Here is a 72,089-nt window from a genome sequence, read left to right as displayed (position 1 = left end):
AAAAATAAAGGTCAATATGTTGCATTTAGTTGAACAACTCAAGCACTAGGCACTACAGAAACATTTTTGATGTTTTTGTTTGGAGCAGATTTCTACCTAAATATAGATCATACGATTTCTCAGGGTTTTGTTTTATTTTCCTCTTGAATTACAGGTCTGGCAGTTTATGGAATAATTATATCCACAGATAAATGAAAACAATACATCATTTATGATTACTTCTCACCAGGAAACTGAAGCAGTGACTGGTGGATTTTCAAAAGATTGAAGCACTTAATGTCTTCCCAGCTTGGTGTTGTTTTCCCCCCACTGCTAGTCTCCTGGGGGAATATTCTAACTTGAATGAAAATTATACATTCTGAAACTCTCACCTTCATAATGAGCTCAGTATTACTCAGATCTAGTTTGCTGGAGTGTTTTTGGGAACTTAGGCCCATAAAATATATATGATTTGTGTTAGTATTAGTTTCCTGTGCCCTATAGGTACGGTATATCTTATTTTTCTAATTCCTCAAATTGTTTGTAGAAAAACCTATGGAGTTTCTGGGATATGGACTTAAGGATGTGTCTTAAAATACTTGGATGGAGAAGAGGGTCATATTGGATGCAGGGTAGTGAGCGGACAATAGGTGTTAGAAGGCATGATAAAAAACCTCAATACTGTTAATTAAACTACTACTGCTGAACAGGAAGTCAACAATTTGTAATTCTTCCCAGTGGAAATTGTGATTAACACACCCCTGTAGCAGTTTATAAGGGTGCAGGGTGACACCCAAATAGAGACTACAGCTCTTTATTCAGAAAGCAAATAAACAGCCACATCAAGGGCTGCCGTAACTTTTGTTGATTTTTAAAGTATAGGGGTCATGTTTGACCTTCTGTTGTGCTCAAAAGCTGCAACCGGACGTGCAGTGAATAATTTTCTTTTTGACTGAATTACTGGAGTGCAACAATTCCGATCAGCACCCAAATCTTAGCAGTGGAGACATTCTGTGTTAAGCCCACTAAACCAAAGATCTTCAGCTTCCTGTGCTTCCTCTTCCAGCTTGTTTGTTGGACTGTGAAAGCATTCCACAGCAGTTCACATTTCTCTAAAATGTCTAAACTGATTCCCATCCAGTCCCCCAGTGCCTGGAATATGCTAAAAAGGCAAAACTACACATTGAAATAGAGCACATTGCCCTAAAAGAACAATAATTTTCACTCACGGCCATTTTCCAGGAGATTAAGCGACATTACTAAAACATAGAATTTAACTAATTATTGTAGCAATATTTAAAATGGTCAAATGCGTGTCAGTGCATTAGCAGTGAACCTCAACAATTATCTGTAGAGTTGTAAAAGTTTCCTGTGAATAACATCGGCTTCAGCTTTCCACATAAACATCTGTTTAGCTTTTGTTTGTGTCATTTGAGGGTTATTTTTGATTGTTTTATAGAATTTTCTAGGCAATATTCATTAATGGAGTACAAATGGGTTAAACCCCATCAGTTTTTATTTTTGCTGCCTGTGCTCCTGCTGGGAAATTTCACCTCTGGGAACCAGAGAGGGATGAGAAACCCAAAATGCTACAATTGTCTTCAGAACGGGAGGTGGGAGGAAATCTTGCAATTAGGACCCTTGTTTCAGTGCCAACTAACTAAAAATATTTAGAGATTTTCTCATACTTTTGTTTGTGGTTCTAGCATAGTAAGATAAAGAATATCGCCCTGACTGAGCACAGGTTTCACAAAAAAAAAAAAAAAAAAAATAGTCAACACACAATTTAAATAAAGTCATTATTTATTTTCAAAGGTAAATTAAAGCAACAAACTTTGTTTAAAATTCTACAAAAAACATTCCATCTGTATATAGTGGAATCTCTATATTTGATCTTCTTCTGTTTAAGCAGCTCCTGTTTTCCTGATCTAGGAATGGCGCTGTGCTGTAGGCTTTGAAACTCAGGGGAAGCCATTTTGTCACAGGTCACATTGCGTTGCCATGACAACCCAGTCTCTTCCTTCACCCGGGCTTGTGGCAAATATCACTAAATCTCCTGTCTGTTAGTCCATAAATATACGATCAGTCTGTGTATGCCGGGCTTCATGTTCCACTCTGTGCACTGTAAAGCCATAAATAATACAAAAACCGTGAGCAAGAGATGCTGGGGGCCTGCAGGTTTTCATCACAATGTGGGACAAATTGTCTCTGACACTAGAGCTTCCTTTTCTTTTGGCCAACAAGTCCCTGCTTTTATTGGAATTGACAGCTATTTGAAGTGAGGCACTTCTTCTAAAAACAACTGCGTTTCAACATTACCAAAAACTTGCCATACAAAGGCAGCTTAGGTGAAGTTTAATGCTATTGCGTCAGGAGGATGTGACAAAAAATTCGTTTTGTGGAATTAGAGCAGTTTAACATATTTTTAAATGGTTTTGCCAGTTTCTCTCATCTTTCCCTTTTGGAGGTTTCATAGTAGTTATTATATCAGCAGGTTTGGTTTACCTGCTGAATGACATTTAGTCATTGCTTAACATATTTACCACATAATGCCTCCCTAGCAAACTAGGATTTTGGGAATTTTCCCCTCCTGTACCCACTGCCTCTTAATCCAATAAATAAAATAAATAAATCCAGTTATACAGCAGCATGAGATCCAAACGTGATTTCCCAAGTTAAATCTTGCCTTTTTTTTTTAATAAGATATGCCCTTGTGACAAAGTTACAAAATAAAATGGTTTTCTAATTTCAGAGAAAAGATGGAAAATATCTGAACTGTCCCCCCTTCTACTAAATAGCAGGAGAGTTCCCCTGGGAAACCCATATTTATATAGTTACATCAGGTCAGGTTAAAAAAGAAACATGCTCATTGAGTTCAAACAAAAGACAAAAAATAAAACAACTTAAAATAAATGCATCTACAGAACCCTAAAAACACAGCTGAGTCAGAGAAAGGCAACAAAACCCTTATAAGTCACTCTACATTTAGGAAAAAAATCCTTCATCTTCCCCTAAAGCAGATAGATACTCCCTGCATCATCAGTTTACAGCACTATGTGTGGGTAAACAGCTATGTTTTGTTTATTTAAATTCACATCCAGCCTTTCATTTTTGAATTGGCAAGAACTCTGTAGATCCCTCCGAACTTTAAATGAAAGAAAATGTTTGGGACTGCTCATGTGAATATTTTTTGCCTGAGTCTTTTGATTGGGTGCATGTGTCCCTACATGCACTGCTTTGTCTCTGCAAATACTGCATGTACATGCTCACTTGCTTCACTGGCGCCATTTTATTCCTCTGTAGCTTAGCTTATCCTGTGCAAGACCTGACCCATGAACTTGGATTGCTCATTGAGAATTGGCTGTCCTGCATCTTGGATTACCCCTGGTTTTGTCACTTAGGGCTTTGATTCCCTAACCTGACTTTAGCTTTTACTTGACCTTGCTCCTGTTCATCAATTTGTACTTGCCAGCAACTTACTAACCTTGTATTTTTGTCTAACCTTGAGTCTGCCTTTCAGCTAGTTGACTTTAGCCTTTCCTTCTTTTGGACGGCAAGTTGTTAACCTTAGCTATTAGAGACGATGCTCAATCATCAGCACTTGTGCTCTTATGTTGCCCTTGTGCTTTTATATATATTACCAGGTTCACCTGGGCTGGAGGCAAGAGAGGCTACTGCCATTTTCTGGGTAGGTACATAAAACTAATACATATTCAGAACTCTTACCATTACTGGGCCTTTCCATATGAACAGAGTTAACGTCCTATCCTCCAGGAGCAAAGAATGCAACTAGTCTTCTTGTTACCGTTTTTGTAATTATTCCTTTCATCAGCTGAACCACTTTCCTTTGTATTTACTAAATAAGGCATTTATTAGATTTTATTTTCTTGTCTCAGTAACCAACATTTTTTAAAAAAGCAACGACATGGTTAAACTTAGATTTTTTCTAATAATGTATGTAAAGCTCAACTGATCTGAAACAGAAAAAGGCAAGTTCTCAAAGCAATGTTGTTAGAGTAAATTATATTATTAACTTAACAGTCTGTGGTCAGACAATTGCCTACCACCTACTTTCTGGGAATAACTTCTACTAGTCACACCTCCTCATGTGCACTCATGGTTTTCAATGTAATATGGGAATGCTGGGTAATGTATTCTTGCACCCATTGTTCTTTCTGTTTTTGGCATCACACATAATTTATCTTCCCACCAGATGAATCTGGTGAGGAAATCAGCTATAATGCAGCACACAATCACAAATAACATTTTATCTACCACTAGTTGTATATACTTTTCAGCCTGATTGTCATTATAATTTCTTCCGTTCACATTTAGGTTTAGTTTGGCTTTTATTCGTTGTGGGTTCATTTTACTCTCTTTAGCTAACTGTGGATTAATTTGACATTAAAATGATTTGTGACTTGAAATTATTTCCTTTTTTTACAGTTTTATTGTATTCATTTTAATTTTCACAAGATGAAAGTGGTTCTTTCTATATCCTTCAATGCCATTGATTGTGGCTTTTTTAACTTTGGATGTGAGCCACATAGGTTTTATTTTTATCCTTCAGTACTTTTTGCCAACATATTTAGACTGCCCACAAGAATAAAATTTTGCAATGTGTCTACGATTTAAAGCATCACTGCTTCTGAACTGTGCCCGTTAATGACATTTTTCCTCCCAGTGTTTGGAGAGCAGCCCACGACATTGGGAAATTGGCTTTCCTAGAATTAGGAGGGTGTACATTCATAGAAAAAATATGTATGGAAATTGTTGACTTTTTCAGCATAAATGAACAGGCAAATTGGATCTTCATTGAAACAGTGCCTACAAATAAATAGATATACTTGCAAAATGACACAAATATTTAACATTTTGTGCTTCATTCTCATAATCTTAATTAAACGGAAATGCAGATTTTTTTTACATAAAAGTATCTTTACCACCACATTAAATCCATGAATTTTGAATCAGGTGTTCTATATTAGTCCCTTTATAGGTGGTGTACTAGTGGAATCTGTTATATAACCCATAGCTATGTAAAGTTGGGTGCACCATTTGCTTTTATATATGTGTAATTATCAATTAATATTATTAAATATTGTAATTATGCCATGATCAAAGATCACCAGAAAGAATGTCATAAACCAGTAAGAGTTTGGCAGGATTTGAAAACATTTTCCAAATTATTTGAAGTCAAAAGTATCCTATGAGTGGCATATATTTAGAACAATTTATAATTTGTGTATGAATGACTGGCCCAGCAAATTCAGACCTTATAAATCACTTGGTTTCAAACTGCATGCACCTACAAAAGGAAACATATTGCAGAATATAACCTGCTATGAAGGTGTGTCAGGAAAAGCTTTTGAGCAAAGTACCTTATCTCAATTTATTGATCAAATATGCTTGATTGGATTACAAGGCCACCTGCCTGAAGGATAGAGCGAGACAGAAGGTAGCACTTAATTCTTCGACAGTGTACATTTACATCTTACATCTGGTGAGTGTGGTGTTAAGTTTCAGTGGTTGATTACTTGTTGAAAATGTTTGATGAATGTCACATTTCTGCTTTAAAGATATCCAGTGTTTTTCGTTTTGCAGTTTCTGTCTGTTGTTCATTAACTAAACTAAATAAAAACATGTTATGGTCACTGCTTTCTAGATTTTCCTGTATATAAATATTTGTAATAAACTCCACATTCCTTGACATTCACAGGTCCAGCAGAACATTGTTCTAGTTGGGGCTTTAAGACACTGTGCTGGTAAATTGTATTATAATGTAAAAATGTCTGATTATTTACTGTTCTAGCACTGTTGTTACACCAGTTAGTTTCAGGGTAGTGAATATGCATGGCATGTTCAATCAGTGTGGGAAATCAATATTTTGGGGCTTTTGATACGTTTCTATACCATCCAATTCATAAATGTATATATTTACTATATTTCAGTTTACCAGTCTAAAACAGGCATGGGTACCTCTATAGATAAATTGGAAGAGTTATTACAGTCATCCAGGGACAGGAAATGTGAGATTGCCAGGTGGAAATAAAGGGGAGAGGGATTGAAAGAAACAATTAATGCAACTACCATAAATCAGGCCAGATAAGATTTAAGATTTTGAGTCAAAGATTATATTAGGGTTTAGATATGCTTTACTTTACCAGTATGCACAACTATATGATATTTATCCAATATTTCTGAGCACCACTGAAGCATTATCCATCTCCCATCAACAGGATCATCATTTACACTCATTTTTAGATCACTTACCACATTCTCACATAGAGACAAACAACACCACCCCACGTTATATTCTCTACATTATTTATCCCCAATCTGGGTAATTTTTAAGTATATGTAAATCAACTCATTAACTATTCATTAAGCATTGACATGTTTATTACATAGTTCCAAAAGCTGTTTGCAACTTTCATTTGAAGTATATTCATAGTTAGGTGTGTGTGATTGGGTGTAAGTGCACAACACAAATTTGTGTACCAAACTGTATAGAAACAAAACTATTACATTAAAAAAACAAGTCTTGGCCACATTACACATTTTCGACAGCTATTAAAACAAAGTGATTTGCCAGTTTGGGTGCATCATGCAAATACAATGCATTCTGGGTAATCAACTAAAAAGTAATTAGTTTACATGCACCAGTAGGAATATAGATTGCCTACTTACCTTACTTCACATAAATCTGATCCAATTATTAGTCCTCATGGCTGTTGGAAAATCAAGTACTGCTACCTCAAATTAACGATCATTCTTGGCACAGTATGAATATTTATTTTGGTGAGAACAAGCTGGGAATGCATGTTAACTGGATGGATTTGTTAATTTAGAATTTAGAATGTTAACCACTTTTTTTCAGGGAGGTCCCGCTGGCCATTTTGATTGGTCAGTCTGGAATAATGTAACTCCTAGGCATGTGCAAAGGAAGCTGGGAATTACAGATATCCTGGCAACCAAATGCAAACACTGGGCATGTGCAAATTAGGAGCAATCGGGCAGGTAGGAGAGATTATTGCAGAAGGGACATTACCTGTCCCTTTCTGTAGTAATTACCCACCTGATAATAGATTCTAAAAGTGGAATTCTGCTTTAATTTAAAAAGTGTTAGACAATGACAGATGATGTCTTCTGAGGTTTATGTGCAACAACTATGAATCATCTATGTTTACTTGTTGACCTTAGGATTTTCAAATGCTTGTTTTGCTGTTTTTTATCTGTTTTGTTGGGTATTTTTATTGACACTGACTTCTCCCATGATTCTTTTGTTATGTATAATAAGTCATGCAATAATGATGCAGTACACTGTTCTTACAGTGTATCTTAAACCATCATATTGGAGGTCAATCTGCCACACTTCCAGAATCCCTGGACTAGCTGAAGGAACCCTTCATGGCCCTAAACTCTCAAGAGAGTTGAGTCCTTTCAGTGCATTATATTGTGAGTTGTGTGATAACGTCATTGTTTTTATTGTGCTCTAAGTGACAAACTACAAAGTTTATTTGATTGAGGTTCATCTTTCTGTATGCTTTTCCTGTTTCCTGGAAAATGCAGTGTTTACACCATCTCTGCTTCCCCTATAGTTTAGCTGTGAGGCAGAAAATCTTCATCTTGATACAGTGTAAACTTGATTCTGGTATTTTATAGCTAAAATCTTTGTATGGAATGACTTTAGCCAGCTCCTGGCCTGGGGGTGAGATTGCCACAGTGTGATAATAGCAGAGGAGGCTACTGCACAATTTTCAACTTGACAGTGGGAGAGTGAAGGTAATAAAACAATCTGCCTTTATGGCACAGACACTCCACACTCTTTCAATAAATCTTTGTTTTTTACTTTGGATCCCAAATCACAGCCCCATTCTACAATTGCCAGATGACTTACCTTCTGTGTAAATTGCACCCACAATGGCCTGATTTCAACATGAGGTGAGGCATATAACCCTCCACTACAGATATGCCTCTTTTATTGTTGTTACATTGATAGCAAATAGCAAATGTTATTTTTTTTTTCTTTATTGCATCTGTGATCCTCTGCTGACGGCAGTACTGTGAAGCTGTGACTTCAGCTTCGCTACACCAGGCCTGGCATGAATGTTTAACCACGTTTGCTGCTCCAAGACTCATTTTGAACAGAGCAGATGGAGCTGTCAACTTAGCTTTTACCTAACCTTCCAGAACGTAGCTAAGCGCAATGCGAAGCCAAATCAAGGCCTCTTGTAGCAGCTGGTAAGAGCGTCATACAGCAGTCACGTGGGACAAATAACACTAATTAGCATTAATACATGCATAAAAATGTGGAAATGAACAATAAGGAGAAAGGAAAAAGGCTGAGCTTGTGGTTCGCATTTGCTTTTTATTTAATGGGCAGGCCTGGTAATCCTGGGGCCTGGCAGTGTGCAGTGATTTATTGTGTCATTAAACAAATGGTTTGGGAAGTCCCTCTCCTGTCTAGTGATGGATACCTGCTGGACCAACAGTGCTCATCCAGAACTCATAACCACAAATATATAGAACAGAAAATGTCATTTATTAGTGAGCTGCATGAGATGAAGGCATTAAAATAAGGCATTTTGGGCCCAATCACTGTGCAGATGGTTTTGAATTTTAGATATCTGGAATTGTTGTAATCATTGTTATTATTAGAGATGAGCAAATCGCAGCTGACGAAGTGGAATTCGATCCGAATTTCAGGAAAAATTAGATTCACAATGATTGCGAATTTCCTCGCGCTTCCTGGTAATGAATCACAATTTTTCCTAAAATGGCAGCTACACGTGTGCGGACATGGGGCAAGGAACTCTGGGAAGGCGGGATGACCCATAATGCCATGCATGCAGCCAATCAGCAGCCAGCCAGCCCTGTGATGTCTCAGTTCACTTCTGCAGTTATTTGTGGTGAAAGTGTTTAGTAGCCTATTTCTGTACAAAAAGAAAAATATATTTGTCGCATTTAGGGGTGTTTTAATTTGCTTTTATTTATTTAGCTCAGTTAAAAGTATGTCAGACAGAGAAGTGCCAGGCCATGCACAGAGGAGTGGCAGAGGCCTAAATGTTTCTGGATCAGGCAGAGGTCGCAGCAGAGTAGGGGGGCGTGTCAGCAGGAGTTGCAGCGAGAGCCCTGAGCTCCCAATGTCATCTAGCAGTTGTGTCTTGACCAGCAACCCTACGGTTCTTGATTGGTTAACTCGGTTATCAACCTTATCCCAAGTGACATCAGACACCCCCAGCCAACAGTCGGTGGGTTCATCAGACACAACCCTTAGTTGGCATGGCACGGGAGCAGGCCCTGTGCCCTCACCTGTCTTCAACCTGCCTTTGTCCTTTGCTGTTCCCTCAGCCACAGAAGTATTGTATGCTGTGGGCTTAGCTCCGCTATACAGCGAGGACGAGCTAGTAGAGGACAGTCAGCAGCTACTGCCCACCCAAGATCTGGAGGAGACATCCGCCGCTTCCTCCGCTAGGCGGGCAAGCAGTGATGAGGAGAGTGGCGTGGGAGGTGGTGTTGCGAGCAGTCAGGCTCCTGACTCAGAGACCATTGAGGAGGACATCAGTGACGTGCAGACACTACTCGATGATGATGAAGCCGATTGCACTTGGGAGCCGGGTGAAGAAGAAGCTTCATCATCATCAGGAGAGGATGGTGGCTGGTTGCCCGTGAGGCAGCGGCTAAGCCAGCAAGGTGGTAGCATGGCTGGGAGTCAGCAGGGTGGCAGCAGTGGGAAGTCGGGAGCCAAACATGCCCGAGGTAGACCACCTGCTTCGCAGCAGCCTACCTGTCTGGGAAGTAGTGGTGCAGGGGCTCATGGAGGCAGCGGCGGTAGCAGTCAGTCAGTGCAGAGTGTTGGGGGGAAAATCCCATACTGGACGGTGTGGCAGTTTTTTGTTAAGCCGTCGGAGGAGGTTAACATGGCCATATGTAGAATATGTAGGCAGAAGGTGAAGCGTGGTCAGGGTGCCAATGTTGGCACCACGGCCCTGCGTCAACATATTCAGCGTTACCATAAAGTGGCCTGGGAGATCCGTAGCTCCGATGTGGTGGTCCAGCCTGCCTCAGTAACCGATGCATCACCCAGTGGCACGCACCAGGTTTCAGGCAGTCAAGGCTGCACCAACCCAGCCAAAGGGAGCTGTATGTCATTTCCATCTTCTGCTGGTCCAGATGCTCCTGCTCATCCTCCTCCTACTCCTCGTCAGTCATTCCGTCAGTAATCGATCACCAAAGCGATTGCTAAGAGACAACAGTATGCGTGCACTCATCCAACGGCGCAGAAGCTGAATGTGCTCCTGTCTAAGTTGCTGGAGCTGCAGTCCCTCCCTTTCCAAGTGGTGGACTCTGCACCTTTCAGAGAACTGATGGCTTGTGTCGAGCCGAGGTAGAGAGTCCCAAGCCGTCATTTCTTTGCAAAAAGGGCAGAACCAGCCCTGCACAAATATGTAGAACAGAAGCTGGGCCAGTCCTTGAGCCTGTCGGTGTCTGCCAAAGTGCACAGCAGCGCCGACGTGTGGAGCAGTAACTACGGTCAGGGACAATACATGTCCTTTACGGCCCACTGGGTGAATGTGGTTCCTGCACAGCCACACCAGCAACTTAGCCAGCTGACACCGCTTCTGCCACCGTGTTCTCACGCCACTGGTCCTGCGACAACGTCCGCCTCAGCCTCCTCATCCTCCACTGTGTCCTCAGCCTCCACTGCAGGGACAATTCACAGTGCCCCTTCAGCATACCACATGTGCAGGGCACGGCGGTGTCACCCTGTTCTGCACCTGGTTTGCCTGGGGGAACGAAGTCACACAGGGGAGGAACTGCTCCGTGCTGGCTTTCTCTGCGACAACTCAAAATCAGAACCATGGTGACCGACAACGGGAATAACATAGTGTCGACGCTGCATCAAGGAAGGCTGAGCCATGCGCCCTGCATGGCACATGTCTTCAATCTGGTTGTCAAGCAGTTCCTGAAGTCTTCCACCCATCTGCAAGACATCATTAAAATGGCAAGGAAACTTTGCATGCACTTCAGCCACTCGTACACCGCAAAGCACACCCTCCTTGAGCTGAAGCGGCAGAACGGCATCCCCCAACATAGGCTGATATGCGACGTTTCCACCCGTTTTTTGTCAGTTGCCAGGACTACGGGATGAACAACGTCATTCCACTGCTTCATGTCCTGGAACAGATGCTGGTAAATCTGGCTGGTCAGAGGACTGGAGACCTGGCGCCTGGATCTCAGGGCCACATAAGCCCTGTGGGGCCTGAACTGGAGGAGGAGGAGGACATTGGAGCACAGGCAATGTATAGCGAAATGGGTGGTTTTTCTACTCAGGTGACAAGAGAAGAGGAGCAGGAGCAGCCAGAGGAGCAAGAGGAAGATGAGGAAGAGGCAGAGGACCCAGACACACCGTGGCAGTATGCAGTGGAGATGGAGGCAGAGAGTCCCGCTGCATGCTCACTTGCTTGTGTAGTGACAGACGAATTGTCACCATTCAGCAGAGGGATGACTTCTGGCTCTCCACCTTGTTGGACCCTCGCTACTGGTCCAAAATGGGGGCCTTTTTTACACCCACAGAGAGGGAGGACAAACTGAACTACTACAGAGACATCCAATGTAGTCAGTTGGCTGCTGCCTATCTGCGCCATTGTCCATCTTCTCGCAGGTCTGACTGGGGGGCCCTCCGCACTCACATTCCACTGCCATGGCTGCTGGGGAAGGATGAGCTGACAGGAGCAGTACCAGCTCCATCAGCAGCAGCCTGAGTCTAGAATCGCACCCGCATAGTGAAGAAACTACTCACAAGCAGCTAGACATAGCGCAGAACCTGAACCAGCAGGTGGTGGCATGCTTGAAGTGCACCCTGCCAGCCATCATTCAAGATCCGCTGGACTACTGGGCAGCCAAACTGGATTAGTGGCCGCAACTGGCCGAGTTTGCTCTGGAAAAGCTGTCCTGCCCGGCCAGTAGTGTGGAATCAGAGCCGGTGTTTAGTGTGGCGGGGGCCATAGTTACCCCAAGAAGAACTCGCCTGTCCACCCAAAATGTGGAGAGACTGACCCTTGTCAAGATAAATCAGGCGTGGATCTGCCAGGATTTCTACCCACCAATGCCTGATGCATCTGATTAGATGATCCATGCCGCCTCACCCAAACCTTGACAAAAGAGACCAGTTTCTTCTGGCTACCTGCCTCAGCTACTACTCTGATGCTGCCACCCACCTGATGTCACACATCAGATGCCAAGTGCTCCTTTTTTCACCCACCTTCATCAGTGGTTACTGGTATTGCCACCCACCGCCCCACTCTGTCACCGGGTCACTTTGTGGTCTCCTGATGCTGCTGCTGCCATCTCCACACAATCTCACCTTGGCACTCTGTGGTATCCTCCTGAAACTGCTGCTGTCGCCACCTCCAGGCTCTGTCATTGTGCCACTCTGTGGCTTCCGCCTGATGCTGCTGCCACCTCCACACTTTGTAATGGTTCCACTCTGTGGCCTACTCATGTTGCTGCCACCTCCACACTATGTCATTGTGCCACTCTGTGGCCTCCTGATGCTGTCCCCAAAATCCAGACTCTGTCTTTGTGCCACTCTGTGGTCTCCCCCTGATGCTGCCGCTGCCACCACCTCCACACTCTGTCATTGTGCCCGTCTGTGGCCTCCTGATGCTCTTGCCACCTTCAGACTCTGTCATTGTGCCACTCTATAGCCTACTCATGCTGTCGCCAACTCAAGACTCTGTCATTGTGCCACTCTGTGGCCTCTGCCTGATGCTGCTGCTGCCACCACCTTTTATGTATCTTCTTATGATGTATCTTTTTACATGTTTGGAGGCTGTAGAAGCTCTACACTAGTGGTGGTCGAATAGCTCACTATTCGATTCGGCAGCTATTCGCTCGAATATAGCAAAAAAATTTGTGTGGTCGAATGTCAAAGTTGAACACCATTAAAGTCAATGGGAGGAAAAATTCGGTTTTTTTTTAGCACTGTGTAGAGTTTCTACAGCCCCCAAACAGATGTAAAAAGATACATTGTAAAAAGATACATTGTAAAAGGATACATAAAAAGATACATTATAAAAAGATACATAACACTATTACATACCTCTGTACTTCACATGAAGAATAAAGAGCACCTGTCAAATCAATTTTAGGCTAAAGCTAGGTACACACGTCCAATAATTATTGTTAGAAAATGAACGATTACGACCGATCAACGATTATGCGCGATTATACTTGAACAATCATATTGTGCACAATTCTGTACATGCTGTAACAATATGATCGTTCATATATAATCCACCAACAGTGTCCACACACTAGATACAATCGTTTGAACGATGCAGGAAGGGACATGTAAAGGAGAAAGTGTAGCGCAGAAACATGCACAATCACTGAAGGACACAATACTGTACACACAATAGATAGTGAAAGATCATCAGCCAATCAGATCCACCATGGCGGTCGTTCATTTCCAATGACAATCCTCGTTCGTCTGCGTCCTTGGTCACTTTTTTTTTACCAATCCGTTGTTCATCGCTCGTTCGTCAGTCGTTTCTAACGATAATTATTGGACGTGTGTATGCAGCTTTAGTCTACATGGACTTTAGTCTATTGGACGTGTGTATGCAGCTTTAGTCTACATGGATTGTTTCCCCAGCGTTTAACCTGAGGCTTTTTAAAACCCATGTTTGAAGTCCCCATGCATTCCCATGGGCTAATCTACACCAGGACGTTTCCTTCAGGCACGTTTTTGAGCGTTATCTTAAATGTTGCTTGCAACATTTAAAAAATTAAAACGTTGGAACACGGGAAAACACTTCCATTGAACTCAATGGAGGCTTTCTCAAGAGTTTTTAAGCTTTTATGAAAGCTTCCACTGAAAACAATGGGGGCTTTTTTCAACATTTTTAGCAGGACTTTGGAATCTGGAAGCCCCCTTTAATAAGGAGACTCCCAGATCTCCACTGCCCCACCCTGGGGAATGAGTACAGGGGTACATAAATCCCCTTATTCATTGCCTGAAAGGGTTAAAATATAAGTAAAAAATAGGACAAGGCTTTAATGTTAAATTATTTTATTATTGTGTGTGTGTTTGTGTAATTAAACTTTTCTTGTTTTTACAGGTTATCCCAATGACAGGAGGATTTCCAGGGTTGCAATGAACAGAGCCCTGGAAATCTCGTGACAGTGAGGGATTGCAGGGCACTAGGGGTTAAATGAGGACAAGCCTCTCCATTCACCCCTAGTGCTCTGGCTGAGGTTTTACATTTCTCAGCCATTCAGCACTAGAGATGAATGGGGAGACTTGTACCCATTCATCTCTAGTGCTCTGTGATTGGCTAAGAAATAGGAAATCCTGATGACAGCTCATGCATCATCAAGATTTCCCCTTCCTCAGCCAATCAGGGAGCAGAGCAATCAGCAGAACTTTACTATGCTGACAGCTCTGCTCCCCTGATCACTCCCGCAGCCCTAGAGGAGCTGTGACATGTATTGCACATACAGAATACATGTCACAGCTCCTCTAGGCCTGCGGGAGTGATCAGGGGAGCAGAGCTGTCAGCATTGTAAAGCTCCGCTGATTGCTCTGCTCCCTGATTGGCTGGGGAAAGGGAAACCCTGATGATGCTTGAGCTGTCATCAGGGTTTCCTATTTCTCAGCCAATCACAGAGCAGTAGAGGTAATGAATGGAGATAGTATCTCCATACAACCTCTATTGTGCTCGTATTGCACCTGCACCTGTAAGGCACCTGCTTTCAATTAGCTGTGACCACAAAGCTCCCACGGTCGCCACCTCCAGCCTCTGTCTTTATGCCACTCTGTGGCCTACTCATGCTGCTGCCCCCTCCACACTCTGTCATTGTGCCACTCTGTAGCCTCCTGATGCTGCCGCCACCTCCGCACTCTGTCAATGTGCCACTCTGTTGCCTCCTGATGCTGTCGCCAACACCAGACTCTGTCATTGTGCCACTCTGTGTCCTACTCATGCTGCCGCCACCTCCAGACTCTCTCATTGTGCCACTCTGTTGCCCACTCATGCTGCTGTCACCTTTACACTCTGTCATTGTTCCACTCTAACCTCCTGATGCTGTAGACAAATCCAGACTCTGTTATTGTGCCACTTTGTGGTCTCCGCCTGAGCTGCTGCTGCCGCCACCTCCACACTCTTTTATTGTGCCACCCTGTGGCCTCCTGATGCTGTCGCCACCTCCACACTCTCATTATGCCACCCTGTGGCTTACTCATGCTGCAGCCACCTCCAGACTCTGTCATTGTGCCACTCTGTGGCCTCTGCCTGATTCTGCTGCTGCCGCCACCTCCACGCTATGTCATTGTGACACTCTGTGGCCTCTGCCTGATTCTGCAGCTGCCGCCACCTCCACAATCTGTCATTATGCCACTCTGTGGCCTCCTGATGCTGTCGCCACCTCTACACTCTGTCATTATGCCACCCTGTGGCTTACTAATGCTGCGGCCACCTCCAGACTCTGCCATTGTGCCACTCTGTGGCTCACTCATGCTGCTGCCACCTCCACACTCTGTCATTGCCCCTGATTCATCAATAAAATCCGCGCTCGCTGGAAGCGCGAAAGTACGCGCGGCCAGCGAGCGCGGTTTGCCGCGGTCCGGAGTCGAGTGCGCTCGTACACTCGCCTCCTCACTGCCAGCCGGATTCCTGCCTTCATAATAATGAGCAATAGGGGTCGCGAATCTGCCAATTAAGGCGATTAGATTTCAGCTGCGCGATTAAGGAGGATCTGCCGGAGATGCGAGGCTCCGGCTGCGAGCTTTTTCAGTTGCTGAATAGCGCGACGGCGTACGATTTCGGATCGCAAATACGAATGCGCGAGCGATCATCCGATTCTGCTTGATGAATCAGGGGCATTGTGTCATTCTGTGGCCTACTGATGCTGCCGCCACCTCCACACTATGTCATTGTGGCACTCTGTGGCCTCCTGATGCTGTTGCCACCTCCACACTCTGTCATTCTGCCACTCTGTGGCCTACTCATGCTGCCGCCACCTCCAGACTCTGTCATTGTGCCACTCTGTGGCCTCCCCCTGATGCTGCTTCTGCCGCTACCTCCACAATCTGTCATTTTGCCACTCGGTGGCCTCGTGATGCTGTCGCCAACTCCAGACTCTGTTATTGTGCCACTCTGTGGCCTCCTGATTCTGCTGCCACCTCCACACTCTGTCAATTTGCCACTCTGTGGCCTCCACCTGATGCTGCTGCTGCCGCCACCTTCACAATCTGTCATTGTTCCACTCTGTGGCCTCATGATGCTGTCGCCAACTCCAGACTCTGTCATTGTGCCACTCTGTAGCCTCCTGATGCTGCTGCCACCTCCACACTGTCATTGTGCCATTCTGTGACCTCCTGATGCTGTCGCCACCTCTAGACTCTGTCTTTGGGACACTCTGTGGTCCCCCCATTCTCCTGAAAACCCTGTAATATCATGAAATAATTGTTTTCTGGATGACTTTATTAGTCTCTCAAATTGTTGTGTGAGGAATTTCGGCTCACTCTTCTTTACAGCATTACTTCAATTCATTGAGGTTTGCAGGCATTTGTTTATGCACAGCTCTCATACGATCCCTCCACAGAATTTTGATCAGGTCAAGGTCTGGACTTTTACGGGATCATTGCAACACCTTGATCAATGTTTTTTTTGATGTGTAGTTGGGATCATCGTCTTTTTTCATGACCAGGTTTCCATTAAGCTTTAGCTGTCACACAGATGACTTCAACTCAAGAAGAAGAAGTTCAATTCAATGACCACAGAGAAGGCTGACTCAATGGAGCTGATTTATCAAGCCAATGCGCATAAGCTCATTATGCATATATACTATCCGCTGGATACGGCACATTACCAAAAGCGGAGGCCAAGTGCTAGTGCAGTCACCTGCCGGCGTACAGCATTGATAAATGAGCAGTGGGGTCTAGAATTCGCCAATTAAGGCAATTAATTTTCAGCAGGAGGATCTGTTATGCTCTGTCAATGGTGATTTCATAGAAATCCCTGTTCCCTGTTCTGCGTGCATCTACAGTCCATTACAGGTCATTTTGAATCCTTAGTGCTTGATCTTTCTGTTGGTAAGTGCTACATTTTTATGTTACATTATACTAATTCACAAAATTGTTTCATTTATACTTTTATTTGTTAAAGTTGTTGTTTGATACTTTTGTGTTTGGTTGCAACACTGAAACTCATTTATATCAAACTGTATATATAATAATTAGCACTTTATAAGCATATTATGTCATCACACAATAGTATGAATGTAAAAAAAATGTGACCAAGCATTTTGGTTTCAAAAGTTTTTATTAAGATTTTTCTTAACAAATTTTGTACAAAAAATAGAGATACAGTACAACGTGCATATTAAAAGTCATAGCATAGTACTAAACATACAAAAGTACAAATTCCAGTATAATTTCAAATGAAAATCAACAATAGTACAAATAAATTAAAAGAAAACAAAGGGTTAAGAGGATAAGTCCAGGAAGACATCATATAAAACACCGGTTGGAATATAGTCCATACCTAAAGGCTAGTCACATCAACTGCAAATTTGGCAGAGAATACTGCTGCCTGGGTTCCCAGATAGCAGAAATATTTTCTTGTGAAACATTCAAGACACTGGAAAGTTTTTCATTAGGAAACATGTTGTCAACATGTTTTGAAACTTCAAAAAAATGAAATAGCTGGAATTTTCCAGTGTTTCACTATGATTTGTTTTGCTGCAATCAATATGTGTACACACTTGGAATTGAACATTAGAGAGGTTAGAAGGCTTAAATTGCAGGAGGACTACTCAGGGGTCCCTACGCACCGGCTTGGATAAAACAGTACTCAGCAAGCAAAACACTCTACTCCACAATCCAATAACAGAAGGACAGGACCACCAAATATGGGAGTCCGTACCTCGCTCTTGACAGCCTCGGAAACATAATTGAGATATCGTCCCTGATTCATCAAACAAAATCGGATTATCGGTCGCGCATTCGTATTAGCGATCCGGAATCGCGCGCGATCGCGCTATTCAACAACCGGAAAAGTAATTGGCAGATTCGCGACCCCTATTGCGCATGGCAGGAATCCGGCCGGCAGATTCAGGATGCGAGTGGACGCGCGCACTCGAGTCCCGGACCGCGGTAATCCGCGATCGCGGGTCGCGCGTATTATCGCGCTTCCCGCGATCGCGGATTTCAATGATGAATCAGGGACACTGTGAGGGAAATATGTTTCATTTTGGATGGCACCTTGTACCACCGCATAATAACTTTGAAAGCGGATTCCATGGTTAATACATTTGTCAAGGATTTTGATGTTTTTGCCCAGGTACTGAACCATTCTTCATCAGCTCTAATCACATTAACCATATTAATGGCTCTATTAATCAATAGCTCTAAGTCTCTTTCCCACTTTAACTTGTAAGAATGCGTTGGCGCCCGAGTGATAGCTTAGCATACAATATAGATATCAGTTTCTGGCATAGAGGCATTCTATAACATATATGTTCAAACATAGATAATTTGACTGATAAGTCTGTCCCTCTAGTTAGAGAATGAAGCCAAAGTTTCAATTGTAGATAGTGAAAATCTCTGTGCTCCGAGCTTGATGTGCCGTACGGATCTCCTCCCAATTGAGAATAGAACGCCTCCCTAGAAGAGAGATAACCATTCCATAATTGTGAGCTATCCACCAATTGAAAGCCTCAGGGGATTTTAAACTAGGCTGAAAGAGAGGATTTCTTTGGATTGGGAGTAGTGGGAGATGTGGAGACATGAAACCTGCAGAGTACATAGTGTTATCCCATACTTGCTTTAAGTGAACTTGCCTTAAGTGATCACTTAAAGAGTTAGGGTGTTGTTTCTGAGGAAGGCAAATCTAGTGGAAAATCTAAAGCCCTTTCCAAATTAACCCAAGACGCGGCTTTAAAGCCAGCAAATAAAGTCAGCGGGGCTATTTTACCCACCTGATAATATTTTAGGACATTGGGAACCCCCAGACCTCCATGGCGCTTATGAGCATACCTAGTGTTCCTGGCTATGCCTGACTTTTTATTGTTCCAGATAAAAGAAAAAATCACCTTCTGAAACACTTTTAGCATGTATGCAGGGACTTGGACCGGGAGCGTCCTAAAATAGTACAACAGTTTTGGGAGAATTGTCATTTTGACAAGTTAATCCTACCTACTCACGAGATAGGGTGAGATTCCCATTTGTTCATCAACTGCCTTAGGTGAAGAAATAAAGGATGATAATTAGCTGGTATTAATGTCGTATATTTGTTGGTCAAATTGATGCTTATATATTCCAGATGGGATGGAGCCCACTCCATCCTGAAGGGTAGTGCACAGCTGATCGGATAAAGTTACATTTAAGGCCTCCGACTTCTGTTCATTGACCACTAAACCTTAAACTCTGGCAAACATCTTAAGCACACAGGTCAAAATGGGTTGTCAGTGTTTTCTCTAAGTAGACAAGCCAAAGGTTCCATTGCCAAGATAAATAGGATGACAGGTGACAATGGACACCCTTGTCTCGTTCCTCGAAATATAGAAAAAGCCTCTGAGAAATAAGACAAGTAAACTTGCGCCGAGGGATTAGAATAAAGTGCCTTCAGCCATGACATGAACTTTGGGTGAAATCCCAAACGTTGTAGAACATAAAATAAATAGTCCCAAGATATTGAGTCACAGGCTTTTTGGATATCTAAAGCTAACAACATGCTGGGAATGTTTTCACTGTGCGTACTCAATGAGGCTAATGATTTTCCAAGTACTATCAGAGGCTTGTCTAAAGAGGACAAAACCTATTTGATCTTTATGGGTCATGATATCAAAAAACTTGTTGAGTCTATTCGCCAATACTTTCTTCAATTTATTATATCAATATTTAATAAAGAGATCGGCCTATAGTCATTTGGGTCCAAAGAGTCTTTACCAGGCTTTGGAATCATGACAATGTGTGCTAAAAGGGAAGACATATGATGGTCTGAATAGTACCTCAAATATCTAAACATAAGGACTAAATTGGGGGCTAGAATTTCATAATTTTTTTTGTAATATAATGCTGAAAACCCATCAGGCCCGGGTGCTTTGAACGATTTCAAAGTTTTAATCGTCAATAGGACTTCCTCCAGTTTAATCTCAGCTTCCATTGATTCTGCCATAGATTTAGTTAAGGCTGGCGGGGTAAGGCCAGAAAAAAGATGCTCATCTTTTTCAGCATTAAAAGAACCTCTGGAGCCATACATTTTAGAGAGTTACTTCAGTAAACATAGAACCAACATGTTTGGGGTTAGCTGTGATCTGGTCGTTAGGCTTACGAAATTTAACAGGGTCTGAGAGCCCCAGCTTAGCAGACAGCACCTTTGCCAACATGGGACCATGTTTATTCGCTCTTGCATAATAATTCTGTTTAGACCAATGAATTAGCTTTTCCACTTGAAAATCTAGTAAATTGTTTAGTTTCACTCTTACTTGTCGGGCTTCTTTGTGTAGCTGGCTGGATGGATTGGATTTCATCTGACTATCTAATTGTTCTAGAACTTTCGATAATTCCTCAATTTTTCTATTTCTAGCCTTTTTCTGGCGGAAAGAAAACTGTATAATAGTCCCACGCAATGTGACCTTATGGGCGTCCAAAAGTGTAAATGGCGACTTAACTGAAGGGCTAATATTATCAAAATATTGGGTCAATGCCTGTTCAATTTCCTCGGCCACCCCGGGGGAAGAGAGTAGTGCGTCGTTAAGAGGCCAGTGGAATACACCTGACTTAGGGACCAATGAGTTACACTGAATCATTATTGGGGAATGGTCAGACCATGGAATTGATTTGGAAACCTGTGGCAGAAATTGTTGTTGTACAAATAAATGGTCAATTCTGGTAAAGCTACCGTGCGTTGCAGAATAAAATGAGTAGTCTCTAGTGGTGAGATTAAGATCCTGCCAAACGTCAATCCACTGATAGTTCAGGAAAGCCAGAGGGTAAACTAGAGTCAAATGCCATAGAAGCAGAACCTGCTTTAGATGAGTGTTCAAGCTTGGGGACAATAATTAAATTTGAGTTCCCCATCATCAATAGTGTACCTCTTGCGGTTAAGACTCCCCCTTTCTTTTCTGGGAAACATGCCTGGAAAATTTGTGGGTAGGATTTATGGAAGTATTTAGTAGAGAGGAAACTGAAAACCGTGTTACCTGTAGACCCAAAATGTGAGCCCTCACAGATGAATACCAGTTAAAAGCCTATCTCCTTTTAGAAGGCGATTTTAAACCCTGGACATCAGCCATGAAATACAGTGGCCCTGATTTATGAAAGCTCTCCAGGCTGGGGATAATACACTTTCAGAAGTGAAGCTGGGTGATCCACCAAACCTGGAATGGATCTGGTCCAGGATTCAAAACATTTGCTAGCAAATAGCAAATATTTTTGAAAAATCCAGTCCATGTTTTGTGGATCACCCAGCTTCACTTCTGAAAGTGTATTATCCCCAGCCTGGAGAGCTTTCATAAATCAGGGCCAGTGTGAGCAAAGCATATGAACCATGCTGATATATATACTTTCTGCAGAATATAGCCAATACTTCCTCTAGGACTTGCAGGACTTATCCATAAAACACAAAAGAGGGAAATAAAACAATAAAAAAGAACAGAGGACAAGAAAACAAAACCTATGGAGCCACTAGTGCCATAAGTATATTCATATCTGTCATATCTGTTTCTAAAGCAGAAACCGGTCTTGCACATGGACAAAACCTCTCGAGGGGAACGAGGGGACCTTTTGAGGGATAATTGTGCAAGACCCTTAACTGGAGACCGTCCCTGTTTGGAGACCTTTTCCCATAATGGAGAAAGACGTTGGGGCCTGCGGGGGAGGAACTGATGAAGAACACAATTGTAGATGTTCAAATAGCTCCTGGGCCTCATCAGGGGTGGAGATGGAGTGCAGACGGTTAGCAGAGTAGTACCTGTAAATCCCAGGCTGTCATTGTCTTATGGGGCTTTATAGCCTCTCTTCTCCCAGTCAGAGGTGCCTTGTATAGCGTCTGCTGGGCTTACCTGGTTAGAGTGTTTCTGCAAGTTTTCTCTGTTACTGACCTGCGCCTGTTTCTAACTATCCATTAGAACTCTGCCTGGACCAACCTCTACTTGTGACCCCTGACATTTCTTACTCTGCATTGTGGCTCTGTACTCAGCATTGGTGGGCGCCGGATCGGCTGCCGGCCTATCTCCAGACACCATCTTTTGTGCACCAAGTCCTGGGGGCAACCGAGTGCTGGGAGACATAACCCGTCTTCCCAGGCTGAGCGGGGACAGCTATAGGCGAAGACTGAGGCATGAATTGGGGGATTGTTATCTGGGGAATGATTGATCCGGGCCTTACAAAGCACTAGGAACAGACACAAGGGAGCCGTCACTGGAAATCTCATTTGCAACGTCCGGCTGAGAAGAAGAAGCAGGCAGCATGTCAAATACAGCCTGCGCAAGCGCCATCTTGGATCCCTGCCGCGTGGACAAAGCACTCATGGAATGTCTTATCTGGGACCCGACCATGCCCGATTTTCTACCCATCTTGACTGTGCCGTGGCGGAAGAAAGAATTTCTGCCTGGGTGAGTGTACTTTTATGAATATATTGTCATGGTTTTATTTCTTTTCTTTTTTTTTTTAATAGCCTGACATTTGCTAAATAAGCTGTGGTTTTCCTTTACCATACTTCACTCATGTTTGTTTGCTGCCATTGTTCTGCACAACTCCTCTGTTTATTTGTAGTAGTGTTATATGTTTGTTCTTATTGTGCTGTGATGCTCTATTGTATACAAGCACACTTCCACTTCCTGGCCAAACAGGTTGTCAATTAGCTGTTCAGCTGAGTTGCATATTATTTCTAACTCACCTGATGGTGATGGGAGGAGGTCCAGGTTGCACACATATGTTCTGCTATTGCTCAACCTAATTTTTCTCATTTTCTAATTTTTCTCAATACTGGACAGTGTGCATTATTTAGGTGTTTACATAATTCAAATAGTACTAGTATAAAAAACTTCAGGGACAAATCCTCTTTGTGCCAAACATATTTTCTTGCTTTTACAGCCTTTCGGGGTGTTTATGCAGGTTTAAATGCCATTTTAGACCTTGGCCCACTATATATTGATCTACTCACCTCAGCTTGGTAGTGGAAGCACATAAAGGTGGATTCCTCCTTTACCCAGAAGCAAAATCATTCATGAATGTTGCTTTGAGCCAAGCCCATGACATCAGAAATCATAGTAAGAAATAGGCAATCTTTTCAATTTGAAGCATGTTAGGCAATATGTCAAAAACACCCCTCTTTGCCTATTTCTTCCTATAATTTCTCCTTTACATGATTAAGTACACACATTTAAATGCATACATACATATATGCATGTATGTACATACATGAGTGCATATGAAGCAAAACAAAAATGTATATATAAAAAGAAAAACTTACCCGAATAAGGATCTTTCTCTGCAAAAGTGGCCAGCGCGTTTTTCAACTGATAGAACAAATAGTTCATGTGCACATAGCAGATCTGTATTGGCACACAACAATGCACATCAAACACCTGAGGTTTGGCGCACAACAATGCGCATCACACAACTGAGTTTTAATAAGACAATTTGCTATTTTAACCTTTCAACAATTCATAGAAAGAAACTGCCTAAAAACAATTACCATTGACTTGTTAGGTTAAAAAATTCTGGGAGATTGTAAAGGAGATCACATAAAAACAAACAAACAAAAAAAAAAACTACAAAATTTTTAAAACAGCTTTATTTAAAATGAACACATTTTTGAAAAGGTCACATTAAAATATAGTGACCATAGACACAACTTAATTTACATGACAAAATAAAAAAAACTTACAAACACCAAACACGTGTAAACCCATACTTCCACATAAAGTCAAAATAGTTAAAAAATGGCCCAAGAAATATTGCATTCAAAAAATACATCCCAAACCAATATGCAATTTGGACCTATCAAGGGTGGAAAACTGGATTAGAAAATATTTATGCAGAACAAACATTTAAAAGTGGTAATGAAGATATTTTATTGTAATGAAATAATATGGCTACAAACACAATAAGATAGCATTATCATTGACTTCCTAATTGCAAAATGGACATTAAAACATTCAAAGTTTAAAAAACAAAAGCAGCTATTGTGCTAATTGGTAAGCAAAGTATGAAATGTAGCAACATAGATTAGGATAACACACCAAACAAGAGCTCCTCCCTTGTCCTCATTTAACCCCTAGAGCCTGGGGATCCTGCACAGTCAGTAGTCTCACGGCTGTGCTTTTGACATGAATGCAGCTGTGGGAATCATGCTTTCATTGTGGGATAACCTGTAAAAAAAGAAAAATTTCAAAGTTACACTAAATACACAAATTTAATAAAGGACTTTAACATTAAAGCCTCCTCCTATTTTTACATATATTCTTTCCCCTTTCAGGGAATGAGTAAGCGGTTTTATGTACCCCTATACTTATTACCCATGGTGGGGTGGCGGAGATCTAGGAGTCTTCATTTTTTTTTTATAACATTCTTTGTTTTTGAAAACATTTTTTATCAACAGAAACAACTTAGTAACCAGTCAAGACATAACAGAGTATGTATGGAAAACAATACCTATAACTGTTAAAATAATAATGAAAAATGTGGTGAAGATACATACAGCAAATCAAAGTTAGCATTTGAATACATCTGTAGGACCGTATCACATATTAGAAAAAAAAGAAGAGAAAAAAGGAAATAAAACCCCCTCTTACCCTGAGAAATTCAGATCCAGGTGGTGCTTAAACTCCTGAGTGTCTGGGTAGTTATCCAACTACCCCACATCAAAATAAATTTGTCCTGTGTACCCCTTAAACTAGCTGTCAGGTCCTCCATGAGCATTATATCATTAACCCTGTGAAGCCACATGCCCACAGTGGGTACTTATGTTGATTTCCATAACACAGGTATACAGGCGTTCGCTGCAACTATAAGATATCTGAGAATAGAGCTTTTGTAGCTCCTATCTGAAATATTGTTATGATGCAATAGGAAAAATCCAGGGTCTCCCGGTACATTGTACGTGGTAACCTTCTCTATGAGCGCCCTCACCTGTTCCCAATATGGGCCCAGCAACGGGCATGACCAGAAAATATGTAGCATGGTGCCCTTTTCCTAGTTGCACCGCCAAAACCTGTCTGAAACTTTGGGGTAAAAGCTGTGTAGCCCCTCTGGGTTCCTGTACCACCGTGAGAGGATCTTAAAACTCAGTTCTTGATACTTACTGCTCGTGGAAGACCTGTGAACAGTAGAAAGGATCTTGTTTTTTGCTCAGGCTCTAGGGTGTTCCCAAGTTCTGCTTCCCAAGTTTCTGTTTGTAAATATGAGGGGGAGAAATTCTCTGGGTTCCAGTTAAGTACAGCATATAAGTAGGACAGGGAGTGTCTAAGAGAGCCACTTCCGGTACATACCGTTTCAAAACCTGTTTTCACACGGCTACTGCCACATTCTGGAGGGATGGACTGGAGATAATGTGACAGCTGAACTGACCTCCAAAAATCAAGGTAAAAGACGCCGGACCCATCCATCAACCTCTCCATCGAGACCCACTGACCTTGATGAACAAAATACTCTGCCCTTTGACTCCTTCTCACACGCATCTCTCCAAATTTCCCTTCTTCCAAACCTGGGAGGAAGGAGGGGTTACGCCTAATCGGGTACATGGGAGAAGGCCAAGGAGATAGGTTAAGATTAAATAGGGGTTTCTGACAAGCCTTCAATGTGGCAAATATTAAAGGTTGATTCTTCACATCTGGGTAAAGGAACTTCGGTAACCATGGGAGCGCCGTCAGAGGAACTGATGTAAAATACTGTTCCGCTCTTATCCATTGTTTGAACTCCCCATGCTGAAACCAGTCCATATTCGGATTCATATTCCATATTCGAGCCACCATATAATACAGAGAGAAATTGGGGTCATCCAATCCCCCCCACTCTTGTTCCGGAATAACGGGCTCCTGCTGAGCCTATGGATTAGTGCTGATGAAGAGAAGATCATCTGCATAGGCTGCCACCTTATGTTCACAACCATTTAACATAAGACCTTTAATATCCGGATTAGAGCGTACTGATGACAGTAGGGGTTCCAGAGACAAAATAAAAATAGGTGGAGACAGAGGACAGCCCTGCCTAGTGGCGTTAGAGATGCTAAAGGGTGAGGATAGTTTGCCATTTACCCTGACCAATACAGAGGGGGATGAATATATAGCCTGAATCCAATCCATCATTTTTCTCCCCACGCCCATAGTACAGAGTGTGGCGAGCATAAAGTCCCAGTCAACCCTATCAAAGGCCTTTTCTGCATCTGTCGAGAGCAACAGCAAAGATTTACCGGAGGACGCAGCCGCATGAATCCAAGAGATGGCCCTTGAAGTGTTATCTCAGGTGTCTTTGAAGTCTATTGGCTAGAATTTTGGTAAACAGTTTGAGATCTTGATTTAGAAGTGAAAAAGGCTTGTAGCTACTGCATGCCGAGGGATCCTTATCTGCCTTGGGAATCACGATGACTAAGGCCCTTAGAAAGTCCAAGGGATAATGAGCCCCCCTCCGTCAGTGATTTGAAGGCGGCTACAAAATGAGGGGCCAGGTCCTCCACGAACTTCTTATAGTATGGGAGCGAAAATCTGTCTGGACCTGGAGCCTTTCCTGACTTAGTTTGCTTTATAGCCGCCTGGAATTCCGTAACAGATATCGGGGCCTCCATGTCCTGACGTGCTGATCTGGACAGACATGGTAGATCAGTTCCCCCTAAATAATGCTGTATACTCTCCAAGTAAGAATTGCGTGCTGCTTCTGACAGGTTGGGTGGTTTCAGGTTATACAAGGAGGCGTAATAATCTCTAAATTTCTCAGCGATCCCTGCCACTTGATATATCTTGCCCCCCGCCCGTAGTAGTTGCAAGGAAAGGTACATGTGTGTGAGCCTTTAGGCCCCTAAGAGCCCTTGCCAAGAGCCTTTCACATTTACCCCAATGTTCATATTCCGCTCTCCGGTACTTGACAAGGGACGCTTTTGCTTTACCTGGACATAAGGCGGGTTATTTCTGGCATAAAAGAGCCAACTCCGAACCCAACTGTTTGTCTAATGAACCTTTATGTTGGAGTTCCAACTCCTGTAGGCGTTTGATAGTGGAAGCAATTTAAGCCTGCTTTTCCTTCTTTAATCCGGCCCCATGTTTTATAAGGATCCCCCTAATTACTGCCCTATGTGCCTCCCAGACCACAGTAGGGCAGCACTCAGGAGCAACATTTAGGGTAAAATAACTCATTATTGTGATTCATTAAGTTTCCAATTCCAGGACTTGGGGGAGGTAGAGGCTAAGTGTAATGTAAGAAGCACCGGTGCATGATCAGAGAACGCAATATTCCCTATCCTGCATTCCACAACATGCGTCTGAACCACCTGTTTAGGCCAGAAATTGTCAATTTGTGAATGAATCCGGTGCGGGTGGGAATAAAAGGTGTAATCTCTCCTAGTTGGATTTAGGATCCACTAGACATCAACAAGTTGATGTTGGTGCAAATTATGTTTCAATTGAGCAGACAGTTGCGAGCCAGCCGACACCGCCGCACCGGATGTATCCAAGTCATGATCAGGGGCAAAATGAAAGTCACCCTCACATATTAGCAGGCCTTCTGCAAACTCATCCAGCTTCTCAAGCATCCCTTTCAAAAATCGTTTTTGATACATTTGGGGAGCATAAACAGATGCAAAGGTTACTAGGGGTTCCTCAAAAATTCCCTTAACAAACAGCACCCTGCCCTCCTGATCTTTGTATAGGTCAATGAAATGCCATCGTACTGAGCCCGAGATCAGGAGGAATGTACCCCCAGATCTAAATCTATCGAGCCACAATGGTATCTGACTGGATATTTCCTTTTGGATAATTTTGGAATTTTGTTGTGCTTAAAATGTGTTCCTGGAGTAGCGCCGCCTGGACCCGGAGCCTTGCCAATTCACACAACAGTGCCGAACGTTTCTCAGGAACATTCAGTCCCTTAACATTGAATGTTGCTAACTTAATACGGTCCATGTGTAAAGCAGTAGATCACCACAGTAGGGTTTGGTTAAACCACAGGAGTCTTGGGTTGTGAGACCTGGTTTTGGGGTGGAGGAGTGGGTATGAGATAATGGGTAGAGGGTTAGGGGTAGGATGCAAGGGAGGGGGGGAGGGAGTGAACCAGGTAGGGAAAGATAGGGGGGTACCAAGGGAAGGTGAGGCACCAAAAGATGTCAGGTCTCAGAGAGGCCTAAGTGGGGGAGAGGTAAAACTCTACAATGGAATGGGTGGGGCTTCCCATCCCCCCCCCCCCCAAAACAACCAAGTGTAAACAATATTAAATATAATTAGCATTAGTAACACTGCATCAAAATTCCACATACAGTAGTTATGGGCCTATATTACTAGATCAAAGTGCATAATAAACAAACAAAATTAAACTGTAAATCTAAGCAGCAGACAGACAATAGAAACATTTGGCGATGAAATACTGGGCTTTACGAAAAAATAGAACACAGCAGCAAGATAAACAATTGTGTGAAAACGTCCAAGCAATCAAACCACAAAACAGTCAGATAAATATAGTTAGCATGACCCTACCCCTGATGGGGTGGGCCGAATGTCTCTTGGGATCCAGTGGAACACAGTAGTGGAAAACTTCAGGGGAAAAGGTTCCTGAGGTGAGGACAATGGATGGCAGAAACCCAACTACTTTTAAAGCCCAATCAGGTTGGTCCATCTTGATGAGGTTGAGAGCGGCGTCGATGGGACCTGCTGGTCTGTGTGCGCCATTGCGGAGCCTGAGGAGGTGTCAGAAGCTTCAGCTTCGCTGGCCAATCAGGGATGGAGGTGGCAGGTAAGTTGAATGTTGCTAAATAAGATAGAAGATCTGCTTCAGATCCAAAGATCGCTGTCTTTCCTTCTTTGTGTGCGGTAAGTTGGAATGGGAAGCCCCATCGATATGTGATTTCCCGTTGCCTCAGAGCTAAGAGAACAGTCCGCAGTGCCTTGCGCAGCAGGAGTGTATGGCGGGAAAAAGATCCGGTAGCAGTTGTATCACACATCCTTGAAACTTGAGAGGTTCCTGTTGCCTCACCGCTTTCATTATGGCCTCCTTCATCGCAAAGGAGTGGACCCTGCAAATAACATGATGGGTCGGGGTTCATGGGTCCCAAAGCACAGAGAACGCGATTAATTTCAATTATGGAATCTAATGCAGCATGAAGGAGAGAGTTGAAAATCGCTGAGGCCGCAGCATGGAGACCCGGGAGGACGATGTCTTCCGGAAGACCCCTCAAACGAATATTAATACGTCTATTCCTGCTTTCTAGGTCATCCTGCTGCATCAGCAATTGTTGTAACAGCAAAGAATGAGAATTTAAAGTCTCTGTATGCTGGTTCACTTGTAAATGTAAGTCAGCAGTCGTTTTTTCAAAATCATCCATCCTGATGGAAACATCTTTTCTAAAGGTTGCCATTTCCTCCTTAATATTATGCCAAATTTGCCAAAGCATGCCAACAGATCTCGTCTAGTGAAGGGAGCATCCTCCCCTACTTCACTGTCACTGCAAGAGTCTGCTCTCCCCCTTGGGGGGGACTCCATGTTGCTCATGTGCCCCTGTCTAACCTGAGCACTCGATCCTGCATAGGTGGCCCCCAAAGATTCATGTACCAATGACTTCTCTCTCAACTCCCTGCTGGCCTGGGGAGACTCACCGCTGAAGGAGGGGCCGTTGTGGAGGTCCTAAAGCGGTCTGAGAGAAGCGTGTGGTGAAGAAGGCGCCATCTTGGGGGGAGGGGAGTCCTCTGAAGCTTTCTCCAGAGAGCCCATTTTGTGAAAGAAGGAGTCGATTTCTCACGACCGCGGTGTGCCTCCCTGCAGCCTGACACTGCGCTGTGATTGGTGGCCCATCGTTATGCCGGTAAGCCGTGTTATGCAAGCCGTTTGAAGAGCGCGGGACCGGGAGCCTGAGGAGAAATGTCCTGCCCGTCCACGTGCATGCGCAGTCCCCCCCAGGAATCTTCTACTTAAATGGGGCTTGTTCTAGGGATGAGACTTTTAAGTTGGATCTGGCGGTGAATCGGGCCTTTCTCTTTTACCGAACATTTAAGCCAGAATGGCCTTGTGATTTGCCATGAGGTTGTATTCTCGCTGAACAAATATTTCAGTGTGATATTTTTTGCAATCTATCACAAAAGCCATTGTGCATTGTGATAAGGACAGACTAGTAGCCTTCTGTATACCTTGAAATATATAGATTGTGCAGTTTTTCTTGCTACCTCTTGTTAGTTATCAGAAAAGTCAGAAACATTTCTGTCCTACACTCCCAAAAATTTTTTCAGTATACCTCTTGCAATCTATAAAAAAATTTACAGATATTTATTTCTGATCCCACTTGCTATCTAGCAAAAAAGCCAGGAAAATTACCGTATTTCTCTCAAAAAAATACATATATTTTATTCTGATCCCAATTCCTATCTATCAAAAAGCCAGAAACATTTCTGTATTTAAAAAAAAATACAGATATTTTATTTTCATACCACTTGCTATCAAAAAGCCAAAAAAAAAATCTGTATTTCTCTCAAAAAAATAAAGATATTTTATTCTGATCCTACTTGCTATCAAAAAAGCGAGAAAAAAATCTCTATATCTCTGAAAAAATACAGATATTTTATTCTGATAGCACTTTTTATCTATTAAAAAAGCCAGACAAATTTCTTTATTTTTCCCAAAAAAAATACAGATATTTCATTCTGATCCCACTGGCTATCTATCAAAAACGCAATGAAATTTTCTATATTTCCCTCAAAAAATCAAGATATTTTAGACTGATCCCACTTGCTATCTATTGCTATTTGTATTTCTATATAAAACTACAGATATTTTCATTCTAATAGCAAATATTTATCAAAAAAGCTAGAAAAATGTCTTTATTTCTCTCCCAAAAATATAGATATTTCATTCTAATAGCAGTTGCTCTCTACACCAAAAGCGAGAAAAATGTCTGTATTTCTCTAAAAAAAATATTTTATTCTGATCTCACTTCCTATCAAAAAAGCAAGAAAAAAATGTATTTCTCTAAAAAGAAAAAATACAGATATTTCATTCTAATTGCACTTATCTATCAAAAAAGCTAGAAAAAAATATTTATTTCTCTCCAAAAATACAGATATTTAGTTCTAATAGCACTTGCTATATATAAAAAAAAAGCTAGAAAAATTCTGTATTTCTCTCAAAAAATACAGATTTTTTATTCTGATCCCACTTGCTAGCTACCAAATAGCCAGAAAATTTCTGTATTTCTCTCAAAAAAAATACAGATATTTTGTTCTGATCCCACTTGCTATCTACCAAAAAAGCCAGAAAAATTTCTGTATTTCTGTCAAAAAAATGAAAATATTTCATTCTGATACCACTTGCTATCAAAAAAGCCCCAAAAATTCTGTATTTCTCCCCAAAAAAATACCGATATTTTATTCTGATTCCACTTGCAAATCACCATAAAAAAAAACAAGAACAATTTCTTTATTTCTTTAAAAAATAAAGATATTTTATTCTGATCCCACTTGCTATCAAAAAAGCCAAATAAATTTCTGTATTTCTCTAAAAAAAAAAGATATTTTATTCTCATCTCACTTCCTATTAAAAAAGCAAGAAAAAAAATCTGTATTTCTCTCAAAAAAAATACAGACATTTCATTCTGATAGCACTTATCTATCAAAAAAGCTAGAAAAATTTCTGTATTTCTCTCAAAAATTTACAGATATTTTTTTCTGATCCCACTTGCTATCTATCAAAAAAGCCAGAAAAATTTCTGTATTTCTCTCAAAAAAATACAGATATTTTATTTTGATCCCACTTGCTATCTATCAAAAAATCCAGAAAAATGTATGTATTTTTCTCAAAAAATACAGATATTTATTCCTGATACCATTTGCTATTTACCAAAGAAACCGTGTGGTACAGGTGCATTTTTTTCTGAATAAGTAAAAGATTTGTGGTAGACGTAAGGAAAGGGGTGGTGTTGGGCAACCTGCTGCATCTGGCAGGGGGCATACTCCCCTGGAGTCCGCCACTGTAGGAAGGCAGCAGCAGCAGCAAACCATTGGAGGCAGTAGCACAAGTTGTAAAACAGGTCTGGGATGTGTGCGGAGCACCAGTACGCTGGTAGATTTATTGAGAGGGCATAATACAATCATACAGCCACATGTTGAGAGTATTGTGGATTGGGTTTCAGGGGTCAACACTTTTTGGGCGAGGGTTCTGCGTGTAAGGGCCAGCAGCAGTTACGAAACAGATGTAGAGGAAAGGCAGCAGCAACATACTGGGGATGGAAGGGGCCGCAAATCTGCCTCAATTGACTCCCAAAGAACACACAGACGAGTGGGCACAAGCTGGGGAACAGTCAGAGATGATGTGACCGTGGGGGAGATGGAGCTGAAGCAGACCCAGGGCACCCAGCAGATGCAGAGGCAGGCAAAGAGTGGTTGCACGCACCTCTCAAGTGTGGTCCTTTTTCACGCTGAAAGACGATGATGGGTGCATAGCAATCTGCATCCTGTGCCACAGGCAAATTCACAGTGGACAGGCTAGGTCACATTTGGGTACAACATCCCTGCTTTACCACATGCGCAAGAACCACAAATCAAAGGGGGAGCAGTACTTGCGTTCTCTTGAAGGAGGTGCAACCACGCCATCCTATTTTCTTCCACCTCCATTGACTCCTTCTATGCCTCCAACTAACATTGCTACTATGTCTCAGGAGGTTGGTGACAGCCAGACTTTATGCTGGGAGGATATATCAGCTTCTGGCCGCAAGTTCTGTGGCGTCAGACGACTTTTGTCTCCGAAAGATAGGTACTCCAGTGACCCTTTCAGCTCCCCTAGCTCCTCCCAGTCCCTTCAGCCCACTCTACCGGAGTTCTGCACAAGGCATCAGGCTATGGGCCCAACCAACAAAAGAATAATCAAACTCAATTCACATCTATCCAAACTATTGGCCTTGCAGCTACTGCCGTACAGCATTGTGGCTCCCTCCTGTGACCTGATGGCCTGTGCCGAGCGGCAGTGAAATATACCAAGCAGGCATTACTTCTTCCGCACAGCTGTTCCAAGTTTACATGCACATTCAATGGGTAACCTCTACCGGGCATTGGAATTCTCGATGTCTAGTCAAATCCACATCACTGTGGACAGCTGGGACGCTACCTGTCTTTCACTGCTCACTGGGTGGCCTTGCAAAGCTCAGTGAGCGGTAGTCTGCAAGAGGCATTGCAGCACCTGGTACCCCCGCCGAGGGGTGTGGTGGGAAAGCATGGGCAACCCCAGTCCTCTCCCTCCTCCTCCTACTTTATTCCGTCTACCGGCAAACCCTCTCTTTTTGACACTCCTCCTAAAAGGCCACCAGCGGAGGACACTGTGGTTAAGCAGGCACGCCACCATGGCTTTCTCAAGCACACGCGTTGCCAGGCAGTGCTGAAACTAATGTCCTTGGGGGAGAAAAGTCCCACTGCCAGAGAACTCTTGTCTGCTTTGCACAGAGGGGTTGAGGGTTGGCTGATGCCCTCCCGGCTCTCAACAGGCAACGTAGTGTGCAACAATGGGGCAAACCTTGTGGGCGCATTGCGCATGGGCCACATAACACATGTTCCCTGCTTTGCGCACATACTGAACCTGGTGGTACTGAGACAGGCTCGCTCCATCTGCAGCCATGTATGCTGATCCCCTACAGCCCCCGCGGCGCTTAGCAAGATCCAGCGCCAACAAAGGCTTCCACCACATAGACTAATTTGTGACACTGTGACTAGATGGAACTCCACCCTGTACATGCTCCAGCGTCTGTGTGAGCAAAAGCTGGCCATCTGCCATTACTTGGTCAGCGTGGTGCATGGAGGCAACGGGGCCCTTTTTACAGCCACACAAATGAGCTTTTTTTACCAGTGACCAGTGGCAGCAGATGGAGACGCTGTGCAAGGTACTGGCCCCCTTTCAGCAGGCCACAAACTTTGTGAGTTGGGAGTGATCAGGCTGGGACAATGTCATACCAATCATCTTTCTGCTTGATAAGACACTGTGTGGCTTGATAGAAAGTGGCGATGGGAGAGGAGGGGAAGAAACAGGGGAGGAGAATAAGGGTGACATTACACTCTATAGCGCACAGCCAGCATCAGGAGGAGCAAGAAGGGACACTGGCCAGCATCAGGAGGTTCAAGAGGAGGATGAATATGATGATGATGATGAGGGAGACCATGTTGGGGCTGCTGGACAGGGCCTGTCCAACCTGTATTTGTGCTGTCACGCCCCAGGCATTGTGCGGGTGATGGAACAACAGGAGCTGCTGCAATTTGAAGAGGAGGAGGTGGGTGATGAAGAGGAAGATGTTTTGGCACCTACTGAGGGACAGGAGAGTCTGTAAACGAGTTCTGCACACCATATTCCACACAGGGAGCTCAGGGGGACCCCACCTCCACCGTACTCTCCTGTAGTGGCGGCAGCAGCAACAGCAGCAGCATCAGCAGCAGTGGCAGCAGGTTGCACACATCCAAAAGTGCAGGCCAAGGCAGGGAGGATTTTCTGGATGTCTGGTGAAACCTGATGCGGCCACCTCAAACAAGTGAAATGCAGGGTCATAACCATCGAGAATGGATGAAGCGCATGGTGCACGATTAGGTTGGCTCTTTTCTGGCTAGTGGTGGTGTTGACGACAGCAGTTATGAGGATGCCTGTCCTGACAGTAGTGACGCCATTAATTTTTGGGTCGACAGGCTTGAAATCTGCCCGCAGTTGGCACAGTTTGCCATCAAGCTTCTTTCGTGCCCGGCATCCAGTGTTCTGTCCGAAAGAAACTTCAGTGCCGCTGGTGGAGTGGTAACAGACAACCGATCATGACTGTCACTGGAAAATGTCAATCACCTCACCTTTTTGAAAATGAATGAAAGGTGGGTTACTAACAACTATCATATCCCCACTGCAGATGTCACTTATTGACTGACACAAGAACTCACTAGGCCAACCAAGATGCCTCTGTGAACCCACACTGCTCCTGTGCTGAATCTGTAGCTGCCTATCACTAAACACCCTGTCAGCTGAGCCTGCCATGGTTGAATTTTTCCGCTAATTATTGCAACGTCCAGGGGTGGCATTCTTTGCCAGTGTCATGCCTGCCATTGTGCCAGCTAGCAATTAACTTTACATTTCGGCTGTTTCCGGAAGGCCAACAAACTGCAGATGAAAACCCCCAGTACTGCCACACTGATAGGTACCATTGCCTTTTTCTAATTTTTCAAGTATTGTAAGATTGAGGGTTGGCATTCATGTCATCCACTTAATGATGCATTAATGAACTAGCAATATCGTCTACCTTCCTAATGCTACCAGCACCACAGACCACAGCAACAGTGCAGGCGCACAAAACATCTTGGTCAGGTCCTTCTACATTTAATCAGAAATTTCCAATATATGTACACACTTCCGGTTGGCATTGACGATGCCCTACACCCAGCTCTGGATGCCAGTTACCAATGCCTCCCATGCTCCGTCTCAGGGTCCACTGCCTCCTCCTCCTGCTGTTGCTGTTGACACTGTCAGTACTCTATTCACAAAAATTGTATTACACACTTCTGGGTGTCATTGTCGATGCACTACACCCAGCTCTAGAAGTCAGTTACCAATTCGCTCCACGCTCTGTATTAGGGTCCACGGCCTCCTCCTGAGGCTGTTGCTGCTGCCCCCTGTAAGTACTCCATTCACTATAATTGTATTACACACTCTTGGGTGTCATTGTCGATGCACTACACCCAGCTCTAGATGCCAGTTACCAATGCAGTCCACGCTTCGTTTAAGAGCCCACCACCTCCTCCTGATTCTGTTGCCGTTACCCCCTGTCAGTACTCCGATCACTATAATTGTAATACACACTTCTGGGTGTCATTGACAATGCACTACACCCAGCTCTAGATGTCAGTTACCAATGCGGTTCACGCTCCATCTAAGGGCCCACCACCTCCTCCTGATGCTGTTGCTGTTACCGCCTGTCAGTACTCCATTCACTATAATTGTATTACACACTAGAATTGTACACTTCTGTGTGGCAATGACGATGCACTACACCTAGCTCTCCATGACTCTTACCAATGGGGTCTCCATGGCGAGAGCTGACCAGAAGCCACACACTGCTACTGCTCTCGCTGACCCACGCTCCGTCTCTGATCCTCCATCCTTTTGCATAATGTCACCGCACTACTTGCCCACAACTTTATGGGCATTCCTAACACATGTCATCCAGGTCAGGATGCCAGCTAGCATTTATTATTATGATTATTATTATTAATATTATTAATAATAATAAACAGGATTTATATAGCGTTAAGGTATTATGCAGCTATTTAAATTCAATGGGGGGGCTTACATTAAATAGCAACGCGTTTTCCTGCTGTTTTGATGGCAGAGACTGTTGCTAGTAGGTTGAGTTCACCCTTTCTCAATGTCCTAACCTTTGTGCTGCATTCTGGACGCTGTCCATCACTCAAAAATTCTTTTTGCCTGCTGTCACTTTTCCTGCTACTTTCTGGAAAACCACATGGCCTTTTTTAACTTTTGTATTGTCGGCCCATTGACTTTAATGTAATTCGCAAAATCAATTCGCTGGAAGTTCAAGGAAGTTTTCGTAAGACTGTCAGATGCCTTCTCGCTCATCCCTATCCAGTTTCAAATTATTATCCCACTATTATCATCATGCTTGACAGTTGGTATGGGGTGTTTATGCTCATATGCTGTGTTGTTTCTTGCCAAATGTAGCACTTTATGGCCAAATATTTCCACTTTGTTCCCATCTGCCATCTCTCTTTTATAGAGAAGTGGCTTTCTCCTGGCTACCTTTCTGAACAAACCATACTTGTTCAGTTTTTTTTCTACTCTCTTTTTTTTTACTTTCATGAACTTAATGAAAACCTAATAATTTTTACATGCTAACTAAACCTGTAGAATCTAAACTTTAGCTCTTGGGTTTTTGCAATTTTTTGTCCATTGTATGCAATGTCTTTGTGGTATTTTTGCTAGGATATCCAGAAGATTGGCAACTGTTTTAATGTTTTCTACTTATGAATATTATTTCTCACTGTAGAGTTATGGACTTTAAATTGTTTGGAAATGGCTTTATAACCCCTCTTTAAATGATGGGCACTAACAATTGCTATTGGAGGGAGTAAAAAGCGGTCAATATCATTTGGTTAACAACAGGTATCAAAGAGCAAAATAAAGAAATCATACATAACTAGCAGAACCAAATATGGGAAAAAGCTTCAATAAGATAATGAATAAAACAACAATATTCAGAATCATAACAATAATAACAACACAACTGGTCACATATACTGCTAATAAGATTCTGGGGTACATAAAGTGGAGCCATACTTTTTAAGTGTGAGCCTACCTAGCTAACCTGGAATGTACCATTAACAAGGTACCAGAATAAAAATTTGAAATATTCAAAAATTTCCCTTCGCTCTGTGTCCTTTGAAAGCATTCCAATTCTGTAAAAAATATGTCTGTTGGGGGCACCCTCCTCTTTGTTTTTCTTCCAACATTACCCTATTAAAAAAAAAAAGGGAGGATTACACCATCTCTAGTAGGGGTGGTTGAGGAAGTATCCATTGCAACATTATTGCCCACCTGGCTGGTAAGAGACACAGGCTTGCCCAGTCTCTTTCCCCTCTCCCTGGGGCAAGCTCTGTAAAGTCTGCCCAGTCACCAAAGAGGCATAGTACTGGGATAAAGGGAAGGTTGAACTAAACCATCTGGCATACAAAGCCGAACATACTCCAAAACTGAACTACACTGACATGACCAGTAGTATTAATTCAGTGATGCTTGCTGGGTTCCACACTTAGGGCATGGTGATTGTCAAGTGTGGTCTGTAATACCAGATACAAGATTCTGGGCTGAAACCATGTCTACCACAATTGATTTGTATACCTTATGGGCCCTGTGAATTATTTTGAATTGTATTTCCCTCCACTGTTCATTTACCACTAACTGAATGATAACCTTGTGATATTTTATCAATGAGGTGCAGTGATTTATTGTTTATGCCTTGTAGGCTGGTATAGATGGTTGAGATAGATATGAAGGGGGTGGGGTACATTTAACAACCTGTCAAAGGCTTAGGTTGGACAGCTCAGGGAGGATCCATAATCACCGACTTACCTAATTCTATAAATTGGGTGTAGTATAGTGGATGTACCACTGCCTGTGGCAGCTTGCATTTAAAATGAGTGTTGCTATTGGGTGCAGCAAGTGTATTTCTGAAAGATAGAAGTCACTCACTGAGTAGAGCACCTTTCCTAAAACTTGCCTTGAATGAATGCTGGGTTTCCGCACACTTATAGGTATTTAGGGAAACCGCAGGGCAGACCCAGTGAATCCAATGAATCCATTAGGGAGTTAGGCAAACCTGGAATGGATTTCTTAAAAGTCATATGCTATTTGCTAGCAAATGTTTTGAATCCTGGACCAGATCCATTCTAGGTTTGTTAGATCACCCAGCTTCACTGATGAAAGTGAATCCCCTCCAGCCCTGGAGAGCTTTATTAAATCAGGTCCTGGGTCTCTAAATAAAAATAAATGTGCTTTGTGTTCTGGGGATATTTGGATATTTTACAATGTAGTAGGGCTTTTATGACATGTCTGAACAGGCACACCGGGTTGTATACACAGACAATAGGGAAGTTAACTCAGGATTTTAGGCGACTTACCCTGCCATAAGGATGTGGAGAAAATGTTATAGAGTAGAATGGCATTGCCGTGATGCAACAACAGAGGGATGATTTGTAGTGGGTATATTAATCTGGCAAAAGATAGCAGTTTGATTAGGTGACAGTGTCCAAATATGGACAGGTACATTTTCCCATAGCTCTAATCTTTTTTGTATTTTGTGGAATAGTAGTGGGTAATTTAGTTTGCATATAAATGATGTGGTCTTACCTATTTTAATGTCTAGGTAAGTTATGTGTTCTGTGGTTATGGTAAAAGGAGTACTTTGTAGCCAGGCCCTATGCTGTACGGGAGTCAGCAGGAAAATTTCTGCTAGGTTCTCGAGTTCTGCAAATATTGATTGTATGCACAGCACCTTCACTGAGGGATCAAAGAACAGAACAGAATATCATCTGTGAAGAATGCAGATCTGAGTTCTTTGTCCTGCAATCGAAACCTGTGACGATAAGGTCATGAGTTTCTAGGTATCTCACTAGTGCCTCTATTGCTAGATTGAATAAAAATGGTAAGAGAGGGTATCCCTTTCTCGTGCCTGTGTGCAAGGGTATCGGGTAGGAATGGATGCCTGAGTCGTTCACTTGTGCCTTGAGGACTTTGGTACATGGTTGTGGGTAAATTGTAGAAGAACCCCTGGAACCCTATCTTTTTCAGCACTGAAAAGAGCCAGGTAGTATCAATGTTATCATAGGCCTTTTCAGCATTGATTCCTATGATAGCATTATCCTTCCTTGGGGGATTCTTGGCATATTCAAGGGCTGTCTGTACTCTACGTACATTGGTCACTGCTGACCTACTGGACAAAACCCACCTGTGAGTGGGATATTAGGAACAGTAGGAATCTGGCTAATCTATTGGCCATATTTTTTGACAAAAACTTGGCATCCAAATTTTTCAAGGAAACAGGGCTTCCCTGGTTTTGGTACTTTTTTGTATGACTTGTTCCCCAGGGGATAACTACCAGACAGCCACATTTTCATGTACAGATGACACTGGTTGGATAGCAGGTCTTCTTATAAGATTTTTAAAAATTGAGCCGTAAAGCCATCAGGTTCAGGGGCTTTGCCATTGGTCATTGTGGAGAAGGTTTGGGTCACTTCCTGCTCTGTACTATCTGCATTTAGTTCCTCCAATTGGTCTTTCTCCAGAGTAAGGAATGTGATCATTGAGAAGATTGTTTGGGCGTAGTGGCCTGCCTCATGAGGCATATAGCTGTATATAGTATTGAGCTAGGTTGCTCTGGGTGGATCACCTCTGATGCCTCAGAGTCATAAAATGCTGGTATGAATGTGGGCTTAAAATTGGTGCGTACCACATTTGCCAGAAACTTTCCGTGCTTATCACCATATTTGTGTAAATGCAGATTAGCATGTTTTAACACAAAATCATCTCTATTGGCAGAATTGGTGAATGTGTATCCTCTCCCTGACAATCTTTTTCCCCCTAGATTGTGGGGTCATTGTACAAATATGATGGAAACCTCCATAACTATGGGTCACCTGAGAGTAGGATGGGTGTGTGTGATATGAGATTACCATGGGTGATATTTCAGTTTGGCCAACCTGTTACAAGAGGGAATCTGTACAAAACAGGTAATCAATTCAGAATTTGGAGAGATGAGCATGGAAAAACAAAGTGTATTGCTTTTTCACTAGGTATCAATGATGCCAGATGTTGTGCAGTTGCTTGTTATCCACAAAATCAGCGTGGTAGCCTGTGCTCATCCCCCTGCGTCCCCCTTACTCACCATCGAGGAATTGTATGGGCTAGGCCCAGGTTGTCCCTAGTTTCTCAAGGTGCCTGTGGCAGAGCAGTATCTTAGAAGTTATTCTGAGAATGATATCATAATTTAGAGTGTATGCTATAAGCACCCTGAGCCCCTGGAAAATGGATATAAAGGTGACTCAAGTACCAGGTTGGATGGATGTTCATCTGCCCTTGAGACTTTTTTTTATCTGTAGCGAGACCTAAAGTTTTCCACAGTGTCTTAACAGCGGGTTCTCTAGAGAATGCAAAGGCGAGTGTTATCCAAGCAAGATGAAGTCACGGAGCCGGTTGAAAAGGTTTGGTCTAAAAAATTTCCACCATCATCTCAATAATAGTTGTCAGCCTGTCAAGTAGAAAATTCTTCAGCTGCTTTCGCTGTAGTAAAGGAGTGGTTATCTCCCCTAAAGTCCAACAGATGGAGGGTTGCTGGGTACGAAAGGGTAAACCACATTTTGCCGCACTACAATAGTGAACATATCTTCAGGAACTGCTTTCTTTTGCAGGAGACTTCCACTTGGTATCTGATAAAGATGTTTAATGCAGCGCCCTCTAGTGCTTGGTTGTTCTGTATGCGGAATGATTTTAAAAGGGTGGATTTATAAAACTGCTGAAAAACTGCTGTTTTTCCTGTTCCCCTCTAGTCACTGTAATAAAAAAATCCCCTGTTACTGCCTAAGTACTTAAAGCAAACACTGATCATTGAGGTCAGCTGAAAACTGATGTTTCCTGCCCTCTCCTCCCGGCAGTTCAGTAAAACACCCATCATTATTGTCAGCTTTAAACTGCTTCTTTTTCTGCTTTCCCTCATAGGCACTTTAAAAAAACTCCTATTATCTGAAAAAAAAAAACCTGGTCCCTTTCCTGCTGTCCTCTATAGGCATTTTAATAAAATGTCCACAATTGTGTATGGGGTGGTTCTAGTTTGACATGTGTGCTAGATGCCCAAGCAATTTCTCACCATATTTTAAATTCACACTTTGCTGGATCCGATGTTCTGCTGGGGTGCTGTACCAACAAATGGCTTACATCTAAGCAAGAAAATGGCAGTATGGTGGCTCAGAGGTTAGCACTCTGGCCTTAGCAGCACTATCTCCGAGGTTTGAATCTCGGCCAAGACACTAACTGCATGTAGTTTGCAAGTTCTTCCCGTGTTTATGTGGGTTTTTCCTGGGTACTGTGGTTTCCTGCCACATTCTAAAAACATGCATTAAGGTAATCATCTTCCCACCAAATTGACTGTGTTAATGACATGTGACTATGGTAGGGACATTGGATTGTGAGCCCCCCTCGAGGGACAGCTAGTGACGTGACTATTGACTTTGTTCAGCTCTGCGTAATATGTCCTTGCTTTAAAAATACTGGATAATATTAATAAAAACCAAATATGTCACCAGGTCACCTCAGTTTTTCAACAGAGTATAATTTATTAAACAATCATACTAATCTCACTATCTGCCTAACTGTTTAGAGTCATGCATAATGCACTTTGATATCTCTAACACATTGAATCTGATATATTAAAGCTATCCAAGACTGGAGAAAATAGACTATTAGTGTCGAGCGAAGCCGTAAAACTGTAAAAGCCGAAGTTCGGCCGAACCCGAACTTCCAGGTGTTCGCTCATCCCTACCCACTAACCATTATTATTATTGTTGAGCGAACCCGAACTTTACAATTTTGGGTACCTGGACCCGAACCCGAACTTTGAGCTGAACCCGGCGAACCCGAACTTCCAGGTTTTCGCTCATCCCTATAGACTATCATGGGAGAACCTGGGTGAACCACCAAACAGGGATCAGATTTCCTAAAAATTGTTTGCTTTATGTTTGCAAATGGATTCAATGCTGGACCAAATCCAATCCAGGTTTGTTGCATTACACAGGTTCTCCCATTATCTTCTCCTGTCTTGGAGCACTTTAATAAATCAGGGCCATTTGTCTGCTTTTATTTATTTATTTATTTACAGTAATCCTAATATTAGTGATAATAATAGTAATGACAGTTTTAGCATGTATTTCATTTGATTTGTTCCAGCATGAGATGTGCATGCTTCTAAAATCTATATCAATGGTCAGGTGAAACTTAAGATGTTAAAGAAAATGTAATTTTTATTTTAGGGTCCCCATTGTTTAGCAGACATTGCATAGTAAACACTGCAAGATTATGATTTGCTATGCTTGATGTGCAGACAAACACACATATGTTTTAGTTTAACCTACTTCCTTATTTGAAGATGAACAGTAAACAATCACTGTGCTGTTTTACTAAATAAAACACACACTCTCCATGTGTAATGTGCAAATTAAACTGGCACCAAGTAGTAGTCAAGCCAAAGTCCAACCCAAATTCCTAACACCATTTATCACTTTGTGGGAAGAGAAAACTGAAACTGCCTCATCCAAGTGGTTTAAAGAAGAAATTTGGTCACAGGTGTTTTGGCAATTAGGTCACTTTAGATGTATGACCAAATTTTATCTATCCTCAAATTGTGATTCAGCTTCATAGTATTAAAAATCAAAACTTTTATTTCTGTTGAAAAGTACAACTTTTGCTGTATTTCTGGCCTCCTTTGGATATTAGAACTACGGGTAGCATAGACTGCAGTGCTACTGTTGTTTCCATTCTCAGTCTTTATTTCAGGGATTCCAGCTCCTTTGCGTCACAATATATTAATCAGAGATATTGTGGTCGCATGGAAGGTGGTTAGACAACGTTTTAAGTTACCAGCCTGTCTGTCTCCATATTTGCCCATCTGTGGGAACCCTATGTTTCCACAGGTGCAAGATCATGCAGCTTTCCAATTGTGGAAAAATAACGGTCTACTATACTTGAAAGATCTCTTCCGTTCGGAGGATCTAACCAAATTATCATTGGCAGAGCTGCAGACTACCTATAGTATCCCCCAACGGGCGTTTCACCCATTATATTATAATCAGGTCATGTCTTACCTTAAATCATTAGTATTACATTATGTGGATGTTTTTCGTCCCAATGGTTTTGACAAGTTGTTATCCTTATCACCTCCTAATATTTCAAACATATATGCATATCTTCTGCCTACGTTTATTAAGCCCCTATCAGTCTCTAATGTGAAAATGTGGCAAAAAGACTTCCCGGACCTGGACATAGTGGATATTGTTATAGAAGGATATCAAACAGTTCGGCAGAGCATAGTAAATGAGATTTGGAGGGAATCTCAATTTATGTTGTTACATAGGGCCTATAAGGTGTTTTGACCCTCCATCTCTACCCCACAATCCATTCAATGGCATCTTCAATGTCCTAAATGTAATTGTGTTAATGCTTCTCTGTCACACCGTTTATGGTCTTGTCCTAACATTACCAACTTTTGGCAGGGCATTTCACTGTTAATTTCTAATGTGACCGGTTGTTCAATTTCACAAACACCCTCTTTGTTATTGTTTGGCTCCTGGGAAGGTATAGCTCTGGACAATATACCACGTTCAGTGCGGAAATGGATAGATGTTTGTTTGTTGGCAGCAAGACATACAATTATGAGTCAATGGATACAACCTCTTCCACCGTCCACGGAACAAGTCCTCTCATCTCTCAAGGCTTTGTTTCATAGAGAAATGCTGGATGCTCAATTACAAGGAGACACCCTGATCACCCGCTTTTGGCAGCAATGGTACCGCTTTTTACTCTACGCATTCACCGGCTCAGAATGCACGTCAATTCTTGAACCATTCAGATATTCTACTTGGTACATCACTAATATTTCTGACTCATAATCCATAGTTTTATTTATGGACTCCACTGGCTGGTTTTTTGTTTTATGTTATAAGTGTTTCTCCCTCCCCCCCTCTTTGTGTCATGTTACCCTACTGGTTTTGCTTGTTTACTTATCTTTGTATATTTGAAAATTTAATAAAAACATTTTGAAAAAAAAAAAAAAAAAAGCCACTACCCGGTAACCTGGCAGGAGCACCTTGTCAAAGCACAGAGCTCTGTGTGACCACCTCTGGCGAAGAAGCAAGCTCAAGCTGCTAGATCTTCATCCGCTGTCTTTCCTCCTTCTGCCACCAAAGTTACCCGTGCTGCTGCCAGCAATTTGCCAAGCATTACACTTTTCAGGCTCCACCAGTGGTGAGGAGGAGCTCCAATGCAGACCAGCTGCTGTTTGTCACATTGCTAGCAGTCGAGACCAGGCATCATTGCCATCCTCCACACTTTCTACCCCATTGTCCAATCTTCCTGTGGTTAGCATTAGCAGCATCCACCCTTCCATCCCCCAGATGCTGGAGCGCAAAAGGAAATATGGCCCAAATGACCCCAAAACAAAGCTAATCAATGTGGCAATTGCACAGCTGATTGCGTTAGAGCTCCTCCCTTACCGGCTGGTGAACTCCAATGCATTCCGTTACGTATTCCTCTGCGCAAACCCACAGTACGTTATGCCTAAGCGACAGTACTTTGCACAAAAATGTGTTCCTGCTTAGCATGAACACGTGCAGAGCAATGTGTCCATGGCCCTGCAGCACTCAGTTTCTGGCAAGGTGCACCTGACAACCGACAGTTGGTCGAGCAAGCATAGAGTAGGAAGATATATTTCATATAAAGCTCACTGGGTAACTTTGGTGGCAGCAGTGGAAGATGCAGCTGCATCAAAGCCTGCATACCTACCTCCACCCAGAGCACATCGCCATGCAATCTCCTCCTGGACCTCCACTTCCACCTCCTCCTTTGACTTGTGTGCCTCAATCTCTTCCTAAAGGGACACTTTGCCGTGGAGACTCAGCACCTCCCATTCGCCAGCATCTGTTCACCGCCAGCAACAACTTGCAGTTTGCTATTGCAGTGCACAATTCAGACGTTGCCACGCAATCCTGAGGTTGCGAAGCCTAAGTTCCCTCAGCCACACGGGCGCAACCATTCTAAGTGCCCTGCGGGAGCAAGAGGACATATGGCTAACTCCACAGAGACTCCAGCAAGGCAAGGTCGTGTGTTACAATGGGACCAATCTGCTGGCAGCCCTGCGTTGTGGGAAACTCACACACGTACCTTGCCTGTCTCATGTCATGAACCTGATTGTACAGAGCTTCCTTAGGAATTACCCAGGCCTCCAGCCGCTGTTGCTGAAGGTCAGAAAGTTGCCAGCATTTCCGCTGGTCGTACACAGCCAGTGCCAGATTGGTGGATTTACGGCGAAACCTCAGGTCAATTTGTGATCTGGCCACTCATTGTGATCTGGCCACTCATTCCATATTTTACATGCTGCAGCAGCTGGCTGAACAACAGAAAGCGGTGGTGGATTACCTGGCAGAGTCTGTTCGTTTCAGACGTATAACTTTACTTCAGCCCTGCGGAGTGGCTGCAAATTGGGGACTTGTGCACTGTATTGTCATTTTTTGAAGCGGCGACTAGGATGATCAGCAGGGATCAGGCCTGTGTCAGTGACACCATACCCATCATATGCCTGCTGGAACAGATGATGGTGGATCTTGTACACGACACAGAGCAGATGTTGCAGCAAGAGATGATGTTTCAAACATCATCTCAGACATGTGTGCTTACTGGGCATAGTGCACCTCTTCAGGAAGAGGAGGAGGTGGAAGAGGATGAAGATTATATTGCAAGCATGGGCGAAGGGGAGGAAGGGGCAGAAGAGGATATGGAGAGTACATGGCATCCATCCACCCAAACACAAGGTGGCATGTTCCGTGGATGGCAAGACCGGGCGGAGGAGGAGGAGGACGACCCTGGGGTGCTGTTTGACCCACAGGAGAGTGGGTTCAGAATTACTTCAGCTGTTGGAAGTTTGAGACACGTGATAGTCTTCATGCAGGAGCCAATGATCCGCGCATACATACATACCCAGCAGAAAGTGTCGACCAAATCACTTTTAATAAAATGAATAAGGTTTGGATCAGCAATTACTTCAACACCCCCTCTGCAGAGTGAACTGATTAGTTGGCAAATGCTGCAGGGCCTGCTGACGCCTTGATGGGAAGAGCACTTTCATAGCCTTCTGTATCTCTTTTTAACCCTTCCCCCATGTGGCCCTCTACCTCTATTCTGTCTCTGAAGCTATAACTTGCAATGTAGCTGTGTAACTGGTTAATTTTTTTTTTTACGGAGGACCTCCCTCAGGGCCCTCTGCCTTTATCTACTTTAAGGCCTATATCACTTGTAACAGAGCTGTGATTCATTAGATAACAAGTGGTATCAGAATAAAATATCTGTATTTATTTTTAGAGAAATACAGAAAAAATTCTGGCTTTTGTGATAGATTGGAAGAGGTATCATATTTAAATATCTGTATTTTTTGGAGAGAAATACAGAAATTTTCTTTCCTTTTGGATAGATAGCAAGTTGTATCAGAATGAAATATCTGTATTTCTTTTAGAGAACTACAGTTATGTTTCTGGTTTTTGTGATAGATTGAAGAGGTATCAGAAATTAGGATCTGTATGTTTTCTAGATAAATACAGAGATTTTTCTGGCTTTTCTGATAGATTGCAAGAAGTATCATAATTTATAATACCTCCTGCAATCTATCACAAAAGCCAGAAAAAGTTCTGTATTTATCGATACAAAATACAGATATTTCATTCTGATCCCCCTTGCTATCTATCAAAAAAGACAGAAACATTTCTGTATTTTTCTCCAAAGGATACAGATATTTAATTCTGATAGCACTTGGTATCTCTCTAAAAACCCAGAAAAAATTCTCTATTTCTCTCAAACAAATACAGATATTTAATTCTGATAGCACTTGGTATCTGTTCAAAAGTTTATAAAAATGTCTCTATTTCTCTCAAAAAAATACAGATATTTTATTCTGATCCCACTTTGCTATATATCCATAAAGCCAGAAACATTTCTGTATTTCTCTCAAAAAATACAGGTATTTAACTGTGATAGCACTTGCTATATATCCCCAAAGCTAGAAAAATGTCTGCATTTCTCCCAAAAAAACAGATATTTAACTGTGATAGCACTTGCTATATATCCACAAAGCCAGAAGCTTGTTCCCTTTCATGTGGTTTAGCTAGATAGTAGGTATGGACAGTGCAAATCTCATTCATCCATTCATGTCTCCAATAGCTACAGCTTCTTCACTGTTCATAGAGGTGATGGCCTCAACCTCTAATGCCATCCACACTCTGTCTCATGGCCCACTGCCTACTCCTCCTGCTGTTACTGCTGCCACCTGCCCACTGCCCAGTACCCAGCTCTAGGTGCCAGTTACCAATGCCGTGCACACTTCATCTCAGAGCCCACTGCCTACTCCTCCTGCTGTTGCTGCTGCCACATGCCCAGTACCCAGCTCTAGATGCCAGTTATCAATGCCATCCACACTTCGTCTCAGGGCCCACTGTCTGCTACTTATGCTGTTACTGCTGCCGCCTGCCAAGTACCCAGCTCTAGATGCCAGTTAACAAATGCCATCCACAATCCGTCTCAGGGCCTACCACCTCCTGCTGTTACTGCTGCTGCCTGCCGAATACCCAACTCTAAATGCCAGTTAACAATGCCAACCACACTTCGTCACAGGGCCTAACGCCTCCTCCTCATGCTGTTACTGCTGCTGCCTGCCAGAACCCAGATCTAGATGCCAGTTACCAATGCGGTCTCCACTCCGTCTCAGGGCCCACCGCCTCCTCCTCCTTCTTTTTCTGCTGCCGTCTGTCAGCACTCCATTCACTAAAATTGTACATTTCTGGGTGGCATTGATGATCCAATGATTGATTTCCAATGCGGTTCCCACTCCTGCGAAGCCTGTAAAACTTGTAACAGTATGTGTAACTGGCTAATTTTTTGACTGAGGGGGCACCCTCAGGGCCCTCTGCCTCTGCTCTGAAGCCTGTGTATGGCTTGTAATGGAGTGGTGAAACCTGGTGGCTAATTTTTGGACCAGTGGAACCACCTTGGGGCCCCCTCTGCCTCTACTCGGAGGCCTGTGTAAAATCTGGCATGTTCCCTTGACCGCCCCAAAAAATGGCCTTCCTTTTTTTTTTTTTTTTTTTTTTTAATTGTACAGTGTTGTGCAGAGCTGCGGGAGTCTTGACATGTCTTTTTTTATAGGCTGTAAAAGCTCTACACAGTCTCGATTTTAATGGTGTTCGAATTCGATGTTCGTTCACCCAAATCATTTTGGTCTATTTGAGCGAATAGCCGTTGAACCAAATAGTGAGCTATTCGACCAACACTACTCAGCACCTTTCCAATTCCTTTCAAATAAAATCTATAAATTTTCTTTCCATGCTTCGTCTTGATTTTTTCACAAAGAGAACTGAACAGCTTTTCTGGACGCATTGCTGCCATTTGTCTGGCTTACAGGTGAAATCATGCTCATGTTATGAATTTGATGAATTAAAGTAAAGTGTGTTTGTGTAAATTTTATTTTTTTTTAACAAACATTTTTGGAGGGTGGATCAATAACATTGAGTTTGAAAAACATGCTGCTGACTTTTTATGGCATCATTTAAGAAATCGTAGCATGACTATATTAGTTTTGCTGTTGTATTTTGTGTAGATATAGTTTATTTATAATATGATATATTTCTAAAGGCTTAAAGCAACCCTTTCTCTTCACTAAAAAAAAATCTGAATTTTTAGTGTTGGATGGCTTTGTCCTCTGCTGAACACAAGGGTTCTTCTTACTTGCCCCATGTGCTCTTTATTAACATAGCAGCTGGTGGAAGCAGCCATGCCACCTAGTAGGGGATGCATTGTTTAACAGAAGTGTTGGATACCAATGGCACCCAGAGGACAGTGAAGACAGCAAAGATTCTATTCACCACCTACCAGTAAGGTAAATATTTGGCTTGGTATTTTGCAGGGAGTAGCTTGATGGATTTTCTTACATGTTGCCCTACATGACCCATTTATGGATACTTGTGTGGGGCATTTTATTTCATATTGATGGAGTGGCATAGGGTTATTACGTCCATCAAATTTCTTTTTGTCTTCTGTATTCTATAATAGGGGTTTCCTTCAATTCCTGTTCTAAAGACACAACAGGAGGTGAGAGGATTGGGTGGGCCCGAAACAGTTGTTTCTCTAACAAGTGTACCCCTTGGAAGATATTTCCCTTTTAGTTCTTTACTCATGCCAGTTTACAACTTTGGGTTTTGCCTCACTTTCTGTCCCAGTGGTGAATGGGATAAATAAAAAGAATTGATCCCCTTAGTAGGAACACAGACTGTAATAAAAAACTAACTAACTCCCCATTCAATGCAAAACCAATATATATCTGCATACATACTTCTCTCTTGTTTCTTCTGTGAGCTGGAGTTTTAGGTTACCCCTATTTCTGTGGTTAGTTTACTCTGTACAGCTAACAGTTTCATAAAAATATACAGATCACCACTGGTAACCAATACAAAAAGTTTGTATGACAGATTAATATACTGGGAAATCAGCAAACAATGCAATGTTGAACAGCGTGAACACTGATAATCCAAAAAACACATCCTGGAAAAAAAGCAAACAGGATTTTTTTTTTCACACAAGCCAGCAAGGTGAGCTTTATTATTGTGAAATTTCATCTGATTGACATGAGCCAGGAGTTGACCTGGGAACGTGTGTTGTTGTGCTCTTCAATTTACTTTCTATATTGCAGTAAGGAAATTGTATTCTACTGGGGATTATTCTATAGAAGAAAGCTGTGTTTGCTCATATGGGTTCAGACTCTCATTTGTTTTCTTAATCACAATTCACTACTGCCCTATCTAGGCATTCACAATGAACAAGGATCTGGGTCCCAGGGAAGGTGCTGAGCTCAGGGGCTTTGGTGAGATGAAAGAGCAATAACAGACGTGACAAGAACTTCTCTCTACTGTCTGATTTGTCACTGTAAATAAAGGAAACAGAAGAATATGCCATGTCTAACCTGAGACTTACAGTAGTCTACTTTCTTTCTATATTCCCATATATCACAGACATTGTCCAGAGCACTGTATACAGAACACTGATACAGTTACATCAGTATTAGAGATGAGCGAATCTCTCAAAATTTCAATTCGGCTGGTTCGCCGAATTTTTCTAAAAGATTTGTTTCGATCCGAATTTATTTGTGGCGAATTGTGTTAAAAAATGGCTATTTCCAGGCTGCAGAGAGCCTTGACAGGCGTCACTATTAGAATCACTTCAGACTTCACTTATTTGACCTAATAACTCAAGTATGAACTCAGCCTTACAGGTCCATGTTAGCGTCAAGAAGAGCCCACCGGACAGAGTGGAGAGGGTGTCAGCAGTAAGTTTGTGTTGAAGTCACTGAATTTTTTGCCCTTCCTCTGTTCTCTGCCTCCCCATCCCCCACCCTGTCCTCAGCCTCCACTGCAGGGACAATTCACAGTGCCCCTCCAGCATACCACATGTGCAGGGCAAGGCGGTGCACCTGGTTTGCCTGGGGGAACGGAGTCACACAGGGGAGGAACTGCTCCATATGATTCATCAAGACATCGAATCCTGGCTTTCTCTGTGACACAATTCAAAATCGGAACCATGGTGTCGGCGCTGTGTCAAGGAAGGCTGAGCCATGCACCTTGCATGGCACATGTTCTCAATCTGGTTGTCAGGCGGTTCCTGAAGCCTTCCACCGATCTGCAAGACATCATAAAAATGACCAGGAAACTTTGCATGCAATTAAGCCACTCTTACATCACAAAGCACACCCTCCTTGAGCTGCAGCGGCAGAACGGCATCCCCCAACATAGGCTGATATGCGACGTTTCCACCGGTTGGAATTCTACCCTCCATATGTTGGACCCTCACCGGTCTAAAATGGGGGCCTTTTTTACACCAGCTGAGAGGGAGGACAAACTGAACTACTACAGAGACATTCTATGTAGTCAGTTGGCCGCTGCCTATCTGCGCCATTGTCCATCCTCTCCCAGGTCTGACTGGGGGGGACCTCTGCACTCACGTTCCACTGCCATGGCTGCTGGGGAGGAGTGGGGTGGCAGGACCAGTACCAGTTCCATCAGCAGCAGCCTGAGTCTAGAGTCGCTGATGAGCAGTTTTCTTCACCTGCATAGTGAAGAAACCACTCACCAGCTGCTAGACATAGAGCAGAACCTGTACCAGCAGGTGGTGGCGTACTTGGAGTGCACCCTGCCAGCCGTCATTAAAGATCTGCTGGACTACTGGGCAGCCAAACTGGCCGAGTTTGCCCTAGAAAAGCTGTCCTGCCTGGCCAGTAGTGTGGCATCAGAGTGGGTGTTTCGTGCGGCGGGGGCCATAGTTACTCAAAGAAGAACTAGCCAGTCCCCTCAAAATGTGGAGAGACTGACCTTTGTCATGATGAGTGGATCAGCCAGGATTTCCACCCACCAATGCTGGAAGCATCTAATTAGATAATCCATGCTGCCTCACCAAAACCTTGACAAAAGAGACTGGTTTCTTCTGGCTACCTGGCTCAGCTACTACTCTGATGCTGACACCCGCCTGATGCCACACATCAGATGCCAAGTGCTCCTTCTTTCACCCACCTTCGTAAGCGGGTACTGGTATTGCCACCCACCGTCCCACTCTTTCACCGGGTCACTCTGTGGTCTCCTGATGCTGCTGCTGCCATCGCCACACTATGTCAGCTTGCCACTCTGTGGTCTCCTGATGCTGCTGCTGCCATCTCCATACTATATCACCGTGCCACTCTGTGGTCTCCTGATGCTGCTGCTGCCATCTCCACACTATGTCACCTTGCACTCTGTGGTCTCCTGATGCTGCTGCTGCTGCCATTTCCACACTATGTCACCTTGCCACTCTGTGGTCTCTGCCTGATGCTGCTACTGCCGCCGCCACCTCTAGGCTCCGTCATTGTGCCACTCTGTAGCCTCCTGATGCTGCCGCCACCTCCAGACTCTGTCGTTGTGCCACTCTGTGGTCTCCGCCTGATGCTGCTGCTGCCGCTGCCACCTCCAGACTCTGTCATTGTGCCACTATGTTGTCTCCTGATACTCAAATACGTCACACATTAACTGCAACGGTGAACTGCTTAAATCTTTTTCTTTTTGTACTCAAATACGTCACTAAACGCTTTCACCACATAAAACTGCAGAAGTGAACTGAGAATATATTTTTATTTTTGTATTGAAATACGTCACTAAACACATTCACCACAAATAACTGCAACAGTGAACTGCGTATCACTAAATGCTTTCACCACAAATAACTGCAACAGTGAAGTGCGTATATATTTTTCTTTTTGTACTGAAATAGGCCACTAAACGCTTTCACCACAAATAACTGCAACAGTGAAGTGCGTATATATTTTTCTGGATGTATATATTGCTGGAATGACAGAGCTGTATAATGGCTATTTGGATCTCCAAATAATCTTTCCCTGCATTTGTAAATCGCTTTTATAGCACTGTCCCTAGCGCCTTCTGACGTCTCTCACTGCACTAGGATGCTGTGAAATGCTTGCCCCATGTCCTCACACGTGTAGCCTCCATTTTAGAAAAAATTGCGATTCCTTACCACGAATCGTGAGGAAATTCAGATTCGTTGCAAATCAAATTTTTCCTGAAAATCGGATCGAATTCCACTTCGTCAGCTTCGATTTACTCATCTCTAATCAGTATCTACCTCTTTTTATTATATTAGCACTTTTTTATTATTGTTGTTAATATTATTGTATTTAAGTATTTATGGAATATTTTGCAGTGCTGTGCAGAGAACATTGAGCCATCCTAATAATTCTGTTTACCAGAGAATCTTAGACTCTTTTGTGTATCTCACTTCTCAGTGTGTGGGTTAAACAGCAGAAAGTTCATCCCTTGTAAATCGAGTCTGGGATTTTATCCTCTCAAACATCAATCTGAAAGGTTTACAGTATCATAAAGAATAAAGACAGAATGTCTTCTCCATGCTATTTATTTCCTTTGCAGATATGACAAGGCATGATATATAACATGTGAATAGACATGCGGAATGAAAATGAAATGATAAAAGTGTAATTCTTTTTCTTCTTTTCCTACACAACGCCATCGCCTCAAGGTGCTTATAAATTAGAGAGCTGACAGTATCTCCAGTCAATGCAGTGCAACCAGAGTGCCTCACTGTCCTTCCCCAAAAAAAAAACTGGAATTCTCAAGGATGCAAGAATGAGGCCAAGGTAGAAGCTGAAGTAGCTGGAAACCCGCCAGAGCTAAATTAGGCCCAGGATGGAGCTAGAGATATAGCCTGGAACTGATTTTTGTGCAGTAAACAGCAAGATGTCAAGGTCAGCATTTTATGTATTTAGCGCTAAAATATTTTAGGACCTTACAGTAGGAATAGCAAAACTCAATGCCAGTTCTAGCTAGTAATAACTTATTTTCCTGTGTTTATTGAACACTCATATGAGACATTGTTGACATCATTTAAGATTATATCCAGAAAAAGATTGGTTTCTCTAAAGGGGATTTTTCAAAGGTCCACGGTGCATTGATAGCTAAGGTAACTAGCAATACAGAAATATATTTACCTTTGAATCATTCTAAACCCAAAACTTCTTTTTGATTTGAATACAATAGTTAATGCTTAGAACCTTCCTATCTATAACCTATTAGGAAGATTTCTTTTTTACTTCCTGTCCCAAAGACACAGAAGGGAAGCCTGTCCAAAGCAATCCATGTATTTTCTGAGCAGTTGTCCCCACCTCCTGTTTTAGTAGCAACTTTAAAATGTTGGATTTTCCAGTACTTTGTTCCTCATAACAAAAGTGTATTATCAACTTCAATGAGCATTGACAAAGCATTTACCAATCTTTGAGGAGCTTTCCTTAGTGATATAAACACCCTTTGTTTTATCCTAAAATGAACCTGAAAACACAAACAAACATTTCTAAATCACCATCGCCACCACCATGTAATGTATAATATTTTAGCAAATGATTGCCAGCATACCCCAAATAGGTCGCTAGAGAAAAAAAAACAAAGTGCAATGGCATTGACATTACAATGATATGTTGGTGAAGCCATATACAGTATATTTTCACCAAAACTACCTAAATGCTCATAGGTCCTCATAGGTAATGTAGGATATGAGGATGGGTTTTGCACCTAGGATCTGGTGATAGAGGGCTTGTCCGCTTTACTGGTAGTGGAACTTCCTTATGGTGGACACTGAAGCTTTGCAAGGCTCCTCACTCATAACCTCATCACACGCACGGATACAAGACTTCTCTAGAGCTGCTCCAACTCTCTGGAATGGTCTTCCTCGTCCTATTCGGCTTGCCAGCGCTGCGTAATATGTTGGCGCTATATAAATCCTGTTTATTAATAATAATAATAATAATAATAATAATAATAATAAAGGCTTCCACCTAATTCTGCCATTGCCACTTTGTCTATGTGTTTTGTTATTTTATTCAGTTTGTTGAAGTCCCACAGCAGGACCTTGAATGGCCGGTACATGAAGCAAATAGGCATGCCCCCAGTGAGAACAAAAGCAGCAGCAGAAACCAAATAGAATATCTAAAGCTTCCCTGCATACATACAAACATATAAGAGTTGTAGGCTAATACTCTGCACCAGCAATTTAAATATTGGGACCTGAAAGAATTTTAAAGTGAACCTTTTTTGGAAGGAAACATGAGATTTCTCATTCACCAAAATCTTTTGTCTTTTAAGAAAACAACTTACAAAAAGAAAGGATTAAAATATAATTAAAAACCTGATAACACGTGACCTCTTCACTAATCTCAGCTTTCCAAAAATGAGATTAGTGAATGATCCTCTGGTGACACGGCCTGTGGTAGCTTGTTTGTACTAAATGTGTAATATTAAATTTCTGTCTTTCTGCTCCCGTCTGATGAAGGCTGCTGCAATATAAAACTTTTAACAGACAGATATTAAATAGTCTTTAGGTTGAGTCAAGTCTTGCAGCATAAAGAGAAAAAAAAAAAATTGAAACGCAAGAGGGAGACTCATCATTATGCTTGGTGCATCCATTCTATTGGAAATCAACTTAGAGATATAAATCTGAAAACCCTAAAAAAACCTGTGCACATGTAACTCCCTCATTTGAAATACAATTGGAAACAATAATCTCTTTAATAAAATAAGCTTTTTAATATCTGTGCCAACAAACACCTTTGTCCTTGCGTATTGTTCCAAGAGAATACTTCTAAAGCACCAGTAGAAAAAAGTATTTACATTCTTCAACTGTCAAATAATTGTATCTGCCTACTAAGCCCAAACTTTGAGCTTGAATTAAAAATCAGTCTCAGAGATGCAATTGCTCTGCAGCATTTTTCTTGACTTACCAAGCTGAAAACCCTCAAGAAGCAAGGATTCATTAAGTTGTTGCTGAAGGGATGGCATAGCTTTTTCAGGAACATTTCTGCACTGCTGAGTGCGGTTCAAAGTTCTCTGCAGTATTTTAAAGGGGAACTACAATTGTTTTAAATTTTTGACAAATTTTTTTATTGTGGGGATTCAGTACAATTAGGGAAGGGGAGTGCAACAAAGTACAGTAGTACACATAACCAAAGTGCAAATAAATCAGTTCCATTTCTTAATTTCAGAAGAAAAAAATTAAGACATTTTAAGAAACCACCACAATTTTTTTACCAATCTTTTTCCGTTTAATTTTCTGTTCAAAATTTTCCGTCACATACTATAGCATTCAACAATATCATAATAGAAAAGAACGCCTATATCATATCTTAGAAAAAGAAGAACAAATAGTTCAAAACATCTGAACACAAAAACAAAACTAACTAATAAACAAAGATAACATAACTGATCTCGCTGTGCTTGTTGTGTTGAGTGCTTACGTAACTAAAAGTTCAATAATCAGGCTAGATACATATATCAAAACATATATGCATATGAATCAGGGTGCCACATCAAGTCACAAAAACAGTTACAAATCGAAAATAGAAAGTCTCATCTGGAGTTACTTATCAATCCCTTTATTCGGTTTCTGCCCCCAAAGTCCTAAGGTTATACCAAGTGGAGTCTCGAAAGGCATTTATAATATCTTCTACCTGATCATGTGGCAAAGTTGAAAAAGAAAAGAAAAGTCATCCAAGTAACAAAAATCTTGGAAGGGTGAGTATCCATGTGCAATGAAGCCTCTGTCTTATCAATTAACATTAACCAGTACAGGACTTGTTGTAGTTTAGTCAAAGTGGGAGGAGATAAGTTAAGCCAGTTTTGCATAATACATTTTTTAACCGCCAATAGACACAGACGTTCTATTTTCTTTATTAAATGACCCCGAGGAGCGAGATCAGATTGAATATAATTAGTATGAAATAAAGCCAGTAGTGGAGATATTTGCCTTAATGAGTCTGATATGGAGGACATAAAAAGAAAAACAGAGCAACAAAATATCTGAATATAAGGGCAGGTCCTAAGAGCATGCTCAATTGAGCCATTAGGCTCTTGACATTTCGGACAGGCCGTTAAAAATTTATCTGTAGATTTTGAATTTAATTTATGGTCATAGGCGTAATACGCCCTATAAATATTATCAAACTGCATTTCCCTCCAATTCTCGCTAATAATAGCCTTTCTAACCATGGCCCAACACCATTCCAATATTTCAAGAGAGTCATCACTTGATACACCGAGAAAAATAGCCCATTTCTCTACATGGGGTTCTTTAGGAGCTTTATCACTAGGGTTAGAATTCAGGTATCCAAGGATAGCCGAAATGGAGAGTTTAGAAGAGGATAAGCTCATAATATGACATAATGGCCAAGGAAGTTGTAAAATGGGCTGACACAGAGGGAACAATGTAGTTCATATTTGGTAATAGTAAAGGGACTGATGTGAGGGCAAAGCATATCTTGCTCGTAATATATCAAATGACTAGATAGAGTTTTTATCATCTAAAACATGTGCAAGTAATGTAATACCTCTTGACTTCCAGAACCAAAAGGCTTTAAATTTAGACCCCTGACGGAAGCCCGGACAGGAACCCATAGGTAGATTAGGGGTTAAAAACCCGTAAACTTTGAAGAGCTTACGAGACTCCCTCAAGGCAATCAATGTATCTCTGAACATTAAATTATTAATGATCATTTTCGGGACCTGGGTAATGGCGGAAATGTAAAAGACCTCCCAATGACCAAGGACTGACAATAATTGATTCCGTTAGAGTATCAATAAAGTAACTTGTATCATGGCACCAATCTCTGGCGTGACACAGTGGATACGCCAGGTTACATCTCAGAATATCTGGTAAATTAGGACCTATACACTCTTTACTCATGCATAGTTTGGTTCCAGCGATGCAGGGTACTTTGCCTTGCCAAAGAAATGATGTAAATGCTGAGAGTAGCTTAGACACATCTACATGTTTAAGGAGAAATGGCAGATTTTGTAAAGGGTGCAACAGTCTAGCAAAGCTAATCATCTTGAGCAAATGACTTCTACCTGTGAGAGACAGTGGAAGAATTCTCCATGCAGGTAATTCCGTAAATATTTTCTTAAAAAGAGGTGCATAATTCAAATTATACATTTCAGGCACATTTAAGGAAACTGGAATCCCTAAATAAGTAAAAGAGTGATGTGCCAATTTGACTCCCATTAGGTTTACCCAATTTGTAATATCCGGGGGACCTCCACCACATAGAAACATCAATTCACTTTTTCATTCACTACCATAGAGTGCAATATGATGAAAAACTGTACACAAATCTTTCCGTGGATTATTCATAAATAGGAGGACATCATACTCAAACAATACTGCTTTCAACACCACTGTTTTCATGCATAAACCCTCAAATATATAATGTTGGTGAAAGAACCTAGCTAAAGGTTCAAATGCCAGATTGAAGAGTAAGGGAGACAGGGGACAACCCTGTCTCGTTCCTCTATTCAAAGGGAACCGGTCTAATAACTAGTGTTGGTGAAATAGCTTACTATTTCATTCGACCGCTATTCGGTCGAATAATGCATAATTATTCGGGTAAACGAACATTGAATTCGAACTCCGTTAAAGTCAATAGGGGAAAAATTTGCGTTGTTTTTCGGGACTGTGTAAAGTTTCTACAGCCTATAAATACATTTTTTTATAAACTTTATTTATAGACAAAGAAAAGACAATGTACAAAGTTATAACCACGATATCATCAGAACAGTACAAAGCCAGAGTAAAAGAAAACAAACAATAACAGGCTCAAGGTTAGTGTTACAAAGATCGGGCCATAGAAAACATCAGCAATATGCAAAAATCATGGCAAGTATCAACAGTTCGACATAGTACATTGGTATAACATCATTTGTGCCCGTTCCTTGTTGTATGAGAATTAAACAGACTAACAAAATCACGTCACGTCTGACTGTGTCCTCCATTTTCCAAAATTTTCCTTTTGCCAAACAATACTTGAAATTAAAAAAAAAGAAAAAAATGAACATCGGTTCATAAACTATTGAACCAAAATAAAAACTTGGGGTGGAGGAGAGAGGAAGGGAAACTTTTCTGTTCCGGTAAATTAGCACCCTATTTCTTTTATTAGGGGTCCCGATCTTATGAGTAATGTAAATTGTGCCACGTGGAATAACGATAACGGTGCAAGACTTGGCACAATTCAGCTGGCTCTAGGGAATATTCCATATAAGCATACCATTAATCAAAAAATTTTGTCACAGCTTTGTCATCTGCGTCTGCCACTTCTAACAAATCCCTACGGTATAACATACCCATTGTGGATTCTATCAGTTTCAATCGTGGTGGATCTGCGTAAATCCACTGTAGCATTATTGCCCTACGGACGGCCAGTAAACACAAGGATATCCAGTTTTTGTCCCCCTAGCTAGTTTACATACCTGTACATCCCAGTTCCCAAACACACATAAAAGAGGTTCCATTATCAACTTTAGGTTCGTTACTTTCCTAATATAGGAAAGGACCTCGGTCCACAATAATTGGATTGTGGTACATTCCCAAAGGTTATGTTTGAGCGTCACTTTTTCGCAAACACATCTCAGACATTAAGTTTGCTTGGTTGGGTCATTGAGGTGTTCCTCAGTAAGCGGGCGGAAAAGCTTATAGGCTCTGTGGACAATCTTAAATTGTGTTTCTCTCCACAGTTCGTTTGGAGTAGCCTGTCTTACTGCAAGATATCCCTGCACTATTTTATCATACAGGGCCGGGATATCAAACTCTTTTTGCCAACCTTGGGACAGCCCAGCCGAAAGAGGTTTAGAGTAGAGCATTAGTAATCTCGGATAAATGGATGATATGGAAGGAGGTATTACAGACAGCAGATTATCAAATCTATCCCTTTCCACCACCTTAGCCGGATTCAATAGTATCGCCTTACAGAATTCCCTAAATTGTAATATAGTGGGTGTGCAGCCTGAGGGGGTAGGGCATAATGCCGAGCAAACACCCTCAATGTTATCAGTCTTGGAAGATCTGGCGAGAAAAAATCACCCATGCTCCGTAGGCCCATGCCCAGACTCGGTATCATCTATGGTCCAGACCTTGGCGGAACTGGGGGTTGCCTTGAATCAGTAAATATTTAGACAAAGAACATGGTAACTCCAGTTTACGTCTGAGTTCCTTCCAAGTAAGTATCGTATCCCTTACCAGTATGTTGTGTTTAAGGTGTTGTGAAAGTTGTGAAATTTTATTATGTAAAAGTGCTACTAAGTGCCAAGGATGGACTAATGCTTTTTCCAATTCTGTGTTGGAGTAATAGGATGTATCCTTGATCCAATCCATGACATGGCGACTAGTGCAGGCTAGATTATAAAGCCTGATGTTTGGAAAATTAACGCCCCCTTCCAACACTGGGAGTTGTAATTTAGTTCACTTTACTTGAGGCCTCTTTCCCAGCCATAAAAATCTGGAAAATAACTCATTTAGAGCTTTTATGTCAGCATGCTTCAATAGAAGTGGTATGGTTTGAAGCGGATACAATAAACATGGAAAAGATACCATCTTGACAAGGTGGCATTGCCCCAAGAATGACAATGGCAGCCTCTCCCACATTCTTAGTTCGTTTTGTATTTTTTGGAATATTGGCGGGTAGTTGAGTTTGTATAGAGACGTGGGGGACCTGCCTATATGTATCCCCAAATATTTATTATTGTCTTTGACAACCGTTAAAGGTGAGGTTGGTATCCACCGCCTGTCTCTGATGTTAGTCAGGGGAAGTATCTCACTCTTTGAGAAATTGATTTTCAGGCCTGCTACTTCTCCAAAGAGGGTTAATATACGTTGAATAGTATTAATGTCTGCTGTGGGGTTGGAAGTGAACAGTAAGATATCATCTGCGAAAAATGCAGCCCTTATTTCTGTATCATTCACTGTTATCCCGTGAAGGGAGGTTATGTTTTCTATATAACGTAACAGGGGTTCGATTGCCAAATTAAACAATAGTGGCGAGAGAGGGCAGCCTTGCCTTGTGCCTCGGCCCAATGGTATGGTATGGGATAGGATGCCTGGGGTGTTTATCCAAGCTTGGGGATCAGAATACATGGCTCCTAATAAATCATAGTAAGGTCCTCTTATACCAGTTTTATTAAGCACTTTGAACAACCATGGGATGTGCACGTTATCAAACGCTTTTTCAGCATCAATACTTATTATAGCCAGGTCTAATTAAGGGTGACATTTAGCATATTCCAGAACTGTAGGCACCCTACGTATGTTGGTAACTGCTGATCTCCCTTTGACAAATCCTACCTGCGTAGGTGAAATAATACTTGGTAGGTAACGCTCCAGTTTGTCAGCCAAGATTTTGGAAAGTAGTTTAGCATCCAAGTTTAATAGTGAAATTGGTCGATAGGATGCTGGCTGTTGGGGATCTTTGGCAGGTTTTGGCAGAACTTTAATATAAGCCTCTTTGCCTGAGAGGAGGTATGTCCCTGTGTGTCCTCTGGAATATCTTCCTGAAGTATTTTATAGTATTCCGCTGTCAGCCCATCAGGGCCAGGGGCCTTACCATTTACTAGAGAGGAGATGGCTCCTTGCAATTCCTTTTCTGTAATTAAGGGACTCTATCTGCTCGTCAGTTAGAGTGGGTACCTGCACTCCATCAAACCAAGCAGTTTCTGCACTAGGTTGTATCTCTTGACTCTTGTAAAGATCCCTAAAGGTTCTCAAGGTTCCCTATTACATCGTACATAGTTGGAATATAGGTTTGGCTACAGTAGGGGCGGGTGAGCTTTGCTAGTAATCTCCCTGCCTTATTGCCAAATTTATGGAGTCGCAGGTCCATATATTGCCTTTGAAACAATTCTTGTTTTTCTGCCCAGGCATCAAATGCAGCTTTAGCTGTCAGCCAAGATTGCTTGTGGGCGGGACATGGGTGGGCTAGGAAATCATCATGTGCATGGCGTACAGCTTGTAAGGCTTCTATATGGGCTGCCCTGGTTTTCTTTTTTTTAGAGGCCTCGTATAAAATAATCCTGCCTCTCATGTATGCCTTCCCCGCTTCCCAGAACCAAATAGGATTATCTTTATGAACCGAATTTGTGTCCGTGTAGGTATGCAAAGCAGATTTCAATTCTGCCTGAAAGGCCGAATCACCGCCCAGATGGGAGGGAAATTTCCACAACCAGGAATCTCCTTTAGGTTGGACCTCCCTTAAAGTCACTGCAATAGGGGCATGGTCTGATGAGCAATGGTTAAAATTTCCGGTTTATCTACTAACGTTAAGAGGGATTCCGAGCAGAATAAGTAATCAATTCTGGACTGGGAAGCGTGGACATGGGAGTAAAACGTGTATTGTTTTTCAGTAGGAAAGCAGTATCTCCAGTAATCATGTAAGCGAGTAGAATGCGCAAAAGCAGACAGTAGGGAAGTTGGTTGAAAAGGGGGTGTGCCACCACCAGGGGCTTGCCCCAGAGTTCTATCCTCATTCACATACATAACAGTGTTGAAATCCCCCCCAACAACTTTATGAACTATGGGTTCTCGGAGAAGCCAATTGGCAACTTCCTGAAAATAGGTTAGTAGGGGAATTTGGAGCATAAATATTATAAAAAGATATCTCAGTACCAGGAAATTTTAAATTAATTTGGACTATTCTGCCTGCTGCATCAATTTCCGTGTGAACTACCTCACAACATAGGTTTCTATGTAATAGAATCAATACTCTTGCTTTTTTCCCCACTGCTGGAGAGCCTTTCACCCTTCCAACCCACAGCTTTTTCATTCTATCAAAATCTGTTGATGTTAAATGTGTTTCTTGTAATAAAGCTATGTCTGCCCCCAGGCATTTAAATGTCTCAGGATAGACATCCTTTTATTTGGGGACCTAAGGCCCTTAACATTCCATGAGATTAATCGAACCATGGCATTAATAAATACATGAACAACATGAACCAGACATCAACCAATTGCACAGAGTGTGAAAACTTCTCCCCCATATCGGCCAAGTTGTTCCCAGAGAGTAGCAAGGGTCCGGCATAAATGCTGTCCCCCGAAAAGTTGCCGAGTATAGCCTCCAGGAGTGGCTTGGAATATCATTAGGTAAAACTGCACATAGGTGACAGGCTATCAAATTTCCGAAACAGAAAAAACAAAAAATGACAACAAAACAAGGCTTTAGGGTAAGAAAAGAAAAACAAAAAACAAAAACAAAGCTGTCCTTTTAGTGGACTTCCTTTTTTCCTCATGGTTGTCACCAAAAACAATTGCATTGTAGGTGGATCCACCCCCGTTGAGTGGAGAGTTGCTGAACATATAATACTTCACGCCTTAAGAGTAGTAAAAACAACGATTTCTCCCGCACTGCAACAAAAGTCATCTGGACTTCGTCTTGTTTTTGTCTTCTTTATTTGCCTTGTGTTGGGTGCATGGCGTTTTTGCTGTGCGGTCTGTCTTCGAATCAGTGGAAGTGGTTGAGTGAGGTGACCCCGGCGATCTTTGAGACCTGCATAATTCCAGGCTCTGTGATGCCTCAATATCGTCTTGCGGCTAATTTATAGTAGAAAGCCAATGCTCAAGGAAATTTTCCGCCTCCTTATGGTCTGTAAATATATGGTGTGCGCCTTGATAATTTAATATGTGCAGTGTGGCGGGATAAGCCAGGCAAAACCGTATTTGTCGCCGATGCAGATCTGAGCATATTTTTTGAAACAGCTTTCTCCTGCGGTACACTTCTGCCGAATAATCCGCAAAGATCAGTAAGTTTGGCCATCCAGGGGCAATTCTCTTTGAGAACTGTAAATCTGCATAGTCACGGTATCGTGCGATAATGGGCCTAGGAAATTTGCTGTCTTTTTTCTGTTGGCCTAGACGATAGACCCGTTCTAATAAGCACATTTTATTAATTCCCAGTTGTGTTGGAATAGTGGTGGAACATAGTTCCATGAGTTGCCCTGTAGAATAAGTTTCCGGGACCCCCACAATACGCACATTGTTCCTCCGATTATTGTTTTCTAGATCATCAATTTTTCCTGACAAACTATCTATCTGCTGGCTCAACACTACAATTGTACCCCTTGCTTGCAATAAATCATCTTCCACAGAGTAGATCCTGTTCTCAGCATCATGTAAGCGCTGGGAATTCTCCCTGATATCTTGCCTAATTGATTGTATCCCCTTGCTTATTGCATTATCTACAACCTCTTGAAGGGTGGGCTTAAGCAGTACACCAACTGCATATGCAATCAGCGTGTGGTCAGAAGCAGGAGGACTCACAGTTTCAGTGGGTGTGTGTTGAGCCCTCTGATGCTGCAGGGGAGGGGGAGCTGCTATCTTGGAGAGCGTGGTGTGTCCGTGCCCCTTCTGAAGTGATGGTGACTGGGGGCCATCCGACTGTGTCTTCCCCAGGAATCGCTCCATAAGGTAAGGCAATGCTGTATGGACGTTACACTCGAGATCAAGCAGTGTAAAGCAGGCTATATTTAGCCAGATTGTGCATGGGTGAGTAGGAGCCTCTGTATCATGCGTCTAAGCCATAAGGCGCCGGAACCGGAAGTCCATAAATACATTTAAAATAACAAGTCAAGACTCCCCAAGCTCTGCACAACACTGTACAATTAAAAAAAAAAAGGAAGTCTATTTTTTGTTGCTGGTAAGGCCATTTTATGGGGCGGTCAAGGGAACATGCATGATTGTATACGGGTCTCCGAGAAGAGGCAGAGAGGGCCACGAGGGGGTTCCTTCGGTCCAAAAATTAGCCACCAGGTTTCACCGCTCCGTTACAAGCCATACACAGGCTTCAGAGTACAGTCAGAGATCCCTGAAGGGGGGTCTTTCAGTCAAAAAATTAGCCAGCTACACAGCTCTGTTACAAGTTACAAGTGACAGGTAGCAGCAGCAGGAGGAGGCAGTGGGCACTGAGACGGAGTGGGACTGCATTGGTAACTGGCATCTAGAGCTGGGTGTAGTGCATCATCAATGCCACCTAGATGGCTGTAATGCCATATTTAGGAACAGAGTACTGACAGGTGGCAACAGCAGGAAGAGGAGGCGGTGGGCTCTGGGACGGTGCGTGCACAGCATTGGTAACTGCCATCTAGAGCTGGGTACTGGGCAGGCGGCAGCAGTAACAGCATAAGGAGGAGGCGGTGGGCCCTGAGATGGTGCAAGGATGGCATTAGAGGTTGAGGCCATCACCTATATGGACAGTGTCAAAGCTGTAGCTATTGGAGACATGAATGGATGAACGAGATTTCAATCTATTCCTACTTATTATGTAGCAAAACCACATGAAAGGGAACGGGCTTGGCGGAATAAGCGTGGAAATAACACCCTGTTGAGCTTGAGTCTAGTCTGGCATCTAGGGCTGGGTACTGGACCTCAGGGCAGACGGCAGCAGTAACAGCATGAGGACGGCAATAGAGGTTGAGGCCATCACCTATATGGACAGTGAAGAAGCTGTAGGTATTGGAGACATTGCTGTGAAGGGTACTGCCTTTTGCTATCTGCTAGCTGTAACTTTGTAAAATGTGTCATGGACAGCATTGGTAACTGGCATCTAGAGCTGGGTACTGGGCAGGCGGCAGCAGTAATAGCATGAGGAAGAGGCGGTGGGCCCTGAGACGGAGCAAGGACGGCAATAGAGGTTGAGGCCATCACCTATATGGACAGTGTAGAAGCTGTAGCTATTGGAGATATTGCTGTGAAGGGTACTGCCTTTTGCTATCTGCTAAATGTAACTTTGTAAAATGCGGCATGGACAGCATTGGCAACTGGCATCTACAGCTGTGTACTGGGCAGGCGGCAGCAGTAACAGCAGAAGGAAAAGGTGGTGGGCCCTGAGACAGAATGTGGGCGGCATTTGTAAGTGGCATCTAGAGCTGGGTGCTGGACAGGCAGAAGCAGTAACAGCATGAGTAGGAGGAAATAGGCAGCAGCAGTAACAGCATGAGGAGAAGGCTTTAGGCCCTGAGAAGAAGTGTGGACGACATTAGTAACTGGCATTTAGAGTTGGGTACTGGGCAGGCTGCAGCAGTAACAGCATGAGTAGCAGGCGGTGGGCCCTGAGATGGAGTGTGGATGACATTAGTAACTGGCATCTAGAGCTGGGTACTGGGCAGGCAGCACCAGTAACAGCTTGGGTAGGAGGAGTTAGGCCCTGAGACATAGTGTGGATGGCATTAGTAATTGGCATCTAGAGTTGGGTACTGGGCAGGCTGAAGCAGTAACAGCAAAAGGATGAGGCGGTGGGCTCTGAGACGGAGTGTGGACGGCATTGGTAACTGCTATCTAGAGCTGAGTACTGGGCAGGCAGCAGCAGTAACAGCATGAGGAGGAGGAGGTAAGCCCTGAGACAGATCAAGGACGGCATTAAAGGTTGAGGCCATCACCTATATGGACAGTGAAGAAGCTGTAGCTATTGAAGATTTTGCTGTGTAGAGGACTGCCTTTTCCTATCTGCTAAATGTAACTTTGTAAAATGCGGCATGGACAGCATTGGCAACTGGCATCTACAGCTGTGTACTGGGCAGGCGGCAGCAGTAACAGCAAAAGGATGAGGCGGTGGGCTCTGAGACGAAGTGTGGACGGCATTTGTAACTGCTGTCTAGAGCTGGGTACTGGGCAGGCAGCAGCAGTAACAGCATGAGGAGGAGGAGGTAAGCCCTGAGACAGATCAAGGACACCATTACAGTCCATCACCTCTATGGACAGTGTAGAAGCTGTAGCCATTATAAACATGAATGAATGAAGGAGATTCACACTGTCCAAACTGACCATCTAGTGAAACCGCATAAAAGGGAACGTGTTGGGCGGAATCAGAGGGTATATATAGAAAATTTTCTGGATTTGTGGATATATAGCATTTGTTATCACAATTAAATATTAATTTTTTGGGGGGTGGAAATAAAGAATTTTTTATGGGTTTTAAGATAGATACCAAGTGCTGTCAGAACTTGGTAAGTGGGATCAAAGTGGGATCAGAAATAAATAACTGTATTTTTTTAAAGAAATACAGAAATTTGCATGGCCTTTTGGATACATACCATGTGCTATCAGAATGAAACATTTGTATTTTTTGGACAGAAATAGAGACATTTTTATGTCTTTGAGGATATATAGCAAAGTAGAATCAGAATAAAATATCTCTATTTTTTTTAGAGAAGCACAGATATTTTTATGGGTTTTTGGATAGATACCCAGTGCTATCAGAATGAATATCTATTTTTTGACAGAAATACAGAAACCTTTATTGCTTTGGGGATATATAGCAAAATGGCATCAGATTAAAATATCTGTATTTTTTTAGAGAAATAAAGATTTTTTATGGCTTTGGGGATATATAGCAAAGTGGGACCAGAATAAAATATTTGTATTTTTTTTTGAGAGAAATACAGAAATGTTTACACTTTGGGGATTTATAGCAAAGTGGGATCAGAATAAAATATCTGTATTTTTTTGAGAAAAACACAGATGTTTTTATGGCTTTGGAGATATATAGCAAAGTGCTATCAGAATGAAATATCTGTATTTTTTGGAGAGAAATACGGAAATTTTTATGATGTTGGAGATATATAGCAAAGTGGGATCACAAATAAATATCTGTATTTTTTGAGAGAAATACAGAAATTTTTATGGCTTTGGGGATTTATAGCAAAGTAGGATCAGAAATAAATGTCTGTATTTTTTTGAGAAAAATACAGAAATTATTTTGGCTTTGGTGATATATAGCAAAGTGGAATCAGAATAAAATATCTGTATTGTTTGAGAGAAATACAGACATTTTTATGGCCTTTTGGATAGATACCAAGTGCTACCAGAATGAAATATATGTATTTTTTGGAGAGAAATACAGAAATGTTTAAGGGTTTGGAGATATATAGCAAAGTGGGATCAGAATAAAATATCTATTTTTTTGTGAGAGAATACAGAAATTTCTAAGGCTTTGGGGATAATTAGCCAAGTGAGATCAAAATAAAATATCTGTATTTTTTGAGAGAAGTACAGACATTTTTTATGGCTTTGGGGATATATAGCAAAGTGCTATCAGAACGAAATATCTGTATTTTTTTGAGAGAAATACAGAAATGTTTATAGCTTTGGGCATATATAGCAAAGTGGGATCAAAATAAAATATCTGTATTTTTTGAAAGAAATACAGAAATTTGCATGGCCTTTTGGATACATACCAAGTGCTATCAGAATGAAACATCTGTATTTTTTTGCACAGAAATAGAGACATTTTTATGGCTTTGAGGATATATAGCAAAGTGGGATGAGAATAAAATATCTGTATTTTTTGGACAGAAATAAAGACATTTTTATGGCTTTGAGGCAAAGTAGAATCATAATAAAATATCTGTATTATTTTAGAGAAGTACAGATATTTTTAGGTTTGGGTTTTGGGTTTAGGATTTTGGGTTTTTGGATAGATACCAAATGCTATCAGAATGAAATATCTATTTTTTGACAGAAATACAGAAACCTTTTTTTTGCTTTGGGATATATAGGAAAATGGGATCAGATTAAAATATCTGTATTTTTTGAGAGAAATACAGAGATTTTTATGGCTTTGGGGATATATAGCAAAGTGGGATCAGAATAAAATATCTGTATTTTTTGAGAGAAATACAGATTGTTTTATGGCTTTGGGGATATATAGCAAAATGGGATCAGAATAAAATATTTGTGTTTTTTTGAGAGAAATACAGGATTTTTACGCTTTGGGAATATATAGCAAAGTGGGATCATAAGAAAATATCTGTTTTTTTTAGAGAAATACAGAAATAGTTATGGCCTTTTGGCTAGATACCAAGTGCTATCAGAATGAAATAACTGTATTTTTTGGAGAAAAAATACAGAAGTTTTTATGGCTTTGGGGATATATAGCAAAGTGGGATCAGAATAAAATATCTGTATTTTTTTGAGAGAAAGATCAATATTTTTATGGCCTTTTGGATAGATAACAAGTGCGATCAGAATGAAATATCTGTAATTTTTGGAGAGAGATACAGAAATGTGTATGGCTTTGGGGATAAATAGCAAAGTGGGATCAGAATAAAATATTTGTATTTTTTTGAGAAATACAGAAATGGGTATGGTCTTTTGGCTAGATACCAAATGCTATCAGAATGAAATATCTGTATTTTTGTGAGAAAAATACAGAATTTTTTTATGGCTTTGGGGGTATATAGCAAAGAGAGATTAGAATAAAATATCTGTATTTTTTGATAGAAATACAGAAATTTTTATGACCTTTTGAATAGATAACAAGTGCTATAAAAATTAAATATCTTTATTTTTTTGAGAGAAATACTGAATTTTTTATGGGTTTTAGGATAGATACCAAGTGTTATCAGAATTAAATATCTGTATTTTTTTGAGAGAAATACAGAATTTTTTTATGTGTTTTAGAATAGATACCAATTGCTATCAGAATGAAATATCTGTATTTTTTTTTGAGAGGAATACAGAATTTTTTATGGGTTTTAGGATAGTCACCAAGTGCTTTCATAATTAAACATCTGTATTTTTTATTGGTAAATACAGAAATTTTTCTGACTTTTGTGATAGATTGCAATAGGTCTATCACAAAAGCCGGGAAAATTTTCTGTATTTCTCTAAAAAAATAAACATATTTCATTCTGATACCACATGCTATCTATCCAAAAGGACAGAACAATTTCTGTATTTCTCTACAAAAAATACAGATATTTTATTATGAATTACAGCTTCGTTACAGGTGATATAGGCCTCAAAGTAGGTAGAGGCAGAGGGTCCTGAGGGAGGTGCTCCGTAAAAAAATTAGCCAGTTACACAGCTACATTGCAAGTGTTAGGCCTCAGAGACAGAGTACAGGTAGCGGGCCATGAGGGGGAGGAGTAAAATGAGATGCAGAAGGCTGTGAAAGTGCTCTTCCAATCATGGTGTCAGCAGGCCATGTAGCAGTTGCCGACTAATCAGTTCACTCTGCAGAGGGGGTGTTGAAGTCATTGCCAATCCAAGCCTTATTCATTTAATAAAAGTGATTTGGTCGACATTTTCTGCGGAGGCGAATGTGCTTGTCACTCAGTGCCCCCAGCTGCACTGAACGCTCTTTCAGATAACACAATTGCAGCTGGGCAGGCAAGGATCTGGAAAGCATGTTGTGCCAGCTCCGGCCACTGTTCAAGCTTGGATACCCAGTAGCACAGTGGGTCCTGGCTTTGTAGGTTGCAGATGTCTCATGCAGAGCTCAGGTATTGCTGCACCATGACTGAGTAGCGCTGCTGACTGTCATTGGCAACTGCTACATGACTGGCGGCTTGCTTCCACTGAAAAAAAGCCTGCATAGTTTGGCTTAGACAACCTCTACTGCTGCTGCCACACATGCCACTTAAGGTAGTTGTTTGGCTCCCATGGCTGGTTGACCTGCCATAGGGATCCCTGCTGGTGCTGCTGGCAGATGGAAGGGCTGAGCACAAGTCCCTTAGAAGCACATCTTGGTAGTGCTGCAGTTTAGGGCCCCTGTATTGGGGCAAGATGAGTTGTATCTCAGGCTTGTAATGTGGATCAAGTAATGTAGCAATCCAATAGTCGTCAGTCTTTGTTTTTATGTGTTGTATGCGCAGATCTTTGGCTATGCACTCCTGCATGAAGACTGTCACGTGGCTCAAAGTTCCCACAGCTGAGGAAAAGCAGCACAGGGTCATCCTCCTTCTTCTCCGCCTGGTCTTGCCATCCACGGAACATACCGCCTTGTGTTTGGGTGGATGTATGCCATGTAGCCTCCATATTCTCCTCTGCCCCTTCCTCCCCTTCTCCCATGCCTGCAATGTCCTCCTCATCTTCTTCCACCTCCTCTTCTTCCTGGATTTGTAGTGCACTATGCCTGCAGCCTCTGCTCTGTGTCGTGTCCGAGATCCACCATCATCTGTTCCAGCAAGCATATGATGGGGATGGTGTTGCCTCTTCAAGAGGTGACAATACAGTGCACAAGTCTTTAATTTGCAGCCACTCCGCAGGGCTGAAGTAAGGTAATATAGGTATACGTCTGAAACAAACAGACTCTGCCACATAATCCACCACTGCTTTCAGTTGTTCAGCCAGCCACTGCAGCGTTTAAAAGTTGGAATTCCAATGAGTGGCCACATCACAAATTACCGGTACACTGGCAGATTGAGGTTTTGCCGTAAATCCACCAATCTGGCACTGGCTGTGGACAACCGGCGGAAATGCGCTGACATTTTTCTGGCCTTCAGTAACAGTGGCTGGAGGCCTGGGTAATTCCTAAGGAAGCGCTGTACTATCAGGTTCATGACGTGAGCCAGGTAAGGTACGTGTGTGATTTTCCCACAACGCAGTGCTGCCAGCAGATTGGCCCCATTGTCACACACGACCTTGCCTGTCCATATGATGTCTTGCTCCTGCATGGCACTTAGAATGGTTGCACCCATGTGGTTAAGGGTACTTAGGCTTCGCAACCTCATGACTGCATGGCAACTTCTGAATTGTGCATCGAAATAGCAAACTGCAGGTTGTTGCTTGCGGTGAACAGATGCTGGCGAAAGGGAGGTGCTGGGTCTCCACGTCAAAGTGTCTCTGGAGGAAGAGGTTGAGGCACACGAGTCAAAGCCGGAGGTGGAAGTGGAGGTCGAGGAGGGGATTGCATGGCGATGTTTTCTGGGCGGAGGTAGGTATGCAGGCCTTGCTGCAGCTGCATCTTCCCCTGCTGCCACCAAAGTTACCCAGTGAGCTATGTAGGAAATATATCTTCCCACTCCATGCTTGCTAGACCAACTGTCGGTTGTCAGGTGCACCTTGCCAGAAACTGAGTGCTGCAGGGCCACAGACACATTGCTATTCTCGTGTTCTTGCAAAGCAGCAACACAAATTGTTCTGAGTTTGCTCAGAGGAATGTGTAACGGAATGCAGCCGATAAGGGAGGAGCTTTAACGCAATCAGCTGTGCAATTGGCGCATTGATTAGCTTTGTTTTCGGGTCATTTAGGCCATATTTCCTCTTGCGCTCCAGCATCTGGGGGATGGAAGGTTGGATGCTGCTAATGCTAACCACAGAAAGATTGGATAATGAGGTAGAAGGTGTGGGGGATGGCAATGATGCCTGGTCTTGACTGCTAGCAATGCGACAAACAGCAGCCAATCTGCGTCGGAGCTCCTCCTCACCACTAGTGGAGCCTGAAAACGGT

General features: G+C 42.3%; 1 long non-coding RNA gene across 1 annotated transcript; it reads right to left on the bottom strand.

Annotated features, from left to right (window-relative positions):
* Positions 1–24,047: 24,047 nt before the first annotated feature.
* Positions 24,048–55,910, bottom strand: LOC140344505 (uncharacterized). The gene is made up of 2 exons (XR_011923575.1): positions 55,833–55,910; positions 24,048–24,369 (listed from the first exon to the last, which is right to left on the bottom strand). It is a non-coding gene; the product is annotated as an uncharacterized lncRNA (long non-coding RNA).
* Between the last annotated feature and the right edge of the window lie 16,179 nt (positions 55,911–72,089).

The sequence above is a fragment of the Pyxicephalus adspersus genome, chromosome Z (genome assembly GCF_032062135.1).
Source record: "Pyxicephalus adspersus chromosome Z, UCB_Pads_2.0, whole genome shotgun sequence".
NCBI classification, from domain to species: domain Eukaryota; kingdom Metazoa; phylum Chordata; class Amphibia; order Anura; family Pyxicephalidae; genus Pyxicephalus; species Pyxicephalus adspersus.
The sequence above is the reverse complement of the archived record's forward strand: the minus strand, read 5'-3'. Positions and strand labels throughout refer to the sequence as shown.